At 47.3% G+C, this 70,647-nt stretch overlaps 1 protein-coding gene across 1 annotated transcript; it reads left to right on the forward strand.

Moving 5' to 3' along the window:
• The first annotated feature begins 280 nt into the window (after nt 1-280).
• On the forward strand, nt 281-33,468 carry MUC6 (mucin 6, oligomeric mucus/gel-forming). The gene is made up of 29 exons (XM_076343513.1): nt 281-311; nt 1,813-2,053; nt 3,650-3,776; nt 4,949-5,036; nt 6,195-6,304; nt 8,196-8,403; nt 10,585-10,707; nt 11,700-11,820; nt 12,701-12,839; nt 13,003-13,107; nt 13,606-13,678; nt 13,949-14,086; nt 14,974-15,135; nt 15,701-15,795; nt 16,466-16,598; nt 17,509-17,758; nt 18,900-18,952; nt 19,055-19,164; nt 19,950-20,101; nt 20,850-20,991; nt 21,469-21,579; nt 24,244-24,429; nt 24,889-25,128; nt 26,065-26,221; nt 26,970-27,113; nt 27,637-27,699; nt 30,519-30,692; nt 31,813-31,961; nt 33,235-33,468. Exons 1-29 carry the CDS (start codon nt 281-283, stop codon nt 33,466-33,468), a joined length of 4,059 nt encoding a protein of 1,352 aa, XP_076199628.1.
• The last annotated feature ends 37,179 nt before the right edge of the window (nt 33,469-70,647 follow it).

The raw sequence follows: 70,647 nt of genomic DNA on the forward strand, positions 1-70,647 counted from the left end.
TATTTACAGACATTCTTCCTAGTAATCCATAATCTTAATGTTTTACATTAAAATACTGTGCTTTACTGTTGCATACTGTTAAAAAACAACTCTGGGTACTCCAAAACTAGATGCATTTCAGTGGTTGACAATGAAATTCTTAATCTAATTTAGGGAAAATGCAGAGATATAGAACAAAAAGAATTATATAAAATGCAAATTTATTATAATGAGAAGCATTTCTTCAGGCAGAAGCAGCAGAGAGTGGCTTGAATTAGGTGAATTCTCATTCAACATAAGCATGGAAAAGCTACATGAAGTTCATCCTAAAGGTAAAAATAGTTGAGTACTTGTGATCAGCCAAAAAAAAAAATATTCAGCAACTCAACTCTGTCTTCTGTCTGTTCTTACAACAAGAGGAACAGTGGGACATGGATATACACAAATTAAAAGAAAATCCCTAGATATCACTTAATAAAAACTGAAGTCAGAAGACATATATATAATCTAGTTTTAAACTTTCTTGAGTTATTGACATTCCCATTTGTTATTTTTCTCTGAAAATATGTAAATAAAAACAAATACACTGAAGGCACTCCTATATTTATAGAAAGGGGCACCTATTGCACTCTGACCATTGTGCAACCCCAGGTAATCATTCCCTGGCACACTCTAAAAAAGCTGGGTCAGTATCACTTAAGCACAATATATTAAACTAACTGGAATTGGGCATGAAGAATCAATGATAACAATTAGCCGATTCCTATTTTCCAGTCAGATGTTCTGGACAGCACAGAAGTATGGAAGAGGAGTACTTTTTGCCAACATGTAACAGCTTATTGGGAAACACTATTTTCTACGTAACCTGAATAAAAACAGTAGCATTCTGTAGTCATTTGATCACTCTTTAAGAGTAAAAAAATGTTTTGGCTTTAAAGCAGTGAATATAAATTGCAGGTAGACTTTGCTGAACTTACCCGGTAATTTGTGCTTCTAAGATATATTCTAAGATACCTGTATATACCTTTCATATAACTCCATAAGCAAAAATAACTAAAAAATTGAAAGTAATGATCTGGGTCTGGAAATATATAACCAAGGACATGATTTTACTTATTTCAGTAGTTCTATCAACTTCAGAGGGACTGTTCAAATGCTTTAAGTAGGTATAGAAATATCTAACATCAAGCGCTGGAGTTGTATCTCTTTTAATATGATTCATTTCAACCTCTAAAATCTGTCCATTCAGATGAAAAGTGATTAATTTTTAAAAATGAAAACTAATTAAAACATTTTGTATATTTACAAAGCTGGCTGGAATTTTGTCACACAAACACAGAGCCAAAAATGTGGGGACTTAGAAGTTGGGCTTTGAAGACTGTCTTTGGATATCTAATGATCTGACTGTGCAATGAATCATGATACAGTAATGCCATAGATAGCTTCATAAATGTTGTGCCTGAGATGTTAAAGGTCTCTCCAGTAGCAAGCTGTCGCCTTTGCAAACAGATTGAGTGGACTGAAATAAGAAGGTAAACCTTTATATTACCCACGAAGGAGATGGAAGGGTGTTTCCCAAGCTAGGAAGCTAGGGAGCTCTCCTCTGCTTACAGTAAATAAGAATATTGTTCTGACTCCAATTATTGTTTCACTTCCTTACTTGAGATAAATTTTTGAGGTTACAAAAAAAAAAATGGCTAGGGTGTTGTTTACATAATAAATCTGAGTAGAAACTTACTGGCTTTTCCTGCTGTTTATACTTGAAATGGCAATCAGAATGCACAAATAGGCTGTTAGGAGACCTAAATCCATTTTTCTCTTTCACTTTTATAGTTTTGAGCAAGGATTCCTGTTCTACCTGGGGTGGAGGGCATTTTTCAACCTTTGATAAATACCAGTATGACTTCACTGGGACCTGCAACTATATCTTTGCAACTGTATGTGATGAAACCAGCCCAGACTTCAACATTCAGTTCCGCCGTGGGCTGGACAAAAAAATTGCAAGGATCATTATTGAGCTGGGACCTTCTGTTGTCATTGTTGAGAAAGGCAACATTTCTGTCAGGAGTGTTGGGTAAGATTCTGTGATGAATGGGGAAAAAGTGTTTAAAGAAGGCAACAGCAGTTGCACTAAAGACTACTTTGTATCAAAAATGAATTAACAAGTTACAGAAGTTAGCACACCTAACTGGACTCCACTCCCATTTCTTCCTATCAAGCATTCACACTCTCTAGATAAGTATTTCATTTGCAGTTATTTGAATCAAGCTTAGAGTACATTTGTGTAGGCAAAGGGATTAACTAAACTTCTCAGACCAAAATAGTTCTCACATTGAAACTACAGTCTCCTAGATACTACCAGTCTGCTTATGCTTATCTCTACTACAAGCACACATGAAATGGCTTACACCCTTTAGTAGATATTAGTTGAAATTCTTGTGTTTTGCTTAGAGTTCATTTAATTTGAGACTTAGGTAACTCTGAACCCTCTGTGCTGAAGATAGATATATTGGCTGCAAGAGAAACTTTGAACTATACAACCAACAGAGAAATATTGGAGGGGCTTACAAAGAAGTCCTTGTGTATGAGACCACTGACTGTTCACATTATTCCAAGGATTACTATGTCCAGAAAACAGCTGTTTTACTGAGGAATTACACTGATGGGAACCTTTAGGTTCTGCATCATTCATTCTTCTAGACAAGTTGCTCCCATACAAGGAAATTTCTCCAGGGAATTTTTCAGCAGTTTTATCAGATAGGCAGTGTTGAATTTTTGTCTGTGAGTACATGTGGATACGGTAAATAATTGACTGTGGATCGTCTGTATCTTATTATACTTACCTGGGTACAACAACCATCATGACAAAAAGACAACTTGCAGCTATACCTTAATTTAGCAAACTGTATTTAGAAAAAATTCCTTTATTAGTTTATGTTCCAGGAAAACTATGTAAATCTATGGGCCTAACCCAATGAACTGCTTTTTAAATTTTTGTCCTGTATTCACAGGAACCAAATGCCATGACTGACCTGGTCTAGTGTTGCACATAGCCCTGCTTCAGGTGGAAGGCTGGCCTGGGCAACTTCAGAAGGTCCCTTCCAACCAACTTTTCTATGATTGTATCACATACTTACTGAGTACTTAGCAAAATATATTTGTTCTTTAGTGTTGTTAGTTTGTAGCATTAGCTGCAAGGATGAAAACCTAATTCTGCTACAACGTTCCCATTATGGGTTTCTCTAACCTTGTCAGTTTTCAGTCATAGCAGTAATTCCTATATTAACAGGCTGTAGTCCATAGAAGCCCTTCAGGATAATCAACAATAGCTCTACCACACAAACTGTACTGTTACAAGTTCTTGAAACATATAACTATACCCTAATAAAACCATACCAAGTGGAGATGCCAAGTCCCGTGCAAACATTTTCACTGGCATAATCAGTATGCAACCGTCTCCTGGTGATTCTTCTAGGAAACTGCTGACATTGTTTTTCAATCAACAGAAATTTTTAATGTATCTTGAAATGTTACAGTTACAAAGGAAAAAAATTCTATTTCATGTTGCTGCAAGTACTCATATTGTATGTGTATTATATCTAAAAAAGATAACTAATACCTGCATAATATTGGTATGAGAAGGTCAGTTTCTCTTCTCGCCTCATTACAGTGTCATTAAGTTGCCTTACACCAGCAATGGAATTCAAATAGCACCTTATGGACGCAACATCCGTCTGGTGGCCAAGCTGATGGAGATGGAGCTCGTTGTCACGTGGAACAATGATGACTACCTCATGGTTAGTAAAATGCTCTCATAAAGCAGAAGAGAAAATTCTCACTGGCTTACTGGAGTGACAAGATCTCTTTAGACTTAATGGGTGCTTTTTGCATGTGTTTACTATTTGGATATTTATTCTTTTCCTGCTTCATCCGTTCCTCTTGAAATAAACAACTTTGCTTTTTATTACCTGCATGTTCCTTTCACTTCCAGCATTGGTAGTTAACTAAAGCCACCAATGTTGAGATTTGTGGGTGCTTTCACAGATGTTAAACTTTCCTCAGGCTATTCCAGCAGCTACAATGTTTTGCTAAAGGGATGTTGAGGTTGTTTAAAGTTGTCTAGAATTTCATAGTGTATGCCACAGTTTTTTCATTTCTACTGTGCTTCCCCTGGACATCTTTTGTTTTCAAACATATGGTGCTCCTACCAGCTCCTTTGTTTCCTTCCTTTTTCTGAATCTTTTAATGTTTTCCCTCCAAAATCCCTGATATATTTTAGAGAAGAGGATACATTTTCTCAGCATGACCTGTGATATTAATGCCACAAAAGACACTGAATTCTAAATTGGTAAGTTTGCTAAAACAGGGAGACTGTTATGTAATAAATTGCCTGGGAGATCTACCAGTGTTACTATCACACATATAACAGGAAATGCTACTGTGATGGGTACACACTATATTTTACATATAGTCAGATTATTTCCTCTGATCTAAGGTTTTCATAATAATTCATTGATTGTAGCCAATAGTAATATTACCACTTTATTCTCCAGAGAAATAGATAATTGAATAACCTTCTGAAAAGAGATTTTCTTCCTGTAACCTTCATTTTCTTAAGAGAACAAACCTGAAATTGGTGCTCTGTCAACAAAGATATGAGCAAGGAAAAAGCATAATTTCCTTTTCTATTTTTTCTGGCTCCTTAGAATATTATCCCCCCTCAATTCTCTGCAAATGTCTTAGAATCTTATTCTTTTATTAAATAAAAAAATTGCAACAATCACTATTTGCTTATTGGGAAAAAAAGTTACTGCTTCCAAAACTTTTCCTCCAGTCAAGTCACAGAAATTAATGAGAAGGATCACCTTTAATTGGATCCTTGAACTGAATTTATTTGAGAAAGGTAATGCTGTATAGATAATTTTACTTAGGGTGATCCTTTTAAATGTTTTGTTTTATTTTATTTTAGGTTTTGACTGAAAAAAAATATATGGGAAAAACCTGTGGAATGTGTGGAAATTATGATGGTTATGAATTGAATGAATTTGTGAGTGAAGGTAAGACCTAAGGACAGGTCAGATGGAAGGAGAACTAGTAAAACTAACTCAAGGTGGAAATTTAATACTGTACTAACATTGCTCTGACTGCTCACTCAGTTTCAGAATTGAGTAAAGCATTCCCATAGGTCACCAACTTACCTATTGTATGATTATGCTACACACTATTATTTGTTATGATGATAATATTGTGGGTTCCTCAGACAAGTGATAAGAACTCTCTTATATTTTAGAAACAGGTGGTAAGGATCACACTCTCTCTCACCTAACTTTCAGAAGTCTAGGTTCATAGCAAGGCACAGTGAGGGAAATTATTGTTAGACAGAAGCAAGAATGAGGCTATAATAAAAAGAATATAGTGGACAAGAACATTAACAAGTAGTGTGTCCCAGTACGGGTGGATCTTTAGAACAAAATAGTTGGTGCTGATGACTTGACATCTGCGCTATATGTGGTTTGGGGGGTTCACTTCAGAGTGACTCTAATCTGGTCTGTTGAACTAATGCCCATTAGCAGTTGGAGCTCATTACACATGCCCTTGGAGCACATCTTCTGGCTTGGTTTCATCTTAAAGGAACTCTGTATGCCAAGACCACTCCACAATGGAAATCAAATTGTACGGCGTGGGGATGTTTGGAAGATTTGTTTTAAAAGCACACTGCTAATCTGAACTACAGTGCTAGTGTGGAGACATTAAATCACACAGTAAACTAATCTCAGATCAACACAGCCAGATGCAGTTTTCTATACACATCACAGAAAAGAGTTCTAAAAAGTATACAATATTTTTTGGGTTGTGATGAGTTTAACGCCACATGTAGGGGAAAATATAAGAATGGGGGATGAGAAGAGGCATGTATTAGCAGCTGGCAAAAGATAACAAAGCTGGCAGAAAAACAGTAGCAGTTGGTATCATGTAAGGTAGTAGATGTGATAGATTAGGAAATAGCTCAGAGAAATGATCAAGGTGATGAAAGTATGCTTTACTGAATAGACTGCAGGTAAAGGGCAAAAGAGGTAGTTGTTATCATCAGGAAGATTAATTAGTAGCAGCTTTCACAGTCAAAGAATATAATCTGAGTTTTGCTACATCACAGCAACAATTAAACAAATCCATGTGGGCTTTTTCCTGACAAATTATAACCCTTGAATTTACAGGTAAATTGCTGGATACATATAAATTTGCTGCATTACAAAAAATGGATGATCCATCAGAGATCTGCCTGTCTGAGGAGATATCAATTTCCACCATTCCCCACATAAAATACGTAAGAAAGATCTTCTTGTCTTTTCTGCAGTATGATTCTTAACAGAGGTGGAAAGATAGATAGAAACCAACAAGGGAGAGGCCGTGGATTCATAAAACTGATTTCCATGAAAATGGATAAAGTCAAAATTTGCATAGCATGATATGAGAAAGAAAATGAGTTCTTTGCATTAAAATACATTTTGAAAAAGGCCCGTGGGCATTTTTGAGGCTGGATTTATATCGCTCATATAAACCTACCAGCATTTAGCTCACAGCTTTCTGAAATTTCATGCAGGTCGTCACAAGAAATTCATGGAAACCAGTGAAGCTTTAAAGAACTTTTTATTGAACAGCTAGAGGCATGACATTATAAGCTGTACAGACTTGAAGACATTCAACGATGCTTTAAACATATTGCCAGATAACAGCGTTCATAACAGGGCCAACCACTATCAACTGCTATCACTTCCAGTCCTAGATGAAAAGAAAAATCAGTGTACCTGAAACATGATGCATCCATGTAACTATGGTTGAAAGAGGAAGCTTGATAGCAGCAAAGAACAAAAAGGCTTCTATTTCTTAGATTTTGCAGATACAGGAATCAAATCCTACTTAGGATGATCCTGTTAAGTTGTTTCACCAGGGAAACTCAAATTTTGCATTCCCACACAGATTTTACAGAATCACAGAATGGTTTAGCTTGGAAGGGATCTCTTCAGATCATCTAGTCCAACCCCTCTGCTCAAGCAGGGTCAGCTAGAGCAGGTTGTCCAGGCCAATGTCCTCGCAGGTTTTGAGTATCTCCTGGGTGGATCTTCCAGGCTGAGGAGATGGAAACTCCACAATTTCTCTCAGCAACCTTTTCTTTTTTCTACCTAGGAGGTCATAAGGTCACCACATACGTAATGGCAAGTACTCATTGCTATCCTCTAAAAAGCATTTCAATTTACATAGAATGATCATGCTCTTTGGTTCCGTTTGTACTTCCTCACAAGACTATGATCTTACTTTGCAATTCTCATGTACTTATTTGTATACAGTGTATAGGTTACTAATAATTACAGAATGCTTAAAAAGTTTTCTCTTGAAATAGGAGATTTTTATTCTTTTTTCCTTAATAGTTTCATCTTATTTTTCCAGCAGCGCAAGAATCTCTTAGTTTGAACATAGAAACCATTCCTCTTGCTGAGAAGTTTAGCTTTCATACTACAGAGGAAGAGCCAGCCAGAATCTTTCTGAGACTCTCCTTTTCCCAGAACAGAAAAGCAGAGAAACATTAGTTTTGTAGCATCTCTTTAACAAGAAAAGCAGGAATAAAGAACAGGAGTTTCTGTGGGTCCTGTGAGGAAGATACTTTTCTGAAGAAGAGGGTTGTAAATATTACTTGTATTTATACTGAAAAATTACTTTGATCTGGTGGAGAACTTCTATTGGCTGGGAGGTTTAACCTTTTTACATTCTTTCTCTTTGAGACCTTATACTGCAGTAGGCAACATGATAGGCAATACAAACATATCAAATGTTTGCTCAAAGGGGAATGAACGTTGCTATCTTCACATGGGGGATGTTTGTCCTGGAACTGAATCTCCATGAGACAACATACCCCCTGCCTGTAAGATTCTCAGCCATTTTTAGGGGGATTGATGGTACCGAAAGAATGACTTAATTTTCAACTTAATGAGAAGTGGAACTAATTTAACATATCAAGCTCCTTCTATTATAAAATGGATATATATTCTCTTCTATTCGTGAATTTCTCATACATTTTCAGTCAAATGCATATTACTAAACTGTAGGGGAAAAAAAGCAAACAAACCAACAAGAAAATCATAACTAGCAGTGATATTCTATTGTGGTTTTCACACGGGGGAAACACTACTAGGAACAATTTTCTTTCTCTTTTTATTTAGGCCACTATTTGCTCTCAACTCCTTAACTTGGTGTCACCAACCTGCAGTGTGCCGAAGGATGGGTTTGTCATTCGTTGCCAGCTTGATATGCAGGACTGCAGTGAGCCAGGACAAAACAATTGCACTTGCTCTACACTGTCAGAGTATTCAAGGCAATGTGCTATGTCCCATCAAATGGTGTTCAACTGGAGAAGTGAAAACTTCTGCTGTAAGTTCAAATGTTTTATTCATAGCAGATTGTACTTAACCTTGCTATATCTTACACAGAGGGAGAACGATGATTAAGTGGAATTTAAATCAACTGATAGAAAAGTCTCTACTGTCTTGAATCAAAAAAAAAAATTTCTTAAGAGAACAACAGTGGTCTTTGGTAAAGCATTAAGAAGGAGAGCATGGAAACCTCAAAGGAGAAGGAGGAAGCATGAAATGTAGCTCCTATGTCTAGATCAGCGACCATAAGAGAGAAACATCCACCAAGTGAAAACTATTGAATTTCTCAGACTTCCAACAGGAGGCTGTGCTCTCTTAGTTATTGTCTCTTCATTATTGTACTTAGCAAATTAGCCAGTGAAGAGAGAGAACTTTTAAATGGCCTCTGAAGTCTTTGAATCTTTTTGCCAACAATTGCCATAGCCCCTTTTATTCACAGGAGTTTTTCAGTAGTCCATTTTCAGATGCTCAACCTTCTTAATTACAACTACTAATTGGAAGTAAATAGGAAGCAAATCTTCCATTACTCTCCAAGCCGTACATGATTAGACACACTGTTTCTCAAGTGTCTGTTTGTTATCAAAGTTTTGATTCACTTTTTGCAGTCTTTCTGAATCCACCTGAAACTTCAATCTATAGTCAGTGTTATGTAGCAGGATTCATTATTTTATAAGAGAACATGCTGATCATAAAAAAGTCAAAAGTAACTTAAATTGATGTTGTTATTTCTAAACCAACTCACACATAAATTACCAGAGATGAACCTCATGTCAAAAAAGAGGAGCTTTCAAAATGACCTTGCTTAATATGATAATCACACTTTTATTTATCCTTTATATGAATATATGGTCATGGGTAGCAAATTTGTAAAATAAATCGCTTTGACAGGAATATATTTCTCTTTATCCCTTGATTCTTATTCTGTTTCAAAAACCTTTGAGATTGGCTACCATTTAGATTTTAGCATAAGAATAGTGAAATCCCAGTTGAATTATATTCCTGAAGTCATTGTTTAACTTGCCATAGTCTATCATCTCACCATTGTTACTTATGAGGCCTTGTATCATTTTGCCCTCCCTGCATCTCTGGTGCCATATTCTTCTATTCTGCTCTTGATCTTCATGTGCTGGTGCCACTCTTCATTTTTTGTTTTGTATTTAACATTGCGTTTTCCTTCATTCTTTCATTGTACTTACTGAAAACATTCCCTACTAAGCTCCATTATTATCCCCGACACTTTAAAATTGCACTTCTTTCTAAAATAACTTTTCCCCTCCTCTTCTCCAAGTTTATCCATCTTACATAAATTGATAACCCATTTTATTCTTTGGTTGGTCTGCAATTGGCTTTAATCTTTCAAAATTGTAAACTCCTCGTGGCATTTTATAGATTCAGATAAATATTAGTAAGGCACTGTGTGCATTCACAGAACTGTACAATAATTCTTACTAATCACAGTAAAACAATAGCCTGGTTTTCTCCGAGTCATAGCAGTTTTCATGTTGCCAGTAGACCATTACTAGGATTGGTAGTAAAGTGATAAAAGGCAAAGCTTGGGAAAAAAAAGGGAATCAGAACCCTTGTTTCCCAAAAAACCAAAGCTGAGAATCTAAGAATTTGCAAATAAATGCCAAATATACAAAGGTAATGAACTTTTTAGTCTTTATTGTTTCTTTGTCAGCCTCATCTCTAACTACCTCTATTTCCCTACCTCACTTATTTTTACTCTTTCAGATAAGGAAAAATCTCTGCTTGAATTTATCACATAATAAAACATGTTCTGAGTTCCATATATTAAAAATGTTAGGTAGCTGCATTCTGAAAAGCAGATAATGTCTGAGAAGCAAGAACTATACAGAAAATCAAGAGTTATATTCTTTAAATCCTTCAAGTACTACAGAAAATCTGATTTGTGGTAGTTTATCGGGCTGCAATATAGCCTGTTTGCCATTCTTCAGGCTTCTGAAAGGAGTTTCTAATAAAGAGGGCATAAAAGATTAATAAAAGCTAGAGTGACTATGATAGTAATGATGAATACTCAGATGATGAATTGAGTATTGAGGCAGGATAAGAGAACATTAGTGCCAGAAATCACAAGATTTTCTCCATCCTAGGTGGTAGATGAGAGATTCTTCTGTGTTTACACTTTAAAAGTCTTAACACTCACTGTTTGTTGCAGCTGTGGGAAAATGTTCTGCTAACCAAATCTATGAGGAATGTGGTTCTCCATGTATTAAAACCTGTTCCAACCCAGAGTACAGCTGTTCCAGCCATTGTACCTATGGTTGCTTTTGTCCAGAAGGTATCATTTCTATATTCATCATATCCTAAATGGCCCATACAAATGTTTTTGGCATATATCCAGTCAAGTGGAATAGACTTCTTAATAATGAACTAGCAGTGCATTTCAGGGCATTGTGCTGCTAGAACTGCCATTTCTCAGGTAACATAATATAACTGGAGTCTTGAATAGTCATGGTCCTTAAAGATCCTTGGTCACTATTTGCAAGAACAGAGCTGTGAAAGCATTTTCCCCACAAGACCATGATACGTGATGGGATAATTATATGCTGCCTGCTTAAAGTTCTGTACTATAATATACATTGAGTAAGCTTAATTAATTTCCTATGCCAAACAGGTATCTAGCCTTTCAGGGCACCAGCAAGAGGTAGCATACCTCAGAGAAGTTCTGCAATATTATGGGCATTTTGTAAAATCCCTTTAAAATGGTTAAAGATTAACTTTGTACAAAAATTGTAATTATGACTATCATTTACATAATTTCTTGAAATTTCAGAACTGAAATCTCCTCCAAGGTTACTGTGATGTGGGTATTTACATCAATATCATCACCATTTTATAGTAGTCAAAAGTAATGTGTTGTGAGCTACATATTTAAAACTAGACTTAGCACTCTAGCAAATAGAACGTGTCCATTCTTCAAAATTCCCAACTTAATTAGACTGCCATAGCAAAAAAAAAAAAAAAAAAAAAAAGAAATCTGGAAAAATAACATTCAAGCTTACTGTTATTTCAAATTAAGTTCAAATTTCAAATGAAGACAATTGTCTGCACTTTCATATAACAAAGTAGCCAAATGCTGTTAACACTTGTAAAGAGTCCATTTTATTTTAATTAAGAGAAAATGTTCTGCATGTTATATCTCTAAGTATGGGCACTGGCTGTGCAAGAATAGCATTCTCAAACTAATTTTGGAAGGCATTCAAGCTATAATAGCTTTAGTTCTAAGTAAGGATACAGAAAAGTATTTATTTTGTTTATCTTCCTTGGCAGGAACTGTTCTTGATGACATCTCAAAGAATCGAACATGTGTTCACATTAAGCAGTGTCCGTGTACACTGAATGGGAAAACATATGGTCCTGGTGAGACGATGAAAGCAGCATGTAGGACCTGGTGAGTAGCAACAGGTACATTCATGAGAGGATGGAGAGTATCCTCACCAAGCAATTGTAAAATTTACCTTAACTTTTCAGAGGGCAGCTGCAAGTGTGTCATACCATCTCTGAGGCCACCTTCTTTGAGTGTCACGAATCATACATTTGTAATTGAAGATATACATGTCTCATTTCCTGATTAATCTGTAGAAATATAAATGCTCCTTCAGGCCACAGAAAACAGTAGCATTTTTATCTCCTCTGTGAAAGTGGAGGTAAAATTAGTACAAAACAAATATCCAGTATTTACAATTTCTTTCTGGCAATCTCAGCATTTCTGATCACCATATCACCGTTGTTTTGCAACAGAAAATAATTACTTAAGACAATATTTTTTAAATTTGGAAATTTTTTCCAGAAAGAAGTGGAATAATTTTTTTGTGTGTTACTTCTCTTGCTATCATAATTCTAATAAATAAAATAAAGGATAAATAATGTAATTGATCCTCAGAACTGTAACAATGAACGCACTTTTCATGATTAATCTATTCAGGAAAGTTTACTGACAATGCATACAAGAGTTCCGCACCTTTGAATTAAGATGAACAACTTCAACTGATATACATAGACAAAGAAAATCAAAGCACAGAAAGTATAAGGGGAAAAGTGATACAATTACATCTTCCATTACTAGGAAGTAGCTGAGTTTTTAGAGCGTAAAGGAAAGACATTTCAAAACAGTGGAAATGAAAGTTCAGAATGTTACACTGTGTTCACTAACCAATTCTGCATGTTGATCAGCTACAGCAAAACCTCCAGACAGGAGGATCAAATCCTCTGCTGGTAAATAGTGCCTTAGTTTGTGAATAACCTTACACAGAATTTCTTGTTTTCCTTAGTAAATGTACGATGGGTCAATGGAACTGCAAAGATTTGCCCTGCCCTGGAAGGTGTTCACTGGAAGGAGGCTCCTTTGTTACCACGTTTGATTCTAGATCATACAGGTTCCATGGGGTTTGCACTTACATTCTTATGAAGGTAACATCCCGCAGTCTAGAAACACACAATATCAATTAGATATATTTTAGTCTGTCTTTGGTTTCCTATTGGAACACAAACTGAGGTCTTCCTATAGTATGCATTTATTCTACAAATCATTTTTATTCTGACACAGACTTCCCTTTTCATTATTTTCTTCCAGAGTTCCAGTCTGCCACACAATGGAACCCTAATGGCTGTATATGAAAAGTCTGGTTATTCTCATTCTGAGACATCACTTAGTGCTGTAATTTACTTATCTACAAAGGCAAGTATTCCCTCCATAGGTTCTATCCAGCATTTCAGTAACCAGATTAGCAAAATAAATACTTAAAGTCATTGCTAGTAGCCTGAACTGAAAAATTATGGGGGATAGATACTAAAGATATGTTCCAGTTCATGCATACACAGTAAAGATCTCAATTGCCACATCAACTCAGGAAGTTATTTTCAAAGTGAAAACTGAAAGCAGTATGGAATAACATGTGAGAGAAAGCTTGAATCAATCTTTTCCTATTATAGAGGTCACTGACAATACAGTTGCTTACGTTAAAGAACATATGAATACCACCAGTACGCATAATTGCTTATCATAGAATCATAGAATCATTGAGGTTGGAAAAGACCTTTAAAATCATCGAGTCCAACCGTCGACCCAACACCACCATGTCCACTAAACCATGTCCCTAAGTGCCTCATCTACTCGTCTTTTAAATACCTCCAGGGATGGGGACTCCACTTCTGACTCCATGTCCTTTTCTTACAGGACAAAATTGTGATTTCTCAGAATGAACTCCTTACTGATGATGATGAACTTAAGCGGCTACCTTACAGATCAGGTAAAGAAAAGGGAATATACGTAAAATCCAAATTACCTTAAATGTCTGTTTTACACAACCCAGCATCTTTTCTCTCACAATTGCCAATAGCAGAGGTTTTAGAAGGTGGCTAAAATCTTTCCCATTATATCTGTCCCTCTGTGGAGAGTTGTGTGTGGAAGGAGAAGACTTAGGACAGAATGGTAGAACACTTACATATGCATTGAAGTCATTACTTTGCAATATCCTATGCATCAAAATCTGTATTTCTAAATATCCTTGTTCTTTTAGGAGACATCACTATTTTCAGACAGTCCTCGATGTACATTCAAATGCATACAACCTTCGGGCTGGAACTTGTAGTTCAAACATCACCTGTGTTCCAGGCCTATGTGAAAGTTGGATCACAATTCAAAGGCAGAACCCTAGGTAAGAAATCTAGTCCCCATGTGAAGGAGAAAATGTAGGGAGTGTAATTTTGAAAGCTTAGTACTCATCCTTTAAGGAATAAACTCTCTTCTCTGGATTCAAAGAAAAAACAACAAAAAATACCTGCATTGGAAAACTGATGTGCTAAATTTTTTTTTTTTCACTAATAATTTTAAAATGAATCAAAGAAATTAGATGGGTCACATATTTCACATGTAATATGATACTGCTCTTCACATGTTTTATGTGTGCCTTTTTCAATATGTGCTTTACTACACAATGGAGGGGCAACAAATTAGTCTGTGTGGTCTCTACATCTTGCAGCACACGGTTCTTTGAACGCAGTGCATGATGACTGTAAACGCAATGAACCTGAGAATCTAAAAGCTTCTCAGCTGATAAGCACCAGATGGAGATGTTTATGTTTATTGCACAGAAACATCAGCCACAAAGGCATATGCTGCATTCTAATTATCTATGGGGAATTACAGAGAGGCTTTAGCTTTTAAAAAGTCTAAATGTATTTTCTTTGTCATTACAGATTTTATATACATAAGAAAACACATGTAACTGCAGAAGTATTTCATGGCCTTTCTCTTTTACATGATTTAAAACCACTGAAAAAGCCTTTTTTCTAAAAACAAGACAAAATCTTCTGTATGAATTTGTCATTGAATAGAAGTGGACAATCTTAACTTGAGAGGGCAGAGGCTCAGTGACTGAATGTGTACATAATTAACATTCTCTGGCTACTTGACCTATAGTATTCATTGACACTCCATGTAGAACTTTTGAATCAATTTTCTCACTATTATAGAATGAAACATAGACCATTGTGTACACATTCTTTAATTTTCAGCCATCCCTTGCATTTCTGATGTTATTAGGTTTGTGTGGTAATTACAATGGAGACACTACAGATGACTTCATGACTAGCATGGATATAACTGAAGGGACAGCCTCCCTGTTTGTAGATTCCTGGAGGGCAGGAAATTGCCATCCTGCTTTAGAGAGAGATACTGACCCTTGTGCTTTGAGTCAACTGAACAGTAAGTAGATGATCCTGTTGTAACTGATCTCTCCAGCTGGCTTTGTCTGACACTTCCATAAGCCTATACCAGAGGAATGAGAGAGTTTGAGAGAAGCAGAGACTGAGACTATTAAACATCACAAATTCTGTCACCGACAAGACATTTCTGATTTCTAGAATACATATCTGGTGAAAGCTTATCAGATCCCATTCTAGAGGTCTAGGATTGAGATGATGAATAAGAGGGTTTTGGTGATATTTCCAGTGAAACTGCAAGTCCATGGATGTCTTAGACTTGCTCAGCAGTGCTGTGACTGAAATCCAGGCTTTGCCTTCTCAAGTCTCTATTGCTTTGGTCTTAAAAGAAAAAAAAAAAGGAGAAAAAAAAAAAAGCCCTACTGAGCTGTTTGAACAAAAGTATAGTCTGCAAGCTAACAAGCTAAGAAGTTGTCCTTTTGTTCAATCCATCATTGCCAAAAGCTCAGCTAGAGTAGTGTGTCCAGTTTTTTTTTTATTTCTTTTTCATTTTTTCATTTCTTTTTCCTAACTTTCTCTGTTTAACGTCCACGATTTACTTTCATTAGAAATATCTGCTGAGACTCATTGCTCCATTCTTACCAAGAAGGGTACAGTGTTCGAGAAATGCCATGCTGTGGTGAACCCTATTCCTTTCTACAAGGTAGGAAATTATGATAAATGGTGTACAGAGGGAGTCCAAATACGGAGCAGAATGTACTCATATACAGTATCCCACTCATTTGGATCAGTAATGCATAGAAGCTACGGAACAATTGTGGTTTTGAAAATTATGTCTCCACCACACTAAAAGTCTGTCTGTTCATAGGCACCAGTTCCATCCCTATGAATCAGAAGGTATTTTTGCTCATGCTGCAATTCTCCATGTCGACAACTTTAACTATGCAAAGTATTGATTTTCCCATGTGCATAATTGAGCTCATTATATTTGCCAATCTCCACAAAACATTTTGAAAATTAAAAATTAAAAGCAGCGAATAAACAAAGGCATTTTTTAGGTACTAAGTATATTTTATTCATGTCAATCAGGCAATTGATCTGATTTTTTTCATCAGTTTTAGTTATGCAATAATATGTATTTTGCATGACTTACCTCTGCAATTCAGCATAGAACCACAGAACCATAGAATCATGTAGGCTGGAAAAGACCCTTAAGATCATCGAGTCCAACTGTAAACCTAACACTGCCAAGTCCACCACTAAACCATGTCCCTAAGCACCACATCTACACGTCTTTTAAATACCTCCAGGGTTTAGCACTTCCAAATGTCTGCTCCCCAGTAACAGAGTACTCTCCATGTATTGGGTTTCAGAGATGTGTCTACCAAGCCTGTAATTACGAAGAGACCTTTCCTTATATTTGTTCTGCTCTGGGATCATATGCACGAACATGCAGTTCAATGGGTTTAATCCTTGAGAACTGGAGAAACAGTATGGACAATTGTAGTAAGTAACTGAACCAACTCTTAATAGTCTGCAATCAGATGAATGCATGCATACAGGTCTATCTGTTTCCATTTAGAATATTCCCACGTTTGATTCACCTATGACAAAACTGAATAAGAGCAAGAACATATTTTAAAACTACTTGTCAGTCATTAGAAAAAACCTACTTATTGCTCAAGTAGGCCAACCGGCAGGTATAAAAGCTATATTCCCAGGAGCTGCTGACTTCACAGATGTGTCATAACACAACAAAAACCATAAATGGTAAAGCAGTATTCTAAACAGTGTCCAAATCATCTTAAGAGTAATGAGGAAACAGGAACAGAAAGAAGAGGAAAGCAGAAATGGGATAACAGATATCCAACTTTTTAATACCCTTCTAGTCTGTTTCAGAAAAGGATTGTTATTTTAAGACTACATGAAAAAGATTACTTACATGCTTTAAGGTGAGCATGTGGATGCTTCTAGGACTTGCTAATTAAGTGATGGAATAGACAGATAAATAAAGCTATACTGTACCGTAAGATGAGAAAGAACTAGGAAAAACTCTGGTTGCAGGCATGATTTTGTTATTATGCAACTTAGACATAGGCACAGGTTTCACAGTTATTCAAAAATACACTGGTATTTCTGCAAAGCTTCTCTTTGCATTATTTTACTCCAAGATACACAAAGAAGCAATAAGATATCTAACCTTTATAAAACTTCCAAACAGCTACATGGTTGGTGTTAAGCCCTGGTCTGCAATATTTTTTGTTAGAGCTCCACATCCACAGGAAGAGAAGCAATAGGAACCATTAAGCATTGAAGCTGTTGACACAATATATGCAACATTATGAGCACAGTTATCTTTCACAAGGAAGAGGATAAGTAAATGAAGTTTAACATACACTCTTGTCTTGTTTTAAAGCCATTACTTGTACTGGCAATCAAACATTCAGCTACAACACTCAGGCATGTGACAGGACATGCTTGTCACTCTCCAACCGAGCCCTGGAATGTCATCCAACTGACATCCCTATTGAAGGCTGCCATTGTCCTAAAGGAATGTACTTGAACCACAAGAATGAGTGTGTTCGTAAATCTCATTGTCCCTGCTATTTAGAAGATAGAAAGTACATCTTGCCTGACCAGTCAACAATAACTGGTGGGATTACCTGGTAAGTGTGTCAAATTTAAAGATTAACAAACTGAAAATGGAGACAAGGGGTCTTCATGTGTCTCTGTTGAGGGTTAAAGGCAATAAGCAGCAAAGCACCACACAGCCACTTGCTCACGCCACTTCAGCCGGATGCGGAAGAGAATCAGAAGGGCAAAAGCAAGAAAATTTGTGGGTTGAGATAAAGACAGTTTAATAACTTTATTAATAATAAAGCAAAAATAAGCTTATTTAATAAGCAAAGCAGCATGCGCAATCAAAGCTAAGTAAGAAATTAATTCACTACTTCCCGTCAGCAGGCAGATGTTTAGACATTTCCAGGAAAGCATGACTTTGTCATGCACAATGGTTACTTGGCAAGACAAGCGCCGTAACTCCGAACATCCCTCCTTCCTCCTTCTTTACCTGAGCTTTTATTGCTGAGCATGATGTTGTATAGTACGGAATATCTCTTCGGTCAGTTTGGGTCAGCTGTCCTGGCTGTGTCCCCTCCCAGCTTCTTGTACACTCCCAGTTTACTTGCTGGCAGGGCAGCGTGAGGAGCAGAGACGGCCTTGACACTGTTCTGCAATAGCTAAAACAATGTCGTGTTATTAACACTGTTTTGGTCCCAAATTCAAAACACAGAACCATGGAGCTGCTACGAAGAAAATTAACTCCATTCAAAACCAGTACAGTTTCCTTTACTTTTAATAGCAAAGGTTTATTTTTTAAGACATCTTTTTTACCCTTTCCTAAAATACAAAGATTCTTAAACAAACAAAAAGCATTTTACTTACCTTAAGCTAGGAAATGTTAAGGAAAAAATCAGAAAATAATAGGTAAGATCTGATTATTCCTAGTAGGAGATTTTGTCAACAGCATCTGGACAGCTATATACAAACCTCAAGAATTACTTGATAGGCCATCATAATAGTGAATGGCCTACTATTCACTTTCAAAACTGATGTTACTGTATACTATAAAAAGTAAAGCGAAGCAAGTTGACTCACATTGCATTTTGAAGGATGGGGAGGAGCTAGTAACATCAATGAAACATTTTCAGTTGTGAGAAACATGAAGTCATTTTTCAAAACATTAAAAATTCTTTCTTAGGAGAGAATTGCATTGAAATTCCTTTCTTTTTTCTTTTTTCCCCCTAGCTACTGTGTTAATGGGAGGCTAAGTTGCACAGGCAAACCTCAAAATCCTGCAGGTATGGGTCTGATGGTTTACTTAGAATCATATTATTTTCCCCTATGTTGTAAAATTGCTACTTCACAATCTCTCTCATGTTATTTTTTTTCCTATTTCCTAGAAAGCTGCAAAGCTCCTAAGAAATATGTATCATGTTCTGACAGTTTAGAAAACAAGTATGGAGCTGCATGTGCCCCTACCTGTCAGATGCTCGCTACTGGAATTGAATGTGTGAGTTTCACAGCTCTGGGATATTTATCCTCTTGAGAGAGGAAGAATGTTCTAATTGTTACTTAGAACTTGACTACGTTCCTTCTAGTGAAGTGAAAGGAGACATTTCTTCTAACATGATAACAGTTAAACATCAGACTTCTTTCCACAGACTGTGGATGCTAAAAATTTACATATATTCAAGAAGTGATTAGAGGAAATAAATTGCATTAATTAATGAATTAAATTATATTAAATTAATAGAATAATAATCCATTAAGGATTCTTAACTACATGGCTATCATCTCTGGCTCAGGTACTCCATAAGCTGCACGTCACTGGAAATTGATAGAACGTGGTTTATGCTTCCTGTTCTATTCTTTCCCAACTGTCTGCTGCTGATGGTGACAGGATGCAGGAGACAGGCTAGGTGGACTTCTGGTCTGTCCTGATAGGGTTTTCTTCTGCCTTTATATTAAGGAAACAGACTAATTGGAAGAATTGTAATAAGCTTTCTTGATATAAAGAAACTTCTGTTGTACTCTGTCTGAAAGATTGGTAGCAATGAAAGCTAAATTTTTCTGAGTCTTCAAGTATGTTTAATATCTCACACAACAGGTGTATCTTACAACTTCAGTTGTAAGAAACTAGTTCAATTGACTAGTATATCAGTATGAGGAAAATCACAAAACTGAAATCAAGTCAAAACTAGAACTTAACACAGGTTCACTCTTGACACCATTCACATACAAGATAAAATGCATCTCATGTTTCTTTTCATTTTGTAATCTGTTGATCTTTACCAGATACCCACTAAATGTGAATCAGGCTGTGTCTGTGCTGATGGGCTATATGAAAATCTCGATGGCAGGTGTGTTCCAGCTGAGGAGTGTCCGTGTGAATATGGTGGTCTTGCTTATGGAAAAGGTGAACAGATCCAAACTGAATGCGAGAGCTGGTAAGAATCACACAGTTTTCCATTGTGGAACCTCTCTTTCACTAAACTGTACAACTACATAACAAAAGCCTTTAGTTGACAGGGGAGTAGGAAACGGCAACAGCTGAACGGAATGAATACAGTGACAAATCACAAAGGTGATACTAAGAAGCTTAACATTTGACAATATATATGCATAGCTAAAAGAGTCATGGTACTGGCTTCAGGGGTAATTTCTGCCATATGCATATCCAGGAATAAGGGCATCCAGTAGGGCCTGTGACTGTAAACTACATAAAGTCATGGATTAACAGCTCCACCTAAATAAAGATGAGGGCACAATCTTCCATCTTTTCTCTAGGTAAAAGCAACCCTCCACAAAAGATTCTTTCCATGTCTTTAGCAGCATTCTCAAAGTACTTTATTCCCTTTCCAGTAATCTACTACTAAAAAACCACCCCCACCACCCCCCAAACTACACAGAACAGCGACATCTGTTCTCATTAAAAGCAAAAATAATGAGTTTTATATTCTTTCTTTCACAAAAAAAAAAGCAAAAATGACTTAAGATTTCTTCTTTATCATGAATTAATTTTCTAGGCAGTCCATAACTTTTAGTTATGGTTCTTATATTAATTTTAACTTGGTCACAGTGTATACAAGTCAATTAAATTAACATCTTATCTATAAAAGTGCATTTATATAAAAAGAAGCAGGTTAAGGTGGCATTTCTTTGAAGGCTGAGTATGGTTTCTCTTCTCACTCCCAGCACTTGCACAAAAGGCAAATGGAAATGTGTTCAGAAATCAAAGTGTTCCTCAACGTGTAATCTATATGGAGAAGGCCACATCACCACTTTTGATGGACAGCGTTTTGTATTTGATGGCAACTGTGAATACATATTAGCTATGGTAATCTGCCTCTTATTGATTATTTTGGCAGTATCTTAGCATCAAGAAATAGCTTGAGTTAAATGGCTAATGAAAATATCCTAGGATGCATCTATAACCAATAGAACACTTTGAATCTTTATAAACACTTAATGTCTTTTTGTATTTTCTGCTTATTTCAATACTTAAGATGAAAAAAGACTTTACTTCTCGAAACATTTTTTTTCATGCAATTACAACCAATTTTAGATTTAATAACATGTTTAAATAGTCATTGATATGTATGTATTCTGTACCAGCCAACTATATCTTTTAGGGAAGTGACGTCAGTTTGACTACCAAATCAGAAGTCATCACCTCCCAAAACACGCAGAATCAGTCATGACATGTTTAAGCTTTCTTTACTTTTTTATGCTTTTATGTTTTAAGTTGGAAGACTCCAGACACAGAGTCTATTGGATTTTTGTGCTTTTTGTGGTTTGTTTGTTTTTTTTTTAGGATGGCTGCAGTGTTAATAGACCTGTTTCCTCTTTCAAAATTGTTACTGAGAATGTAATCTGTGGGAAATCAGGGGTTACATGCTCCAGATCCATCAGCATTTACCTTGGGGTAAGATCTTCATTCTGCTGTTATCCAGCTGAATAGTTATTTTAAGCCCATGTTTGCTTCCCTTTTGGAAGCTTTAGCTGTGTCTCTGAAGTGATGTCTTGCAAGTGAAATTATGTACTAAACCTAGAGCTTCAGTTTTAGTAGGAATTGCCATCGGGTTTTTTTCAATTCTCATGTCAATGTTTAAGTCCCCAAACTTCTTGCCTATGTAGAAGCCATAAAATTTTGAACTTTACTGACTCAGCAGTGAATTGCTCAGTCAAAAGATACTGATTTCTCCCCCCCCACCAAACTCAGGAAAACAATAGTATAAAATTGATGAATTCTCATCATGGATTATGAGTAAAATCTCTCCAAATTTCTCTAAGTCCAGGTAATATCTGCAATTCAAAATATATCCAGATCTTACCTGAGATATATCCGTGAAACTACAGCAATGAGTGGTTATCCTCATTTCCACTGCTGTGTGACAGCTTCCAGAATTGGATGAGTTTTACTGTTCTTAGTTCTATGTGACAGTAATGCCCAGTAGTATCAGATCATCTTGGAGTCCTTCATTATCTGACAGAAATAAGAATACGGACAGATGTGATTTTATCCCAAGGAACAGTCACTACAAGCAGTACACATTTGCCACATTACTGACTAAATACTGGCAGTTTCAGCTGGTCAGTGCCGTGGTGAAAAAGTTTGTTTGCTTAGGATCCAGTTTCATAAATGCATGCTCCAGCCAAAACTTTCTGTTGATTATCTAGACATTGAAACACTGCAGTATGACAGGAGTGAAGTTGTCAGAGTACACTTAAGAGTGGGAGATAGTAAAAGAGCTCAAGACAGAGACCTATTTTCTCTGTAACTTTTTGATTATTCTTAGGAGCACATGAAAACTTACTTCCTCCACTCTGCTGGCTGCATGAAGATGATGATATTATTTCACCAAATACAGTCAGAGTGCTAGCACACCTAACAATGAGGGTAGAACAATGACCGATATTTTTGTTTCCTGTGAAGATTTGCATATACATACAAAATAATTCCAAGGTGGTAAAAAACCCCTGTAAAATAGAATCATAGACTAGAATAGAATCATGGAATGGTTTGGGTTAAAAGGGACCTTTAAAGGTCATCTAGTCCAACCCCCCTGCAATGAGCAGGGACATCTTCAACTAGATCAGGTTGCTCAAAGCCCCGTCCAACCTGACCTTGAATGTTTCCAGGGATGGGGCATCTACCACCTCTCTGGGCAACCTGTTCCAGTGTTTCACCACCCTCAGCGTAAAAAATTTCTTCCTTATATCTAGTCTAAATCTATTCTCTTTCAGCTTAAAACCATTACCCCTTCTCCTATCGCTACAGGCCCTGCTAAAAAGTCTGTCCCCATCTTTCCTATAAAGCCCCCTTCAAGTATCGAAAGGCTGCAATAAGGTCTCCCCGGACCCTTCTCTTCTCCAGGCTAAACAACCCCAACTCCCTCAGCCTGTCCTCATAGGAGAGGTGTTCCATCCCTCTGACCATTTTTGTGGCCCCTCTCTGGACCCACTCCAACAGGTTTATGTCTGTCTTGTACTGAGGACCCCAGAGCTGGATGTAGTACTCCAGGTGGGGTCTCACCAGAGTGGAGTAGAAGGGCAGAATCACCTCCCTCGACCCGCTGGCCACGCTTCTTTTGATACAGCCCAGGATATGTTTGGCTTTCTGGGCCATGAGCACACATTACCGACTCATGTCCAGTTTTTCATCCCACAGTACCCCCATGTCCTTCTCCTCAGAGCTGCTCTCAATCCCTTCATCCCCCAGCCTGTATCGATACCGGGGGTTGCCCCAACCCAGGGGCAGGACCTTGCACTTGGCCTTGTTGAACCTCATGAGGTGCACATGGACCCACTTCTTGAGCTTGTCCAGGTCCCTCTGGATGGCATCCCATCCCTCAGGCATGTCAACTGCACCACTCAGCTTGGTGTCATCTGCAAACTTGCTGAGGGTGAGCTCAATCCCACTGTCTATGTCACTGATGAGGATATTAAACAGTACTGGTCCCAATACGGACCCCAGAGGGACACCACTCATCACTGATCTCCATCCAGACATTGAGCCATTGACCACCACTCTCTGGATGAGACCATCCAGCCAATTCCTTATCCACTGAACAGTCCATCCATCAAATCCATCTCTCTCCAATTTCGAGAGAAGGATATTGTGGGGGACCATGTCAAAGGCCTTACAGAAGTCCAGATAGGTGACATCCGTAGCTCTTCCCTTGTCCACTGATGTAGTCACCCCGTCACAGAAAGGCCACTAGGTTAGTCAGGCAAGACTTGCCCTTGGTGAAGCCATGCTGGCTGTCTCGAATCACCTCCCTGTCCTCCATATGCCTTAACACAGCTTCTAGGAGGATCTGTTCCATGATTTTCCCAGGCACAGAGGTGAGGCTGACAGGTCAGTAGTTCCCAGGGTCCTCCTTTCTACCCTTTTTAAAAATGGGTGCAATGTTTCCCTTTTTCCTGTCTCCTGGGACTTCACCTGTCAGCCATGACTTTTCAAAAATAAGTGGGAATGTCAAGACAGTCTGTAGTAGCACAGCATCTGATCTTCAGCAATGTGACACAGAGTAAGGAAAATACTGAAACTTGATAAGTTACAACATCCAGATCAATTTTCTTCTAGAATTTGACATTCATACTGCGAGATGAAACCTTCACTATTTCTGGGGAAAATCCTGGAGTACGATATAATGTGAAAAAGAACGCCCTTCACCTGATGTTTGATATCATTATCCCAGGAAAATACAACATGACCCTTATCTGGAATAAGCACATGAACTTCTTCATCAAGATCTCCAGAGAAACACAGGTATTGCAGAATAACTTCCTCAGTAAACTGTCCTTCAATTCAGATTGAACTGCACATTTGATGATGGTTGCCTTGACTCTCTCTGATGGCAAAGGTTTTTCAGAGATGCTACTAGCAATTCATTTTCATCATTATCTCCAAAACAGTAGAGATTTTCACTAGAGGCTGATTTTTAAGTGATTACTCTACTGCATTCAGGAAAATTTTGAGCTAAAGTGCTTGTACTTTATACAACTGCATGGTTGAATTTGACCTCTAAATGATGACAGTTTACAGTTTAGAGGAGAAACACATTCATCCACTGATGAACAGAACCTCATGCACAAGATGCTAAGAATTTATGGGAAAGTATTCACAGATCACATTCACTACTAAAGCACAGGAAACTGTCAGTAATTGAAAGGGAAGGTGAGTAATTGTAACTTGCTGAACTGACATTGCTGCTTTCATTTAATCTAGGAAACTATATGTGGTTTGTGTGGGAACTATAATGGCAATATGAAGGATGATTTTGAAACTCGAAGCAAGTATGTGGCATCAAATGAATTGGAATTTGTGAATTCTTGGAAAGAGAATCCTCTCTGTGGGGATGTATACTTTGTAGTGGACCCCTGTAGCAAGAACCCTTATCGTAAAGCATGGGCAGAAAAGACATGTTCCATCATCAACAGCCAAGTCTTTTCTGCCTGTCACAATAAGGTAAGAATTGACTTGGCCTTCTTTTTATTTATAGGCATAATCTGTATTCTTCCAAAATGCTCACACTCCAACAGTTGATTTTCTCTTCCCCAAAATTTTTTAATAAAATATATGAAAATGTTTTATGGCTTTCATTTATGTTAATCCTCATCCTTTCTTATTTGCACTTCACCAGCCCTTTTGTAAGCACAAAAGCTAAGTATGGCATTAACTGATTAGTTAAAAATATCGGAGTGAAAAAAGAATGAAGACTTAAGTATCAGAAATTAGTCAGTCTGTTGGTGATACCTGATACTGATCAATGCACTGTTTACTCTTTTGAAACCATTTAGCCTTTGTTAGAAAACCAAACTTAAGAAAACCCTGAAAACACTTGTTCTCATCAGTAAATCAACAGCATTACTTAGAAGGTGCAGGTCAGCCCAAGAGCAAGATATCATCAACTATCCTATTTGTTTTAAGTTGCCCACTTTGTGGAAATGAAAATATCACAAGGTTCATCAGAACCAGGCCTTCTGAAGGAAAATCTCTGTGTTCAGGAGGCAAAAACAAGTGAGAAATGTGGATAATGCTGCAGTGCTCATGCATATCCATGGAGGGTGTAGAGCTTACGAACTTAGACACTTGTGCCTGAATGGATGTCGGGGTTTGGGGTTTTTTTTAAGCCAAACACAATATGTTCAGGACTAGTATGAATTTAGAAATATGTATCTGGCAAAACATCATCAGTTTCTGTTGTCGATATGGAGACAGCTACATTCTTGTTAAAAAGATTTGTATGATGTGGGATTGTAATTGCTTTGACAAGTGTTCAGAGGAAATACTAGTTACTCTCACTTAATGGAACATGTATTGTTTAGCCCAGGGAAAAACACCTTCTTAACAAATAGGCATAAAAGAATCCTAGAAAATTCATTACTTCATTTTCCAATGCAGGTGAATCGTATGCCCTATTACGAGGCCTGTGTTCGAGACTCTTGTGGTTGTGACATTGGAGGGGACTGTGAATGCATGTGTGATGCCATCGCAGTATATGCCATGGCGTGCTTAGATAAAGGTATCTGCATTGACTGGAGGACCCCTGAGTTCTGTCGTAAGTTTCTTTAAGCTCTCTTTAAACAGGTTTAAGAGATTATTATTGTTACTGTGAGTATATTAATATGGCAACATAGGTAATTGCTTACTAAGCACCTCCTAAGTTGCATTTTCTTTATGGGCAAATAGTTTACTTCAGTCACCTGGGTTTTGAAATCTGTAGTTTTCATTTGTGCTAAATTAACCAAAATATTATATCTTTTTACCATGGAGTAATGAGAGAGAAAATAATGTGGTCACAGAAGGCAGACTGTTTCTTCTGCTGCCACTGTATAGTGAACTGTCAGTTTGTCAGCAGAGGGAGTATGAAATTGTAAAAAAATATTTTTTTAGCTGTGATGAAATCACCTTCTGTGTGGATGTAAAGGAAATAGACAGCTGTGTTGGCTAGAACACTGTAAAACAGGAAAAAGATATCGAGGTGTTACAGAACACCATATATGGAGGAAAAAAGACAATGAGCGTGTTATAAATCAATGCTAGAGTTGTCATCTTCAATGGTTTCTTTTCAACATTTCACTATATTATGCATTAAAAATTGTGGAAATGCCTGCATAGTGCATTTGCAAAAAGGAAACTGACTTCATTGGACCGTAAATTTCAATTTACATCAGAAGCTAATAAATTCAGTGACAAAATTTTTGATTCAAACTGTTTATTAATTTGGCCCTCCCTTTAGACCTTTGAAAATAACATGCCATTAATTTGAAAAATTCTGATTTCTCTCTTGCTCTTACCTTTTTTAGCTGTCTATTGTGAGTATTACAATTCTCATAAAAAAACAGGAAGTGGTGGTACTTATTCCTATGGCTACAACAATGACAGCTGCACCTGGCGTTACAGGCCTTGTAATTGTCCAAATCAAAACTACAAATATGTCAACATTGAAGGTAATAAGCTATACTAGTGTAAACCAGGAAACAGTAACATAGTAATTATTTTCAATGCTGTTTTTTAAATCAGTCATACCACAGTTAAATAATGGTATTCTAATTGATGCTATCTTTGAAGCAGTTTTGCTGAGCTTTACCTTAGTACTACTGCTTTAAATACATAATCAATTCAGTAACTGTACTACATCTAGCTTTATATTGAGCTCAGCCTATCTTGAGGAGAAATTCTCTGACTTGCACCAAATCAAAAGAATACGCTGTACTTAGATAAAAAAACATGTGGAGAGAGCAGCTAATATTTTTATTAGAGAAATGGATATAGTTGGAGAAACCAAAAAAATTACTACATAGGCAGACCCTTCTTCTGAGGTTGACATTGGAAATGCTTACCTGAACAGATGATGTTGCCATCGATACAATTTTTTAATAACAGAAATGTGAGAGATTACATTATAAATACTATAAATTAAATACTGTTCTCTAAGAAATGTAAAAGAAACTTCTCTTCCCCTTTCTTCAGGCTGTTACAACTGCTCTCATGATGAATACTTTGACCATGAGAAGGAAAGATGCATGCCATGTGGTAAGCAGCATCCTATATACTCTTTCTCTACAGTAACTGGAAAACATAACTAAAACACTTGTATATTCTCAAAGAAGGTATTTTTCCTAGTACCTCTTAATCAATAATGAGCGTTCATCCAAACATAACTTTCCTTCAAAATAACCCTATTACCATACTGCTACTATGTAAAACTTCAGTTGGTAAATAAAGGAATGAAAAGAACTAATTAAAAGAAGGATTAGGGTAGGGAATGCCGTAATACAGAAGCTGATTTTAGTTAGCAACCTGAAAAGTTATGTTCATTGTAAACGTGAGTACTTTTCAAAATGTGGATCTTCCTGAAAGTGTATTGGTGTTCTGATCTGCATGAGGGCCTGCCCCAGCAGAGCTGTAGGTCTCAGATATATTCAATGCCTTTCATAAAAAAAAGAGAACATATGAAATAGGATCAGACCTAGCTAATGGACTCTACTTAGCAAAACTCTTTTTAGAGATTTTTTTAAAAATTATTTTAACTTAAGGTTTATTACCATGTGGTTTACTTCTAGGAAAACCTATCTTACTAAATAATGTTTTGATAGACTCTAGCTGCATGGTTTTGATTTTCATGCAGATGTAAGAAAACTCAAGGACAATTTTTCTCATATTACAGAATTCTAACCTGTGTAACCAGGATCTCAGCTAGTGATCTCATTTACATACAAAAAACATGTTTCCATTATCTCTGAAAAGTGAGGTGCCCTTAAGCAGAAAAATCATAAGAAAGGTAGCAAAAACTTACTCGTGTTCATTATTTTTATGAGATGTATTGATTTCTTTGTCATTGTTTAAGTCCTTTGATGTGAAATTTACCACTGAAATAGTTAATATTAAGCATTTTCAGGAATACCTCACTAACACAATCCTTTGAATCCAATCTGAAATTTGCCTTATTTGGAGTATTTTAATATGCTTTCATTCACAAACTTAACCTGTTCTACCTTTACACAACAGGAGATAAAAGCGCTAGTACCACACCTGAAACATCTTCACCTTCAACAGGTTAGTTTACATACTTGACCAAACTAGTACTTCACACTGATATATGTCCTGATATGTGTTTATGCGGTAAGCAATATCCTTTTTTGCATGATATAGTGGCATCACCAGTTTCACATGCATAAGATGCAATGATGAAAAATAACTTGGTATCATAATTATCACAAAAATTTTCCCAGAAATATTTGTTAGACATATTAAGAAAAAAAATTATTGAGAGAACAGTGTTTCCTGAGTATACTTAGGCACTTCCAGATATCAGTAATGAAATATCTCTGTTGGTGAATAAGAACTTCTGTCTTGTCTCTGATGGACAGTGGGATTGAGCTCACCCTCAGCAAGTTTGCAGATGACACCAAGCTGAGTGGTGCAGTTGACATGCCTGAGGGATGGGATGCCATCCAGAGGGACCTGGACAAGCTCAAGAAGTGGGTCCATGTGCACCTCATGAGGTTCAACAAGGCCAAGTGCAAGGTCCTGCCCCTGGGTTGGGGCAACCCCCGGTATCGATACAGGCTGGGGGATGAAGGGATTGAGAGCAGCTCTGAGGAGAAGGACATGGGGGTACTGTGGGATGAAAAACTGGACATGAGTCGGTAATGTGTGCTCATGGCCCAGAAAGCCAAACATATCCTGGGCTGTATCAAAAGAAGCGTGGCCAGCGGGTCGAGGGAGGTGATTCTGCCCTTCTACTCCACTCTGGTGAGACCCCACCTGGAGTACTACATCCAGCTCTGGGGTCCTCAGTACAAGACAGACATAAACCTGTTGGAGTGGGTCCAGAGAGGGGCCACAAAAATGGTCAGAGGGATGGAACACCTCTCCTATGAGGACAGGCTGAGGGAGTTGGGGTTGTTTAGCCTGGAGAAGAGAAGGGTCCGGGGAGACCTTATTGCAGCCTTTCGATACTTGAAGGGGGCTTTATAGGAAAGATGGGGACAGACTTTTTAGCAGGGCCTGTAGCGATAGGAGAAGGGGTAATGGTTTTAAGCTGAAAGAGAATAGATTTAGACTAGATATAAGGAAGAAATTTTTTACGCTGAGGGTGGTGAAACACTGGAACAGGTTGCCCAGAGAGGTGGTAGATGCCCCATCCCTGGAAACATTCAAGGTCAGGTTGGACGGGGCTTTGAGCAACCTGATCTAGTTGAAGATGTCCCTGCTCATTGCAGGGGGGTTGGACTAGATGACCTTTAAAGGTCCCTTTTAACCCAAACCATTCCATGATTCTATGATGTACAAAATCCCACAAAAATTTCACCACAGTTCTTAGTGGTGACTGGCCATATAACACTTTAACAATTTAAGAAGGTCTTCATGGAAATGTATGACTGAGTATACCAAACCCCTATAGCCTGATCCAGGAAAGGAATATATATATATACACACTGATCTTAAATTTGTAAGAAATTCCATTAATTTCCCTGAAGATAGATGGTATTGGGAAAACATTACACTGTCAGCTATGTGAATAAGAAAATACAATTCCATCTCTGCTGCTATGCACAAGTATTTATGCCAAATTCACTTTAAAGTGATGAAGAAAAATATATAAAACTCTGCAAGAATTCCTGTTTAATGTATTCACTGCGCATAATAGCAAAGGAATAGATGGATAACTTCTTTCAAATGTTTCATCTAAAAGGTAATGGTTTTTAATAGCAGTTACTACTAATAGTTATTAAGACTGTTTTTACTTCAAAAAATAATTTTTAATTTATATAGGTATATTATAAATAGATTATGAAGAACTATTTCTTATACTTTAATTTTGTTTTTTTTTCTCTTAGTAACAACAGTGCAGCCTAAAGTAACAAGAAGCTCTACCACAAGTACCCTACCAAGAGTACCTAGTACTACTTCTTCTGCAACTACTATATCAACTGAGACTACAAATCCAACAATAACCTCAAAAATCACAGTTCCAAGAACTTCATCAGCATCACCTCTTGTCACAATAATGTCAACAACCGGTAGGTTTTTAGTGTTACTGTCTAAAATAAATTATAGTAAACCCACTCTATATATAGTTGAGATACCACTCTACTTGGACAGCATTGCAAGCGGTTTCAACATCCAAGCATAAGACTCCAAATCATGAAGTAGACAAAGCAGGCTTCCAGAAAGGAGTTTGTCAACCACAAACGTTCAGAAGTGTAGATTGAAAGTGTATGGAAAGAGAAAGGATATAGATACTAGGTTAAAAATACAAACAAAAATCACTTGTGTGACTCATCTGAGAAGCACATTAGAAGTTCTATAAGCAGTGAGCCAGCTCAGCTCCATTTGGATTTATTAGCTCAGCTTCAGCTTCTTTTCCACAACTGGTTCAGTTATGCAGTCATATTCAAGGAGCAGCCAACCTATTAACTCTTAATAATGTAAGCAGGCTCCAAAGCAGAATCACACAGGTATCAGTGCAGCAACTTTGTCTAGGATTCTAGAGTCCTGCTCTCAGGAGCATGACTCCCCCAACATAAATTACTTTTTGATTCTATGGCTTGTGGAGACTCATAACATGTAGCTTCCCACCAACATGCACTTCAACTAATAAGCCATCCTGGACCCAGGCTATCAGGGAAAGCAGAGTTAAAAAGAGGTCCCACAGGAGTCAAAACACAACTTCAAAGGCTGCCATAGTGACAAATGATTTGTGCACCGGGACAAGGAAAGTCCTATAACATGATGTTATTTAGCTTTGTAATACAAATTATGGAAAGCTGAAACTGTGGCTGATTTGGAACATAAGAATAGCCAATGAAATTGTCATTTGGGCAAAGTCCATACAGACTTTAGCCAATAAGTGACAACAAAGCTAACTTCTTAGAAAAATTATATAAAAAATAATCTATAGGAAAAATATAGATAATGAGAACAAAGATAGATATGAGACAATAGAAAACAAATACGAGTAGAGAAAGATTTGGCAAGCTTATAAGAACATTAATACAAACAATTACACAGAAAATATTCAAAAGATCAAGGATGAAAACTGTCTCTCTGGAATATGGGTAACTTCTTCATAGTTTATCTATTTTTAATTATTCAATGAATTGATTACTCACATTATATTATTTACCTTTACTCCAAAAGCACATACAACATCAATTTTTACCACACCAAACATGACTACAGCCATCACTACCCCTTCCATAACTACCTCAACAAAAAGAACCATGACCATTAAACCAAAGCCTACACCTGTTGCCTCATCAACCGCTGCTTCAACAGAGATGGAAAAAGTAAGGTTCACCACACCACCCTTCAAGACCACTATCAAAAAGAAAATGACAACCACCTCAATACCTACTCAAACCACATCTCAGATCACAACTTTGAGCAAGCCTAAACTAACAACAGTAGGTAAATATAACTTTTTGATATCTGCCAGGCGAAGCCATCACTCACAAGACACATGTCAATGTTTTCCTTATAAAAAAACCAAGCATTCTGACTAGTTGTCTTAACATTGCAAATAGATAGGAAAGGATATGGATAACTGAAGAAGTGTGTTAAAAATGGAAATTTATGTGTCTTGCCAATGGAGCAAGCATCTGACATCCAAATATCATCTTATACCTAACATTTCTCTTCAAGGCCATACTTTACACTTCCTCCAAATTTAGGCAAAATCTCTCTATGCTTCAAAGTGAGTTCTTGAAAACTCACAGAGGGCAGAATATGTGTTCCCCCTAGCCATTGTAACAAATTCTCCCAAAAATAAGTATTAAAAAAAGGAAATTACACTTTCAGATGTCAGGTACTCCATATGCCAACAAGGACCATCTCCTCTGAGGCTGTATGACAATGTGAATTGCTAGGTTAGCAACCAACACCAGAGGCCGGGACAGTGTGCAGGGGGAAGCCTACTGTAGTGGGAGGGCAGCTTTACAGTCTTTCCCAATCCATGCGCCTCCCACGAAGTACTGTTGGGGTGCACACATCTGGGTCTTCTTGTGCCAGCAATTACAGCTTCCTCTGAGGAAGTATCACAACCCACTTTAACTAGGAACCTTACCAGCTCCCAACCATTACTAATATCCATTCTTCCTTACTTTACAGAGAGTGAGAGAACCCAAGTAACCACTCTGCACCACCAAGTCCCAGTAGGTGAGTAAGAAGAAGCTGAGAGATGCCCTTGGCCTAAGACTCTGCTTCACTTACCCCAGCTCTCCCAGAGGATGCTCTTGCCCAGTCTGGAACATCTTGGAAGGGAGACATGCACATCTAGAGATGTTCTTCTTCCCTCAGGAGCTCCAGGAAGAGGCAGAGTGTGCTGAATTGTCAGAGGGCACCCTTCAGGCCCAGTTCTTGCCCCATTTTTTTTTTTGGGTGGAGCCATTGGCCCATTTCTCTTTCTTGCCCAGTAAGACTCAGTGGGGTCCGGTCCTGCCTCTCTTACCCCCACACCCACACCCTGGGGCTTCTCCCGGGGAATTGGCACCTTTGCCTTCCTCTCTTGCCCTGCCACCCTCAATCAACCTGTGCTTTTCTCTCTGTAGTTGTCACCCACAGAAGACCAGAGAAGCCACACATTCTGCAACATCTCATCACACAGAAGACCACCCCTGCCACGTCTGCCAGCAGCACCTCTGTCCCAAGAGAGACCAGCCCTGCCAGCAGCCCAGAAGTCCCACTGACAAGGATGTCTCCAAGCCCCAGCTCTTTACCTGCCACTTCAGCCTCATCTGCTTCTTCCCCATCCTCAACTGTGTCCTCGACATGGTTGAGACCATCACATCCTGGTAAGGCTACCTCCTCCCCTTCCTGCTGCTCTGCCTGCTCCTTCCAGCTCCCACCATTCTCTCCTAAGCAGCATGTCCTGCACAGGCTTCAGTTTTGGTATTCATTCTCAATTCCCACTGCCCTTGCCATAGGACTCCTGGCACCCAGGCAGGTCCTGGGACTGGCTCGCACATGACCCTGACTGCATCCTTCTCACTTGCCACTTCAGGGGTTTGGCTCTGGGGAACAGGCCTTTATCAGGATACAGACATCCATAAGTTCCTGCCCTACAACTGGTAGAGACAAGCTAACACACACTCCCTTCCCTTACAGTGGTGCCCTGAGAATGCACAGTGGGGGGAACAGAAGGCAGTGAAACTGGAAACTCGTGTCCAGTTCACACCTCAGGACAGTTTTGGGTGAGAGACAGAACACAAGGCATGCTCTCCATCCAATGGATGCCCAGGCCCTGGCACACCCATGACAAGTGTGGGTCAACAAATGCCACCTCCTTGGCCAATGCTGACCTTGGGTACAAAAGGGTCACCAGTGTATGGTGGGCAAAAAGGTGTACACTCAACTCCAGGCTAAAGTTTTCCCACTTAGAACCACAGGGCCCCACATGCCTGGGTTGTCTTGGTGTTAAACAGAACAGGCTCCCTGGAGGAGATGCCACAACATGCTTTGCCTAGAAACCTTCCCAATACTCAACCATTACTTCCTCCTGTCCCTTTATAGCAAGGGAGCCAGCCAGAGCTAAGACTCCAACTAGTAAAGTAGTAACAGGTGAGTGCTCTGGTCAGGAGAGTGCTAAGAGTCATCCATATCCTATGCCTGTCCATTCAGTAGCCTCGGCTGTCCCATGGATCCTTTCCAGCACAGTCTGCAGCAGGCAGATGGTAGACTACATGTCAACCAGTAGAATTCCACACGAAAGTACAGATACGTCATTCCCTCTCAAGAGTTCCAGGAGGAAGGAGACAGAGACAAATTGCTAGAGGACATCCTTCAAAACCATCACCAGCCTGCAATTCCCAGAAGAAGAAGAACGGGATGGGACATACTGGGTGTCATCGCCCCATCCATTCATCTTTAAAACAACTAGAAATACTGGGAACCAGTCCTGCCTTTCTTGCCCATATCCTTGCAGAAAGCTTCTACCCCTGCACTGCCCACGTCACCCACCTTCCCATCTTACCTGGTCACCATGAATTGACCCGTGCTTCCCTCCTGGCAGCCTTCACCCACGAGAAGACAACCGTGCCACGCGTTGTGCCGCCTCTGACCACGCAGAAGACCACCGCCGCCACCTCCGCCAGCAGCACCTCCAAGACCTCTGTCTCCAGAGAGGCCAGCCCCACTAGCAGCACAGGAGTCCCTCTGACAAGGACGTCTCCAAGTCCCAGCTCTCCGCCTGCCCCCAGCAGCCCGCTCAGCACCCGGCTGCCATCTGCCACCACTTCCACAGTCTCCTCCACATCGGCCACCACCACCAGCCCAAAGCCTACGCCTACGACCCTAAGGTCCAAGCCCTCTTCCCTGAGGACCAGTGCTCCAACAGAATTGCCCGCACCGGAGTCCTCCCCACCCTTCACAGCCAAAACCAGCCTGCTGCCTTCGCCGGCTTCTTCTCCCTCCTCAACTGTGTCCCTAACATGGCTGAGCTCCTCGCACCCCGGTAAGGCTCCCTCCTGACCTTCCCGCTGCTCTGCCTGCTCTTCCCAGCTCTCACGCTTCCTTGCTTGCTTGCTTCCTTGCTTCCTTCCTTCCTTCCTTCCTTCCCTTCTAGCAGCACAGGCCCCTCGGGCATTTGTTTTGGTACTTGCCCTCCGTTCCCACTTCCTTTGGCGTCGGCACTTTGGTATGGCCTGCCTTTGGTATGGCCCTGGGCACAGGTCTCTCCCACGGAGCCTGGCCTGCCTCTGTGGAAGAGGGCAGACAGTACGCTGTCCCTGTTCCTTGGAGGGATACGTGCATATCTGGAGAGGCTCCTCTTCCAGGGAGAGGCAGAGGCTGCTTGCGCATTGGAAGGCACCGTTCAGGCACTGTCCTTGTCCCCATTTTTGGGGGACAAACCAGACGGGAGCCTGAGGGCAGGAGCCAGAGGCCCACTCCTCCCTCTTGCCTAGCAAGACTCAGTGCAGCACAGCGCTGCCTTTCCTGCACACGCCCCTGGCTCAGGGCTTCTGCCCACCCCCTTTACCTTCCCCTCTTGCTCCCATCCTCAATTGACCCGTGCTTCCCTCCTGGCAGCCTTCACCCACGAGAAGACAACCGTGCCACGCGTTGTGCCGCCTCTGACCACGCAGAAGACCACCGCCGCCACCTCCGCCAGCAGCACCTCCAAGACCTCTGTCTCCAGAGAGGCCAGCCCCGCTAGCAGCACAGGAGTCCCTCTGACAAGGACGTCTCCAAGTCCCAGCTCTCCGCCTGCCCCCAGCAGCCCGCTCAGCACCCGGCTGCCATCTGCCACCACTTCCACAGTCTCCTCCACATCGGCCACCACCACCAGCCCAAAGCCTACGCCTACGACCCTAAGGTCCAAGCCCTCTTCCCTGAGGACCAGTGCTCCAACAGAATTGCCCGCACCGGAGTCCTCCCCACCCTTCACAGCCAAAACCAGCCTGCTGCCTTCGCCGGCTTCTTCTCCCTCCTCAACTGTGTCCCTAACATGGCTGAGCTCCTCGCACCCCGGTAAGGCTCCCTCCTGACCTTCCCGCTGCTCTGCCTGCTCTTCCCAGCTCTCACGCTTCCTTGCTTGCTTGCTTCCTTGCTTCCTTCCTTCCTTCCTTCCTTCCCTTCTAGCAGCACAGGCCCCTCGGGCATTTGTTTTGGTACTTGCCCTCCGTTCCCACTTCCTTTGGCGTCGGCACTTTGGTATGGCCTGCCTTTGGTATGGCCCTGGGCACAGGTCTCTCCCACGGAGCCTGGCCTGCCTCTGTGGAAGAGGGCAGACAGTACGCTGTCCCTGTTCCTTGGAGGGATACGTGCATATCTGGAGAGGCTCCTCTTCCAGGGAGAGGCAGAGGCTGCTTGCGCATTGGAAGGCACCGTTCAGGCACTGTCCTTGTCCCCATTTTTGGGGGACAAACCAGACGGGAGCCTGAGGGCAGGAGCCAGAGGCCCACTCCTCCCTCTTGCCTAGCAAGACTCAGTGCAGCACAGCGCTGCCTTTCCTGCACACGCCCCTGGCTCAGGGCTTCTGCCCACCCCCTTTACCTTCCCCTCTTGCTCCCATCCTCAATTGACCCGTGCTTCCCTCCTGGCAGCCTTCACCCACGAGAAGACAACCGTGCCACGCGTTGTGCCGCCTCTGACCACGCAGAAGACCACCGCCGCCACCTCCGCCAGCAGCACCTCCAAGACCTCTGTCTCCAGAGAGGCCAGCCCCGCTAGCAGCACAGGAGTCCCTCTGACAAGGACGTCTCCAAGTCCCAGCTCTCCGCCTGCCCCCAGCAGCCCGCTCAGCACCCGGCTGCCATCTGCCACCACTTCCACAGTCTCCTCCACATCGGCCACCACCACCAGCCCAAAGCCTACGCCTACGACCCTAAGGTCCAAGCCCTCTTCCCTGAGGACCAGTGCTCCAACAGAATTGCCCGCACCGGAGTCCTCCCCACCCTTCACAGCCAAAACCAGCCTGCTGCTTTCGCCGGCTTCTTCTCCCTCCTCAACTGTGTCCCTAACATGGCTGAGCTCCTCGCACCCCGGTAAGGCTCCCTCCTGACCTTCCCGCTGCTCTGCCTGCTCTTCCCAGCTCTCACGCTTCCTTGCTTGCTTGCTTCCTTGCTTCCTTCCTTCCTTCCTTCCTTCCCTTCTAGCAGCACAGGCCCCTCGGGCATTTGTTTTGGTACTTGCCCTCCGTTCCCACTTCCTTTGGCGTCGGCACTTTGGTATGGCCTGCCTTTGGTATGGCCCTGGGCACAGGTCTCTCCCACGGAGCCTGGCCTGCCTCTGTGGAAGAGGGCAGACAGTACGCTGTCCCTGTTCCTTGGAGGGATACGTGCATATCTGGAGAGGCTCCTCTTCCAGGGAGAGGCAGAGGCTGCTTGCGCATTGGAAGGCACCGTTCAGGCACTGTCCTTGTCCCCATTTTTGGGGGACAAACCAGACGGGAGCCTGAGGGCAGGAGCCAGAGGCCCACTCCTCCCTCTTGCCTAGCAAGACTCAGTGCAGCACAGCGCTGCCTTTCCTGCACACGCCCCTGGCTCAGGGCTTCTGCCCACCCCCTTTACCTTCCCCTCTTGCTCCCATCCTCAATTGACCCGTGCTTCCCTCCTGGCAGCCTTCACCCACGAGAAGACAACCGTGCCACGCGTTGTGCCGCCTCTGACCACGCAGAAGACCACCGCCGCCACCTCCGCCAGCAGCACCTCCAAGACCTCTGTCTCCAGAGAGGCCAGCCCCGCTAGCAGCACAGGAGTCCCTCTGACAAGGACGTCTCCAAGTCCCAGCTCTCCGCCTGCCCCCAGCAGCCCGCTCAGCACCCGGCTGCCATCTGCCACCACTTCCACAGTCTCCTCCACATCGGCCACCACCACCAGCCCAAAGCCTACGCCTACGACCCTAAGGTCCAAGCCCTCTTCCCTGAGGACCAGTGCTCCAACAGAATTGCCCGCACCGGAGTCCTCCCCACCCTTCACAGCCAAAACCAGCCTGCTGCCTTCGCCGGCTTCTTCTCCCTCCTCAACTGTGTCCCTAACATGGCTGAGCTCCTCGCACCCCGGTAAGGCTCCCTCCTGACCTTCCCGCTGCTCTGCCTGCTCTTCCCAGCTCTCACGCTTCCTTGCTTGCTTGCTTCCTTGCTTCCTTCCTTCCTTCCCTTCTAGCAGCACAGGCCCCTCGGGCATTTGTTTTGGTACTTGCCCTCCGTTCCCACTTCCTTTGGCGTCGGCACTTTGGTATGGCCTGCCTTTGGTATGGCCCTGGGCACAGGTCTCTCCCACGGAGCCTGGCCTGCCTCTGTGGAAGAGGGCAGACAGTACGCTGTCCCTGTTCCTTGGAGGGATACGTGCATATCTGGAGAGGCTCCTCTTCCAGGGAGAGGCAGAGGCTGCTTGCGCATTGGAAGGCACCGTTCAGGCACTGTCCTTGTCCCCATTTTTGGGGGACAAACCAGACGGGAGCCTGAGGGCAGGAGCCAGAGGCCCACTCCTCCCTCTTGCCTAGCAAGACTCAGTGCAGCACAGCGCTGCCTTTCCTGCACACGCCCCTGGCTCAGGGCTTCTGCCCACCCCCTTTACCTTCCCCTCTTGCTCCCATCCTCAATTGACCCGTGCTTCCCTCCTGGCAGCCTTCACCCACGAGAAGACAACCGTGCCACGCGTTGTGCCGCCTCTGACCACGCAGAAGACCACCGCCGCCACCTCCGCCAGCAGCACCTCCAAGACCTCTGTCTCCAGAGAGGCCAGCCCCGCTAGCAGCACAGGAGTCCCTCTGACAAGGACGTCTCCAAGTCCCAGCTCTCCGCCTGCCCCCAGCAGCCCGCTCAGCACCCGGCTGCCATCTGCCACCACTTCCACAGTCTCCTCCACATCGGCCACCACCACCAGCCCAAAGCCTACGCCTACGACCCTAAGGTCCAAGCCCTCTTCCCTGAGGACCAGTGCTCCAACAGAATTGCCCGCACCGGAGTCCTCCCCACCCTTCACAGCCAAAACCAGCCTGCTGCCTTCGCCGGCTTCTTCTCCCTCCTCAACTGTGTCCCTAACATGGCTGAGCTCCTCGCACCCCGGTAAGGCTCCCTCCTGACCTTCCCGCTGCTCTGCCTGCTCTTCCCAGCTCTCACGCTTCCTTGCTTGCTTGCTTCCTTGCTTCCTTCCTTCCTTCCTTCCTTCCCTTCTAGCAGCACAGGCCCCTCGGGCATTTGTTTTGGTACTTGCCCTCCGTTCCCACTTCCTTTGGCGTCGGCACTTTGGTATGGCCTGCCTTTGGTATGGCCCTGGGCACAGGTCTCTCCCACGGAGCCTGGCCTGCCTCTGTGGAAGAGGGCAGACAGTACGCTGTCCCTGTTCCTTGGAGGGATACGTGCATATCTGGAGAGGCTCCTCTTCCAGGGAGAGGCAGAGGCTGCTTGCGCATTGGAAGGCACCGTTCAGGCACTGTCCTTGTCCCCATTTTTGGGGGACAAACCAGACGGGAGCCTGAGGGCAGGAGCCAGAGGCCCACTCCTCCCTCTTGCCTAGCAAGACTCAGTGCAGCACAGCGCTGCCTTTCCTGCACACGCCCCTGGCTCAGGGCTTCTGCCCACCCCCTTTACCTTCCCCTCTTGCTCCCATCCTCAATTGACCCGTGCTTCCCTCCTGGCAGCCTTCACCCACGAGAAGACAACCGTGCCACGCGTTGTGCCGCCTCTGACCACGCAGAAGACCACCGCCGCCACCTCCGCCAGCAGCACCTCCAAGACCTCTGTCTCCAGAGAGGCCAGCCCCGCTAGCAGCACAGGAGTCCCTCTGACAAGGACGTCTCCAAGTCCCAGCTCTCCGCCTGCCCCCAGCAGCCCGCTCAGCACCCGGCTGCCATCTGCCACCACTTCCACAGTCTCCTCCACATCGGCCACCACCACCAGCCCAAAGCCTACGCCTACGACCCTAAGGTCCAAGCCCTCTTCCCTGAGGACCAGTGCTCCAACAGAATTGCCCGCACCGGAGTCCTCCCCACCCTTCACAGCCAAAACCAGCCTGCTGCCTTCGCCGGCTTCTTCTCCCTCCTCAACTGTGTCCCTAACATGGCTGAGCTCCTCGCACCCCGGTAAGGCTCCCTCCTGACCTTCCCGCTGCTCTGCCTGCTCTTCCCAGCTCTCACGCTTCCTTGCTTGCTTGCTTCCTTGCTTCCTTCCTTCCTTCCTTCCTTCCCTTCTAGCAGCACAGGCCCCTCGGGCATTTGTTTTGGTACTTGCCCTCCGTTCCCACTTCCTTTGGCGTCGGCACTTTGGTATGGCCTGCCTTTGGTATGGCCCTGGGCACAGGTCTCTCCCACGGAGCCTGGCCTGCCTCTGTGGAAGAGGGCAGACAGTACGCTGTCCCTGTTCCTTGGAGGGATACGTGCATATCTGGAGAGGCTCCTCTTCCAGGGAGAGGCAGAGGCTGCTTGCGCATTGGAAGGCACCGTTCAGGCACTGTCCTTGTCCCCATTTTTGGGGGACAAACCAGACGGGAGCCTGAGGGCAGGAGCCAGAGGCCCACTCCTCCCTCTTGCCTAGCAAGACTCAGTGCAGCACAGCGCTGCCTTTCCTGCACACGCCCCTGGCTCAGGGCTTCTGCCCACCCCCTTTACCTTCCCCTCTTGCTCCCATCCTCAATTGACCCGTGCTTCCCTCCTGGCAGCCTTCACCCACGAGAAGACAACCGTGCCACGCGTTGTGCCGCCTCTGACCACGCAGAAGACCACCGCCGCCACCTCCGCCAGCAGCACCTCCAAGACCTCTGTCTCCAGAGAGGCCAGCCCCGCTAGCAGCACAGGAGTCCCTCTGACAAGGACGTCTCCAAGTCCCAGCTCTCCGCCTGCCCCCAGCAGCCCGCTCAGCACCCGGCTGCCATCTGCCACCACTTCCACAGTCTCCTCCACATCGGCCACCACCACCAGCCCAAAGCCTACGCCTACGACCCTAAGGTCCAAGCCCTCTTCCCTGAGGACCAGTGCTCCAACAGAATTGCCCGCACCGGAGTCCTCCCCACCCTTCACAGCCAAAACCAGCCTGCTGCCTTCGCCGGCTTCTTCTCCCTCCTCAACTGTGTCCCTAACATGGCTGAGCTCCTCGCACCCCGGTAAGGCTCCCTCCTGACCTTCCCGCTGCTCTGCCTGCTCTTCCCAGCTCTCACGCTTCCTTGCTTGCTTGCTTCCTTGCTTCCTTCCTTCCTTCCTTCCTTCCCTTCTAGCAGCACAGGCCCCTCGGGCATTTGTTTTGGTACTTGCCCTCCGTTCCCACTTCCTTTGGCGTCGGCACTTTGGTATGGCCTGCCTTTGGTATGGCCCTGGGCACAGGTCTCTCCCACGGAGCCTGGCCTGCCTCTGTGGAAGAGGGCAGACAGTACGCTGTCCCTGTTCCTTGGAGGGATACGTGCATATCTGGAGAGGCTCCTCTTCCAGGGAGAGGCAGAGGCTGCTTGCGCATTGGAAGGCACCGTTCAGGCACTGTCCTTGTCCCCATTTTTGGGGGACAAACCAGACGGGAGCCTGAGGGCAGGAGCCAGAGGCCCACTCCTCCCTCTTGCCTAGCAAGACTCAGTGCAGCACAGCGCTGCCTTTCCTGCACACGCCCCTGGCTCAGGGCTTCTGCCCACCCCCTTTACCTTCCCCTCTTGCTCCCATCCTCAATTGACCCGTGCTTCCCTCCTGGCAGCCTTCACCCACGAGAAGACAACCGTGCCACGCGTTGTGCCGCCTCTGACCACGCAGAAGACCACCGCCGCCACCTCCGCCAGCAGCACCTCCAAGACCTCTGTCTCCAGAGAGGCCAGCCCCGCTAGCAGCACAGGAGTCCCTCTGACAAGGACGTCTCCAAGTCCCAGCTCTCCGCCTGCCCCCAGCAGCCCGCTCAGCACCCGGCTGCCATCTGCCACCACTTCCACAGTCTCCTCCACATCGGCCACCACCACCAGCCCAAAGCCTACGCCTACGACCCTAAGGTCCAAGCCCTCTTCCCTGAGGACCAGTGCTCCAACAGAATTGCCCGCACCGGAGTCCTCCCCACCCTTCACAGCCAAAACCAGCCTGCTGCCTTCGCCGGCTTCTTCTCCCTCCTCAACTGTGTCCCTAACATGGCTGAGCTCCTCGCACCCCGGTAAGGCTCCCTCCTGACCTTCCCGCTGCTCTGCCTGCTCTTCCCAGCTCTCACGCTTCCTTGCTTGCTTGCTTCCTTGCTTCCTTCCTTCCTTCCTTCCTTCCCTTCTAGCAGCACAGGCCCCTCGGGCATTTGTTTTGGTACTTGCCCTCCGTTCCCACTTCCTTTGGCGTCGGCACTTTGGTATGGCCTGCCTTTGGTATGGCCCTGGGCACAGGTCTCTCCCACGGAGCCTGGCCTGCCTCTGTGGAAGAGGGCAGACAGTACGCTGTCCCTGTTCCTTGGAGGGATACGTGCATATCTGGAGAGGCTCCTCTTCCAGGGAGAGGCAGAGGCTGCTTGCGCATTGGAAGGCACCGTTCAGGCACTGTCCTTGTCCCCATTTTTGGGGGACAAACCAGACGGGAGCCTGAGGGCAGGAGCCAGAGGCCCACTCCTCCCTCTTGCCTAGCAAGACTCAGTGCAGCACAGCGCTGCCTTTCCTGCACACGCCCCTGGCTCAGGGCTTCTGCCCACCCCCTTTACCTTCCCCTCTTGCTCCCATCCTCAATTGACCCGTGCTTCCCTCCTGGCAGCCTTCACCCACGAGAAGACAACCGTGCCACGCGTTGTGCCGCCTCTGACCACGCAGAAGACCACCGCCGCCACCTCCGCCAGCAGCACCTCCAAGACCTCTGTCTCCAGAGAGGCCAGCCCCGCTAGCAGCACAGGAGTCCCTCTGACAAGGACGTCTCCAAGTCCCAGCTCTCCGCCTGCCCCCAGCAGCCCGCTCAGCACCCGGCTGCCATCTGCCACCACTTCCACAGTCTCCTCCACATCGGCCACCACCACCAGCCCAAAGCCTACGCCTACGACCCTAAGGTCCAAGCCCTCTTCCCTGAGGACCAGTGCTCCAACAGAATTGCCCGCACCGGAGTCCTCCCCACCCTTCACAGCCAAAACCAGCCTGCTGCCTTCGCCGGCTTCTTCTCCCTCCTCAACTGTGTCCCTAACATGGCTGAGCTCCTCGCACCCCGGTAAGGCTCCCTCCTGACCTTCCCGCTGCTCTGCCTGCTCTTCCCAGCTCTCACGCTTCCTTGCTTGCTTGCTTCCTTGCTTCCTTCCTTCCTTCCTTCCCTTCTAGCAGCACAGGCCCCTCGGGCATTTGTTTTGGTACTTGCCCTCCGTTCCCACTTCCTTTGGCGTCGGCACTTTGGTATGGCCTGCCTTTGGTATGGCCCTGGGCACAGGTCTCTCCCACGGAGCCTGGCCTGCCTCTGTGGAAGAGGGCAGACAGTACGCTGTCCCTGTTCCTTGGAGGGATACGTGCATATCTGGAGAGGCTCCTCTTCCAGGGAGAGGCAGAGGCTGCTTGCGCATTGGAAGGCACCGTTCAGGCACTGTCCTTGTCCCCATTTTTGGGGGACAAACCAGACGGGAGCCTGAGGGCAGGAGCCAGAGGCCCACTCCTCCCTCTTGCCTAGCAAGACTCAGTGCAGCACAGCGCTGCCTTTCCTGCACACGCCCCTGGCTCAGGGCTTCTGCCCACCCCCTTTACCTTCCCCTCTTGCTCCCATCCTCAATTGACCCGTGCTTCCCTCCTGGCAGCCTTCACCCACGAGAAGACAACCGTGCCACGCGTTGTGCCGCCTCTGACCACGCAGAAGACCACCGCCGCCACCTCCGCCAGCAGCACCTCCAAGACCTCTGTCTCCAGAGAGGCCAGCCCCGCTAGCAGCACAGGAGTCCCTCTGACAAGGACGTCTCCAAGTCCCAGCTCTCCGCCTGCCCCCAGCAGCCCGCTCAGCACCCGGCTGCCATCTGCCACCACTTCCACAGTCTCCTCCACATCGGCCACCACCACCAGCCCAAAGCCTACGCCTACGACCCTAAGGTCCAAGCCCTCTTCCCTGAGGACCAGTGCTCCAACAGAATTGCCCGCACCGGAGTCCTCCCCACCCTTCACAGCCAAAACCAGCCTGCTGCCTTCGCCGGCTTCTTCTCCCTCCTCAACTGTGTCCCTAACATGGCTGAGCTCCTCGCACCCCGGTAAGGCTCCCTCCTGACCTTCCCGCTGCTCTGCCTGCTCTTCCCAGCTCTCACGCTTCCTTGCTTGCTTGCTTCCTTGCTTCCTTCCTTCCTTCCTTCCTTCCCTTCTAGCAGCACAGGCCCCTCGGGCATTTGTTTTGGTACTTGCCCTCCGTTCCCACTTCCTTTGGCGTCGGCACTTTGGTATGGCCTGCCTTTGGTATGGCCCTGGGCACAGGTCTCTCCCACGGAGCCTGGCCTGCCTCTGTGGAAGAGGGCAGACAGTACGCTGTCCCTGTTCCTTGGAGGGATACGTGCATATCTGGAGAGGCTCCTCTTCCAGGGAGAGGCAGAGGCTGCTTGCGCATTGGAAGGCACCGTTCAGGCACTGTCCTTGTCCCCATTTTTGGGGGACAAACCAGACGGGAGCCTGAGGGCAGGAGCCAGAGGCCCACTCCTCCCTCTTGCCTAGCAAGACTCAGTGCAGCACAGCGCTGCCTTTCCTGCACACGCCCCTGGCTCAGGGCTTCTGCCCACCCCCTTTACCTTCCCCTCTTGCTCCCATCCTCAATTGACCCGTGCTTCCCTCCTGGCAGCCTTCACCCACGAGAAGACAACCGTGCCACGCGTTGTGCCGCCTCTGACCACGCAGAAGACCACCGCCGCCACCTCCGCCAGCAGCACCTCCAAGACCTCTGTCTCCAGAGAGGCCAGCCCCGCTAGCAGCACAGGAGTCCCTCTGACAAGGACGTCTCCAAGTCCCAGCTCTCCGCCTGCCCCCAGCAGCCCGCTCAGCACCCGGCTGCCATCTGCCACCACTTCCACAGTCTCCTCCACATCGGCCACCACCACCAGCCCAAAGCCTACGCCTACGACCCTAAGGTCCAAGCCCTCTTCCCTGAGGACCAGTGCTCCAACAGAATTGCCCGCACCGGAGTCCTCCCCACCCTTCACAGCCAAAACCAGCCTGCTGCCTTCGCCGGCTTCTTCTCCCTCCTCAACTGTGTCCCTAACATGGCTGAGCTCCTCGCACCCCGGTAAGGCTCCCTCCTGACCTTCCCGCTGCTCTGCCTGCTCTTCCCAGCTCTCACGCTTCCTTGCTTGCTTGCTTCCTTGCTTCCTTCCTTCCTTCCTTCCCTTCTAGCAGCACAGGCCCCTCGGGCATTTGTTTTGGTACTTGCCCTCCGTCCCCACTTCCTTTGGCGTCGGCACTTTGGTATGGCCTGCCTTTGGTATGGCCCTGGGCACAGGTCTCTCCCACGGAGCCTGGCCTGCCTCTGTGGAAGAGGGCAGACAGTACGCTGTCCCTGTTCCTTGGAGGGATACGTGCATATCTGGAGAGGCTCCTCTTCCAGGGAGAGGCAGAGGCTGCTTGCGCATTGGAAGGCACCGTTCAGGCACTGTCCTTGTCCCCATTTTTGGGGGACAAACCAGACGGGAGCCTGAGGGCAGGAGCCAGAGGCCCACTCCTCCCTCTTGCCTAGCAAGACTCAGTGCAGCACAGCGCTGCCTTTCCTGCACACGCCCCTGGCTCAGGGCTTCTGCCCACCCCCTTTACCTTCCCCTCTTGCTCCCATCCTCAATTGACCCGTGCTTCCCTCCTGGCAGCCTTCACCCACGAGAAGACAACCGTGCCACGCGTTGTGCCGCCTCTGACCACGCAGAAGACCACCGCCGCCACCTCCGCCAGCAGCACCTCCAAGACCTCTGTCTCCAGAGAGGCCAGCCCCGCTAGCAGCACAGGAGTCCCTCTGACAAGGACGTCTCCAAGTCCCAGCTCTCCGCCTGCCCCCAGCAGCCCGCTCAGCACCCGGCTGCCATCTGCCACCACTTCCACAGTCTCCTCCACATCGGCCACCACCACCAGCCCAAAGCCTACGCCTACGACCCTAAGGTCCAAGCCCTCTTCCCTGAGGACCAGTGCTCCAACAGAATTGCCCGCACCGGAGTCCTCCCCACCCTTCACAGCCAAAACCAGCCTGCTGCCTTCGCCGGCTTCTTCTCCCTCCTCAACTGTGTCCCTAACATGGCTGAGCTCCTCGCACCCCGGTAAGGCTCCCTCCTGACCTTCCCGCTGCTCTGCCTGCTCTTCCCAGCTCTCACGCTTCCTTGCTTGCTTGCTTCCTTGCTTCCTTCCTTCCTTCCCTTCTAGCAGCACAGGCCCCTCGGGCATTTGTTTTGGTACTTGCCCTCCGTCCCCACTTCCTTTGGCGTCGGCACTTTGGTATGGCCTGCCTTTGGTATGGCCCTGGGCACAGGTCTCTCCCACGGAGCCTGGCCTGCCTCTGTGGAAGAGGGCAGACAGTACGCTGTCCCTGTTCCTTGGAGGGATACGTGCATATCTGGAGAGGCTCCTCTTCCAGGGAGAGGCAGAGGCTGCTTGCGCATTGGAAGGCACCGTTCAGGCACTGTCCTTGTCCCCATTTTTGGGGGACAAACCAGACGGGAGCCTGAGGGCAGGAGCCAGAGGCCCACTCCTCCCTCTTGCCTAGCAAGACTCAGTGCAGCACAGCGCTGCCTTTCCTGCACACGCCCCTGGCTCAGGGCTTCTGCCCACCCCCTTTACCTTCCCCTCTTGCTCCCATCCTCAATTGACCCGTGCTTCCCTCCTGGCAGCCTTCACCCACGAGAAGACAACCGTGCCACGCGTTGTGCCGCCTCTGACCACGCAGAAGACCACCGCCGCCACCTCCGCCAGCAGCACCTCCAAGACCTCTGTCTCCAGAGAGGCCAGCCCCGCTAGCAGCACAGGAGTCCCTCTGACAAGGACGTCTCCAAGTCCCAGCTCTCCGCCTGCCCCCAGCAGCCCGCTCAGCACCCGGCTGCCATCTGCCACCACTTCCACAGTCTCCTCCACATCGGCCACCACCACCAGCCCAAAGCCTACGCCTACGACCCTAAGGTCCAAGCCCTCTTCCCTGAGGACCAGTGCTCCAACAGAATTGCCCGCACCGGAGTCCTCCCCACCCTTCACAGCCAAAACCAGCCTGCTGCCTTCGCCGGCTTCTTCTCCCTCCTCAACTGTGTCCCTAACATGGCTGAGCTCCTCGCACCCCGGTAAGGCTCCCTCCTGACCTTCCCGCTGCTCTGCCTGCTCTTCCCAGCTCTCACGCTTCCTTGCTTGCTTGCTTCCTTGCTTCCTTCCTTCCTTCCTTCCTTCCCTTCTAGCAGCACAGGCCCCTCGGGCATTTGTTTTGGTACTTGCCCTCCGTTCCCACTTCCTTTGGCGTCGGCACTTTGGTATGGCCTGCCTTTGGTATGGCCCTGGGCACAGGTCTCTCCCACGGAGCCTGGCCTGCCTCTGTGGAAGAGGGCAGACAGTACGCTGTCCCTGTTCCTTGGAGGGATACGTGCATATCTGGAGAGGCTCCTCTTCCAGGGAGAGGCAGAGGCTGCTTGCGCATTGGAAGGCACCGTTCAGGCACTGTCCTTGTCCCCATTTTTGGGGGACAAACCAGACGGGAGCCTGAGGGCAGGAGCCAGAGGCCCACTCCTCCCTCTTGCCTAGCAAGACTCAGTGCAGCACAGCGCTGCCTTTCCTGCACACGCCCCTGGCTCAGGGCTTCTGCCCACCCCCTTTACCTTCCCCTCTTGCTCCCATCCTCAATTGACCCGTGCTTCCCTCCTGGCAGCCTTCACCCACGAGAAGACAACCGTGCCACGCGTTGTGCCGCCTCTGACCACGCAGAAGACCACCGCCGCCACCTCCGCCAGCAGCACCTCCAAGACCTCTGTCTCCAGAGAGGCCAGCCCCGCTAGCAGCACAGGAGTCCCTCTGACAAGGACGTCTCCAAGTCCCAGCTCTCCGCCTGCCCCCAGCAGCCCGCTCAGCACCCGGCTGCCATCTGCCACCACTTCCACAGTCTCCTCCACATCGGCCACCACCACCAGCCCAAAGCCTACGCCTACGACCCTAAGGTCCAAGCCCTCTTCCCTGAGGACCAGTGCTCCAACAGAATTGCCCGCACCGGAGTCCTCCCCACCCTTCACAGCCAAAACCAGCCTGCTGCCTTCGCCGGCTTCTTCTCCCTCCTCAACTGTGTCCCTAACATGGCTGAGCTCCTCGCACCCCGGTAAGGCTCCCTCCTGACCTTCCCGCTGCTCTGCCTGCTCTTCCCAGCTCTCACGCTTCCTTGCTTGCTTGCTTCCTTGCTTCCTTCCTTCCTTCCTTCCTTCCCTTCTAGCAGCACAGGCCCCTCGGGCATTTGTTTTGGTACTTGCCCTCCATCCCCACTTCCTTTGGCGTCGGCACTTTGGTATGGCCTGCCTTTGGTATGGCCCTGGGCACAGGTCTCTCCCACGGAGCCTGGCCTGCCTCTGTGGAAGAGGGCAGACAGTACGCTGTCCCTGTTCCTTGGAGGGATACGTGCATATCTGGAGAGGCTCCTCTTCCAGGGAGAGGCAGAGGCTGCTTGCGCATTGGAAGGCACCATTCAGGCACTGTCCTTGTCCCCATTTTTGGGGGACAAACCAGACGGGAGCCTGAGGGCAGGAGCCAGAGGCCCACTCCTCCCTCTTGCCTAGCAAGACTCAGTGCAGCACAGCGCTGCCTTTCCTGCACACGCCCCTGGCTCAGGGCTTCTGCCCACCCCCTTTACCTTCCCCTCTTGCTCCCATCCTCAATTGACCCGTGCTTCCCTCCTGGCAGCCTTCACCCACGAGAAGACAACCGTGCCACGCGTTGTGCCGCCTCTGACCACGCAGAAGACCACCGCCGCCACCTCCGCCAGCAGCACCTCCAAGACCTCTGTCTCCAGAGAGGCCAGCCCCGCTAGCAGCACAGGAGTCCCTCTGACAAGGACGTCTCCAAGTCCCAGCTCTCCGCCTGCCCCCAGCAGCCCGCTCAGCACCCGGCTGCCATCTGCCACCACTTCCACAGTCTCCTCCACATCGGCCACCACCACCAGCCCAAAGCCTACGCCTACGACCCTAAGGTCCAAGCCCTCTTCCCTGAGGACCAGTGCTCCAACAGAATTGCCCGCACCGGAGTCCTCCCCACCCTTCACAGCCAAAACCAGCCTGCTGCCTTCGCCGGCTTCTTCTCCCTCCTCAACTGTGTCCCTAACATGGCTGAGCTCCTCGCACCCCGGTAAGGCTCCCTCCTGACCTTCCCGCTGCTCTGCCTGCTCTTCCCAGCTCTCACGCTTCCTTGCTTGCTTGCTTCCTTGCTTCCTTCCTTCCTTCCCTTCTAGCAGCACAGGCCCCTCGGGCATTTGTTTTGGTACTTGCCCTCCGTCCCCACTTCCTTTGGCGTCGGCACTTTGGTATGGCCTGCCTTTGGTATGGCCCTGGGCACAGGTCTCTCCCACGGAGCCTGGCCTGCCTCTGTGGAAGAGGGCAGACAGTACGCTGTCCCTGTTCCTTGGAGGGATACGTGCATATCTGGAGAGGCTCCTCTTCCAGGGAGAGGCAGAGGCTGCTTGCGCATTGGAAGGCACCGTTCAGGCACTGTCCTTGTCCCCATTTTTGGGGGACAAACCAGACGGGAGCCTGAGGGCAGGAGCCAGAGGCCCACTCCTCCCTCTTGCCTAGCAAGACTCAGTGCAGCACAGCGCTGCCTTTCCTGCACACGCCCCTGGCTCAGGGCTTCTGCCCACCCCCTTTACCTTCCCCTCTTGCTCCCATCCTCAATTGACCCGTGCTTCCCTCCTGGCAGCCTTCACCCACGAGAAGACAACCGTGCCACGCGTTGTGCCGCCTCTGACCACGCAGAAGACCACCGCCGCCACCTCCGCCAGCAGCACCTCCAAGACCTCTGTCTCCAGAGAGGCCAGCCCCGCTAGCAGCACAGGAGTCCCTCTGACAAGGACGTCTCCAAGTCCCAGCTCTCCGCCTGCCCCCAGCAGCCCGCTCAGCACCCGGCTGCCATCTGCCACCACTTCCACAGTCTCCTCCACATCGGCCACCACCACCAGCCCAAAGCCTACGCCTACGACCCTAAGGTCCAAGCCCTCTTCCCTGAGGACCAGTGCTCCAACAGAATTGCCCGCACCGGAGTCCTCCCCACCCTTCACAGCCAAAACCAGCCTGCTGCCTTCGCCGGCTTCTTCTCCCTCCTCAACTGTGTCCCTAACATGGCTGAGCTCCTCGCACCCCGGTAAGGCTCCCTCCTGACCTTCCCGCTGCTCTGCCTGCTCTTCCCAGCTCTCACGCTTCCTTGCTTGCTTGCTTCCTTGCTTCCTTCCTTCCTTCCTTCCCTTCTAGCAGCACAGGCCCCTCGGGCATTTGTTTTGGTACTTGCCCTCCATCCCCACTTCCTTTGGCGTCGGCACTTTGGTATGGCCTGCCTTTGGTATGGCCCTGGGCACAGGTCTCTCCCACGGAGCCTGGCCTGCCTCTGTGGAAGAGGGCAGACAGTACGCTGTCCCTGTTCCTTGGAGGGATACGTGCATATCTGGAGAGGCTCCTCTTCCAGGGAGAGGCAGAGGCTGCTTGCGCATTGGAAGGCACCGTTCAGGCACTGTCCTTGTCCCCATTTTTGGGGGACAAACCAGACGGGAGCCTGAGGGCAGGAGCCAGAGGCCCACTCCTCCCTCTTGCCTAGCAAGACTCAGTGCAGCACAGCGCTGCCTTTCCTGCACACGCCCCTGGCTCAGGGCTTCTGCCCACCCCCTTTACCTTCCCCTCTTGCTCCCATCCTCAATTGACCCGTGCTTCCCTCCTGGCAGCCTTCACCCACGAGAAGACAACCGTGCCACGCGTTGTGCCGCCTCTGACCACGCAGAAGACCACCGCCGCCACCTCCGCCAGCAGCACCTCCAAGACCTCTGTCTCCAGAGAGGCCAGCCCCGCTAGCAGCACAGGAGTCCCTCTGACAAGGACGTCTCCAAGTCCCAGCTCTCCGCCTGCCCCCAGCAGCCCGCTCAGCACCCGGCTGCCATCTGCCACCACTTCCACAGTCTCCTCCACATCGGCCACCACCACCAGCCCAAAGCCTACGCCTACGACCCTAAGGTCCAAGCCCTCTTCCCTGAGGACCAGTGCTCCAACAGAATTGCCCGCACCGGAGTCCTCCCCACCCTTCACAGCCAAAACCAGCCTGCTGCCTTCGCCGGCTTCTTCTCCCTCCTCAACTGTGTCCCTAACATGGCTGAGCTCCTCGCACCCCGGTAAGGCTCCCTCCTGACCTTCCCGCTGCTCTGCCTGCTCTTCCCAGCTCTCACGCTTCCTTGCTTGCTTGCTTCCTTGCTTCCTTCCTTCCTTCCTTCCCTTCTAGCAGCACAGGCCCCTCGGGCATTTGTTTTGGTACTTGCCCTCCGTTCCCACTTCCTTTGGCGTCGGCACTTTGGTATGGCCTGCCTTTGGTATGGCCCTGGGCACAGGTCTCTCCCACGGAGCCTGGCCTGCCTCTGTGGAAGAGGGCAGACAGTACGCTGTCCCTGTTCCTTGGAGGGATACGTGCATATCTGGAGAGGCTCCTCTTCCAGGGAGAGGCAGAGGCTGCTTGCGCATTGGAAGGCACCGTTCAGGCACTGTCCTTGTCCCCATTTTTGGGGGACAAACCAGACGGGAGCCTGAGGGCAGGAGCCAGAGGCCCACTCCTCCCTCTTGCCTAGCAAGACTCAGTGCAGCACAGCGCTGCCTTTCCTGCACACGCCCCTGGCTCAGGGCTTCTGCCCACCCCCTTTACCTTCCCCTCTTGCTCCCATCCTCAATTGACCCGTGCTTCCCTCCTGGCAGCCTTCACCCACGAGAAGACAACCGTGCCACGCGTTGTGCCGCCTCTGACCACGCAGAAGACCACCGCCGCCACCTCCGCCAGCAGCACCTCCAAGACCTCTGTCTCCAGAGAGGCCAGCCCCGCTAGCAGCACAGGAGTCCCTCTGACAAGGACGTCTCCAAGTCCCAGCTCTCCGCCTGCCCCCAGCAGCCCGCTCAGCACCCGGCTGCCATCTGCCACCACTTCCACAGTCTCCTCCACATCGGCCACCACCACCAGCCCAAAGCCTACGCCTACGACCCTAAGGTCCAAGCCCTCTTCCCTGAGGACCAGTGCTCCAACAGAATTGCCCGCACCGGAGTCCTCCCCACCCTTCACAGCCAAAACCAGCCTGCTGCCTTCGCCGGCTTCTTCTCCCTCCTCAACTGTGTCCCTAACATGGCTGAGCTCCTCGCACCCCGGTAAGGCTCCCTCCTGACCTTCCCGCTGCTCTGCCTGCTCTTCCCAGCTCTCACGCTTCCTTGCTTGCTTGCTTCCTTGCTTCCTTCCTTCCTTCCTTCCCTTCTAGCAGCACAGGCCCCTCGGGCATTTGTTTTGGTACTTGCCCTCCATCCCCACTTCCTTTGGCGTCGGCACTTTGGTATGGCCTGCCTTTGGTATGGCCCTGGGCACAGGTCTCTCCCACGGAGCCTGGCCTGCCTCTGTGGAAGAGGGCAGACAGTACGCTGTCCCTGTTCCTTGGAGGGATACGTGCATATCTGGAGAGGCTCCTCTTCCAGGGAGAGGCAGAGGCTGCTTGCGCATTGGAAGGCACCGTTCAGGCACTGTCCTTGTCCCCATTTTTGGGGGACAAACCAGACGGGAGCCTGAGGGCAGGAGCCAGAGGCCCACTCCTCCCTCTTGCCTAGCAAGACTCAGTGCAGCACAGCGCTGCCTTTCCTGCACACGCCCCTGGCTCAGGGCTTCTGCCCACCCCCTTTACCTTCCCCTCTTGCTCCCATCCTCAATTGACCCGTGCTTCCCTCCTGGCAGCCTTCACCCACGAGAAGACAACCGTGCCACGCGTTGTGCCGCCTCTGACCACGCAGAAGACCACCGCCGCCACCTCCGCCAGCAGCACCTCCAAGACCTCTGTCTCCAGAGAGGCCAGCCCCGCTAGCAGCACAGGAGTCCCTCTGACAAGGACGTCTCCAAGTCCCAGCTCTCCGCCTGCCCCCAGCAGCCCGCTCAGCACCCGGCTGCCATCTGCCACCACTTCCACAGTCTCCTCCACATCGGCCACCACCACCAGCCCAAAGCCTACGCCTACGACCCTAAGGTCCAAGCCCTCTTCCCTGAGGACCAGTGCTCCAACAGAATTGCCCACACCGGAGTCCTCCCCACCCTTCACAGCCAAAACCAGCCTGCTGCCTTCGCCGGCTTCTTCTCCCTCCTCAACTGTGTCCCTAACATGGCTGAGCTCCTCGCACCCCGGTAAGGCTCCCTCCTGACCTTCCCGCTGCTCTGCCTGCTCTTCCCAGCTCTCACGCTTCCTTGCTTGCTTGCTTCCTTGCTTCCTTCCTTCCTTCCTTCCCTTCTAGCAGCACAGGCCCCTCGGGCATTTGTTTTGGTACTTGCCCTCCATCCCCACTTCCTTTGGCGTCGGCACTTTGGTATGGCCTGCCTTTGGTATGGCCCTGGGCACAGGTCTCTCCCACGGAGCCTGGCCTGCCTCTGTGGAAGAGGGCAGACAGTACGCTGTCCCTGTTCCTTGGAGGGATACGTGCATATCTGGAGAGGCTCCTCTTCCAGGGAGAGGCAGAGGCTGCTTGCGCATTGGAAGGCACCGTTCAGGCACTGTCCTTGTCCCCATTTTTGGGGGACAAACCAGACGGGAGCCTGAGGGCAGGAGCCAGAGGCCCACTCCTCCCTCTTGCCTAGCAAGACTCAGTGCAGCACAGCGCTGCCTTTCCTGCACACGCCCCTGGCTCAGGGCTTCTGCCCACCCCCTTTACCTTCCCCTCTTGCTCCCATCCTCAATTGACCCGTGCTTCCCTCCTGGCAGCCTTCACCCACGAGAAGACAACCGTGCCACGCGTTGTGCCGCCTCTGACCACGCAGAAGACCACCGCCGCCACCTCCGCCAGCAGCACCTCCAAGACCTCTGTCTCCAGAGAGGCCAGCCCCGCTAGCAGCACAGGAGTCCCTCTGACAAGGACGTCTCCAAGTCCCAGCTCTCCGCCTGCCCCCAGCAGCCCGCTCAGCACCCGGCTGCCATCTGCCACCACTTCCACAGTCTCCTCCACATCGGCCACCACCACCAGCCCAAAGCCTACGCCTACGACCCTAAGGTCCAAGCCCTCTTCCCTGAGGACCAGTGCTCCAACAGAATTGCCCGCACCGGAGTCCTCCCCACCCTTCACAGCCAAAACCAGCCTGCTGCCTTCGCCGGCTTCTTCTCCCTCCTCAACTGTGTCCCTAACATGGCTGAGCTCCTCGCACCCCGGTAAGGCTCCCTCCCGACCTTCCCGCTGCTCTGCCTGCTCTTCCCAGCTCTCACGCTTCCTTGCTTGCTTGCTTCCTTGCTTCCTTCCTTCCTTCCTTCCCTTCTAGCAGCACAGGCCCCTCGGGCATTTGTTTTGGTACTTGCCCTCCGTCCCCACTTCCTTTGGCGTCGGCACTTTGGTATGGCCTGCCTTTGGTATGGCCCTGGGCACAGGTCTCTCCCACGGAGCCTGGCCTGCCTCTGTGGAAGAGGGCAGACAGTACGCTGTCCCTGTTCCTTGGAGGGATACGTGCATATCTGGAGAGGCTCCTCTTCCAGGGAGAGGCAGAGGCTGCTTGCGCATTGGAAGGCACCGTTCAGGCACTGTCCTTGTCCCCATTTTTGGGGGACAAACCAGACGGGAGCCTGAGGGCAGGAGCCAGAGGCCCACTCCTCCCTCTTGCCTAGCAAGACTCAGTGCAGCACAGCGCTGCCTTTCCTGCACACGCCCCTGGCTCAGGGCTTCTGCCCACCCCCTTTACCTTCCCCTCTTGCTCCCATCCTCAATTGACCCGTGCTTCCCTCCTGGCAGCCTTCACCCACGAGAAGACAACCGTGCCACGCGTTGTGCCGCCTCTGACCACGCAGAAGACCACCGCCGCCACCTCCGCCAGCAGCACCTCCAAGACCTCTGTCTCCAGAGAGGCCAGCCCCGCTAGCAGCACAGGAGTCCCTCTGACAAGGACGTCTCCAAGTCCCAGCTCTCCGCCTGCCCCCAGCAGCCCGCTCAGCACCCGGCTGCCATCTGCCACCACTTCCACAGTCTCCTCCACATCGGCCACCACCACCAGCCCAAAGCCTACGCCTACGACCCTAAGGTCCAAGCCCTCTTCCCTGAGGACCAGTGCTCCAACAGAATTGCCCGCACCGGAGTCCTCCCCACCCTTCACAGCCAAAACCAGCCTGCTGCCTTCGCCGGCTTCTTCTCCCTCCTCAACTGTGTCCCTAACATGGCTGAGCTCCTCGCACCCCGGTAAGGCTCCCTCCTGACCTTCCCGCTGCTCTGCCTGCTCTTCCCAGCTCTCACGCTTCCTTGCTTGCTTGCTTCCTTGCTTCCTTCCTTCCCTTCTAGCAGCACAGGCCCCTCGGGCATTTGTTTTGGTACTTGCCCTCCGTCCCCACTTCCTTTGGCGTCGGCACTTTGGTATGGCCTGCCTTTGGTATGGCCCTGGGCACAGGTCTCTCCCACGGAGCCTGGCCTGCCTCTGTGGAAGAGGGCAGACAGTACGCTGTCCCTGTTCCTTGGAGGGATACGTGCATATCTGGAGAGGCTCCTCTTCCAGGGAGAGGCAGAGGCTGCTTGCGCATTGGAAGGCACCGTTCAGGCACTGTCCTTGTCCCCATTTTTGGGGGACAAACCAGACGGGAGCCTGAGGGCAGGAGCCAGAGGCCCACTCCTCCCTCTTGCCTAGCAAGACTCAGTGCAGCACAGCGCTGCCTTTCCTGCACACGCCCCTGGCTCAGGGCTTCTGCCCACCCCCTTTACCTTCCCCTCTTGCTCCCATCCTCAATTGACCCGTGCTTCCCTCCTGGCAGCCTTCACCCACGAGAAGACAACCGTGCCACGCGTTGTGCCGCCTCTGACCACGCAGAAGACCACCGCCGCCACCTCCGCCAGCAGCACCTCCAAGACCTCTGTCTCCAGAGAGGCCAGCCCCGCTAGCAGCACAGGAGTCCCTCTGACAAGGACGTCTCCAAGTCCCAGCTCTCCGCCTGCCCCCAGCAGCCCGCTCAGCACCCGGCTGCCATCTGCCACCACTTCCACAGTCTCCTCCACATCGGCCACCACCACCAGCCCAAAGCCTACGCCTACGACCCTAAGGTCCAAGCCCTCTTCCCTGAGGACCAGTGCTCCAACAGAATTGCCCGCACCGGAGTCCTCCCCACCCTTCACAGCCAAAACCAGCCTGCTGCCTTCGCCGGCTTCTTCTCCCTCCTCAACTGTGTCCCTAACATGGCTGAGCTCCTCGCACCCCGGTAAGGCTCCCTCCCGACCTTCCCGCTGCTCTGCCTGCTCTTCCCAGCTCTCACGCTTCCTTGCTTGCTTGCTTCCTTGCTTCCTTCCTTCCTTCCTTCCCTTCTAGCAGCACAGGCCCCTCGGGCATTTGTTTTGGTACTTGCCCTCCGTCCCCACTTCCTTTGGCGTCGGCACTTTGGTATGGCCTGCCTTTGGTATGGCCCTGGGCACAGGTCTCTCCCACGGAGCCTGGCCTGCCTCTGTGGAAGAGGGCAGACAGTACGCTGTCCCTGTTCCTTGGAGGGATACGTGCATATCTGGAGAGGCTCCTCTTCCAGGGAGAGGCAGAGGCTGCTTGCGCATTGGAAGGCACCGTTCAGGCACTGTCCTTGTCCCCATTTTTGGGGGACAAACCAGACGGGAGCCTGAGGGCAGGAGCCAGAGGCCCACTCCTCCCTCTTGCCTAGCAAGACTCAGTGCAGCACAGCGCTGCCTTTCCTGCACACGCCCCTGGCTCAGGGCTTCTGCCCACCCCCTTTACCTTCCCCTCTTGCTCCCATCCTCAATTGACCCGTGCTTCCCTCCTGGCAGCCTTCACCCACGAGAAGACAACCGTGCCACGCGTTGTGCCGCCTCTGACCACGCAGAAGACCACCGCCGCCACCTCCGCCAGCAGCACCTCCAAGACCTCTGTCTCCAGAGAGGCCAGCCCCGCTAGCAGCACAGGAGTCCCTCTGACAAGGACGTCTCCAAGTCCCAGCTCTCCGCCTGCCCCCAGCAGCCCGCTCAGCACCCGGCTGCCATCTGCCACCACTTCCACAGTCTCCTCCACATCGGCCACCACCACCAGCCCAAAGCCTACGCCTACGACCCTAAGGTCCAAGCCCTCTTCCCTGAGGACCAGTGCTCCAACAGAATTGCCCGCACCGGAGTCCTCCCCACCCTTCACAGCCAAAACCAGCCTGCTGCCTTCGCCGGCTTCTTCTCCCTCCTCAACTGTGTCCCTAACATGGCTGAGCTCCTCGCACCCCGGTAAGGCTCCCTCCTGACCTTCCCGCTGCTCTGCCTGCTCTTCCCAGCTCTCACGCTTCCTTGCTTGCTTGCTTCCTTCCTTCCTTCCTTCCCTTCTAGCAGCACAGGCCCCTCGGGCATTTGTTTTGGTACTTGCCCTCCGTCCCCACTTCCTTTGGCGTCGGCACTTTGGTATGGCCTGCCTTTGGTATGGCCCTGGGCACAGGTCTCTCCCACGGAGCCTGGCCTGCCTCTGTGGAAGAGGGCAGACAGTACGCTGTCCCTGTTCCTTGGAGGGATACGTGCATATCTGGAGAGGCTCCTCTTCCAGGGAGAGGCAGAGGCTGCTTGCGCATTGGAAGGCACCGTTCAGGCACTGTCCTTGTCCCCATTTTTGGGGGACAAACCAGACGGGAGCCTGAGGGCAGGAGCCAGAGGCCCACTCCTCCCTCTTGCCTAGCAAGACTCAGTGCAGCACAGCGCTGCCTTTCCTGCACACGCCCCTGGCTCAGGGCTTCTGCCCACCCCCTTTACCTTCCCCTCTTGCTCCCATCCTCAATTGACCCGTGCTTCCCTCCTGGCAGCCTTCACCCACGAGAAGACAACCGTGCCACGCGTTGTGCCGCCTCTGACCACGCAGAAGACCACCGCCGCCACCTCCGCCAGCAGCACCTCCAAGACCTCTGTCTCCAGAGAGGCCAGCCCCGCTAGCAGCACAGGAGTCCCTCTGACAAGGACGTCTCCAAGTCCCAGCTCTCCGCCTGCCCCCAGCAGCCCGCTCAGCACCCGGCTGCCATCTGCCACCACTTCCACAGTCTCCTCCACATCGGCCACCACCACCAGCCCAAAGCCTACGCCTACGACCCTAAGGTCCAAGCCCTCTTCCCTGAGGACCAGTGCTCCAACAGAATTGCCCGCACCGGAGTCCTCCCCACCCTTCACAGCCAAAACCAGCCTGCTGCCTTCGCCGGCTTCTTCTCCCTCCTCAACTGTGTCCCTAACATGGCTGAGCTCCTCGCACCCCGGTAAGGCTCCCTCCTGACCTTCCCGCTGCTCTGCCTGCTCTTCCCAGCTCTCACGCTTCCTTGCTTGCTTGCTTCCTTGCTTCCTTCCTTCCTTCCTTCCCTTCTAGCAGCACAGGCCCCTCGGGCATTTGTTTTGGTACTTGCCCTCCATCCCCACTTCCTTTGGCGTCGGCACTTTGGTATGGCCTGCCTTTGGTATGGCCCTGGGCACAGGTCTCTCCCACGGAGCCTGGCCTGCCTCTGTGGAAGAGGGCAGACAGTACGCTGTCCCTGTTCCTTGGAGGGATACGTGCATATCTGGAGAGGCTCCTCTTCCAGGGAGAGGCAGAGGCTGCTTGCGCATTGGAAGGCACCGTTCAGGCACTGTCCTTGTCCCCATTTTTGGGGGACAAACCAGACGGGAGCCTGAGGGCAGGAGCCAGAGGCCCACTCCTCCCTCTTGCCTAGCAAGACTCAGTGCAGCACAGCGCTGCCTTTCCTGCACACGCCCCTGGCTCAGGGCTTCTGCCCACCCCCTTTACCTTCCCCTCTTGCTCCCATCCTCAATTGACCCGTGCTTCCCTCCTGGCAGCCTTCACCCACGAGAAGACAACCGTGCCACGCGTTGTGCCGCCTCTGACCACGCAGAAGACCACCGCCGCCACCTCCGCCAGCAGCACCTCCAAGACCTCTGTCTCCAGAGAGGCCAGCCCCGCTAGCAGCACAGGAGTCCCTCTGACAAGGACGTCTCCAAGTCCCAGCTCTCCGCCTGCCCCCAGCAGCCCGCTCAGCACCCGGCTGCCATCTGCCACCACTTCCACAGTCTCCTCCACATCGGCCACCACCACCAGCCCAAAGCCTACGCCTACGACCCTAAGGTCCAAGCCCTCTTCCCTGAGGACCAGTGCTCCAACAGAATTGCCCGCACCGGAGTCCTCCCCACCCTTCACAGCCAAAACCAGCCTGCTGCCTTCGCCGGCTTCTTCTCCCTCCTCAACTGTGTCCCTAACATGGCTGAGCTCCTCGCACCCCGGTAAGGCTCCCTCCTGACCTTCCCGCTGCTCTGCCTGCTCTTCCCAGCTCTCACGCTTCCTTGCTTGCTTGCTTCCTTGCTTCCTTCCTTCCTTCCTTCCCTTCTAGCAGCACAGGCCCCTCGGGCATTTGTTTTGGTACTTGCCCTCCGTCCCCACTTCCTTTGGCGTCGGCACTTTGGTATGGCCTGCCTTTGGTATGGCCCTGGGCACAGGTCTCTCCCACGGAGCCTGGCCTGCCTCTGTGGAAGAGGGCAGACAGTACGCTGTCCCTGTTCCTTGGAGGGATACGTGCATATCTGGAGAGGCTCCTCTTCCAGGGAGAGGCAGAGGCTGCTTGCGCATTGGAAGGCACCGTTCAGGCACTGTCCTTGTCCCCATTTTTGGGGGACAAACCAGACGGGAGCCTGAGGGCAGGAGCCAGAGGCCCACTCCTCCCTCTTGCCTAGCAAGACTCAGTGCAGCACAGCGCTGCCTTTCCTGCACACGCCCCTGGCTCAGGGCTTCTGCCCACCCCCTTTACCTTCCCCTCTTGCTCCCATCCTCAATTGACCCGTGCTTCCCTCCTGGCAGCCTTCACCCACGAGAAGACAACCGTGCCACGCGTTGTGCCGCCTCTGACCACGCAGAAGACCACCGCCGCCACCTCCGCCAGCAGCACCTCCAAGACCTCTGTCTCCAGAGAGGCCAGCCCCGCTAGCAGCACAGGAGTCCCTCTGACAAGGACGTCTCCAAGTCCCAGCTCTCCGCCTGCCCCCAGCAGCCCGCTCAGCACCCGGCTGCCATCTGCCACCACTTCCACAGTCTCCTCCACATCGGCCACCACCACCAGCCCAAAGCCTACGCCTACGACCCTAAGGTCCAAGCCCTCTTCCCTGAGGACCAGTGCTCCAACAGAATTGCCCGCACCGGAGTCCTCCCCACCCTTCACAGCCAAAACCAGCCTGCTGCCTTCGCCGGCTTCTTCTCCCTCCTCAACTGTGTCCCTAACATGGCTGAGCTCCTCGCACCCCGGTAAGGCTCCCTCCTGACCTTCCCGCTGCTCTGCCTGCTCTTCCCAGCTCTCACGCTTCCTTGCTTGCTTGCTTCCTTCCTTCCTTCCTTCCTTCCTTCCCTTCTAGCAGCACAGGCCCCTCGGGCATTTGTTTTGGTACTTGCCCTCCGTCCCCACTTCCTTTGGCGTCGGCACTTTGGTATGGCCTGCCTTTGGTATGGCCCTGGGCACAGGTCTCTCCCACGGAGCCTGGCCTGCCTCTGTGGAAGAGGGCAGACAGTACGCTGTCCCTGTTCCTTGGAGGGATACGTGCATATCTGGAGAGGCTCCTCTTCCAGGGAGAGGCAGAGGCTGCTTGCGCATTGGAAGGCACCGTTCAGGCACTGTCCTTGTCCCCATTTTTGGGGGACAAACCAGACGGGAGCCTGAGGGCAGGAGCCAGAGGCCCACTCCTCCCTCTTGCCTAGCAAGACTCAGTGCAGCACAGCGCTGCCTTTCCTGCACACGCCCCTGGCTCAGGGCTTCTGCCCACCCCCTTTACCTTCCCCTCTTGCTCCCATCCTCAATTGACCCGTGCTTCCCTCCTGGCAGCCTTCACCCACGAGAAGACAACCGTGCCACGCGTTGTGCCGCCTCTGACCACGCAGAAGACCACCGCCGCCACCTCCGCCAGCAGCACCTCCAAGACCTCTGTCTCCAGAGAGGCCAGCCCCGCTAGCAGCACAGGAGTCCCTCTGACAAGGACGTCTCCAAGTCCCAGCTCTCCGCCTGCCCCCAGCAGCCCGCTCAGCACCCGGCTGCCATCTGCCACCACTTCCACAGTCTCCTCCACATCGGCCACCACCACCAGCCCAAAGCCTACGCCTACGACCCTAAGGTCCAAGCCCTCTTCCCTGAGGACCAGTGCTCCAACAGAATTGCCCGCACCGGAGTCCTCCCCACCCTTCACAGCCAAAACCAGCCTGCTGCCTTCGCCGGCTTCTTCTCCCTCCTCAACTGTGTCCCTAACATGGCTGAGCTCCTCGCACCCCGGTAAGGCTCCCTCCTGACCTTCCCGCTGCTTCTACCTTCCCTTTCCTGGTTTTCGTTTACCTTCTTTCTATCATTCCCTCCCAGCACCATACGCCACTTGCGTATTTGTTTTGATTATTGGTCCTCCCTTCCTGCTGCATTTGGCCAATCTGTGATCACGTCTAGTCTTGGGCCTGTGTACTGGCTCTGATTGGGTTGCAGATAATTTTTGTCCGTAGGAGGTTGTCTTGTGCTGTGTTTTATATAGCTGTCCCAGACAGCATTTATAGCACACAAATGTTTTAGGTATTACTGAGGAGCACTACCACAGCACAGGCATTCTCTGTTTCTCCCTCTGCCTGCCACAGTGGAGGCAAGAGGTTGGTTGGAGACACATGCCCAAATAGCTGACCCAAAGTGAGTGACCAAGGAGATACCACTCCATACCACAGAATGTCATGCTGAGCAGTGAAATGGGGTGAGGTGGAGATTCTCCAAAGTAGCCATTGCTTGAAGACTGGCTGGGCAGTCGCCACAGGTGGGAGGTGGTAAATGATTATCGTTGCATCTCATGGGTGGTTTTTGGTTTGTTTTTCCTTTAGTTTCTTCACTTCTGAAAACTCTCTGTATCTGGATGCGTTTTTGTGATTTTGCACTTCCCATTCTCTCTCTGTTCCTGCTGAGGGGGACTGAGTGAGTGGCTCGGTGGGCACTTAGCCAGGGTCAACGCACTGCTGACTGGCACCCATGTTGGCCCCACTGGGTATAAGCAGGACAGGGAGGCTTAGGGAAGGAGCCAGAAGCCCAGTACTCCTAACGCCCTATAGCCCAGGGCTTCTTCCCAGCTCCTTTACCTTCCTTTCTTGGCCTGCCACCCTCAGTCAACCCGTGCTTTCCTCCTGGCAGCCTTCACCCACGAGAAGACAACCGTGCCACACGTTGTGCCGCCTCTGACCACGCAGAAGACCACTGCTGCCACCTCTGCCAGCAGCACCTCCAAGACCTCTGTCTCCAGAGAGGCCAGCCCCGCTAGCAGCACAGGAGTCCCTCTGACAAGGACGTCTCCAAGTCCCAGCTCTCTGCCTGCCCCCAGCAGCCCGCTCAGCACCCATCTGCCATCTGCCACCACTTCTACATTCTCTTCTGCTTTGGCCCCAACCACCAGCCCAATGCCTACGCCTATGCCCCTCACTACTTCCACATTTAGGTCTGCTGAGAGTACTACATATTTTTCCTCCCAAAACACCACATTTACTCCACATGGCAAAACATCTTCATTAGTAGTTCCTACCAGTATCTCTGCCAAGTCTACTCCAGTTTTGATCCCAACTGTTTTATCTACAAGTACTTTTCCTCCCAGTGTTACTACTACTGCTTCTACAGAGTCAGTTGAAAGGACTTCTTTGCGAACAACAGTATTAACCACCACCCACACTACATCATCTCTTTCTTTCACCTCAAGACTTTCAACATCCTTGTCTTCTGTTGTACCATTAACAGTGCCACAAGGTAAAGTATATCCATATCATTCCCGATATTGTGTTTTTAGCACATCTTTTCTTTCATGAGTTTATGAATTCCTACATTATATATTCTTTGGTTAAGATACCATTTGTATTCATTGGTTCCATCTTTTCTCTTTGTCCTTTCTGCAGTTTTTTTTTTATAGAGTAGTTGTTTGTTATTTCATAACAGGTTCCCTGCTATATACTGATGTAAACATTTAAAAGTGTGAGTTAAGGAGGCTGACAGAATGCGTATAAAGGAGAGTCACAGAATCGTTTGTTTTTTAATCTTAAAATCCCAGTTGAGCAGTGTAAGAAATATAGCCTGTCCAAATAAAAAGGTATCTCTTGACTTACCCTGCAGTCCTCCTGTTAGCTCTCATATACTCTCTTTCTGAACACTTGAGCATTTTTTGGTATCTCTTCTGTAGGATACTGTTTTCAAGGTACAGTGATGTTTTTTGGCTCTTGTGCATAATTAAAACCTAGTATGTTTTGACTGAAGGAATACCACATTCTTCAATTTCTGCACAATTTCATATAAAGGGAGGCACACAAAGCAACATCGTCTCTACTGGTTTTAAATGGAACTGTCCTACTTTAGGATCTACAGTGTAGGAGTCAGTAACACTGGTGTGGATGCACAAGCAATATCTATACATTTTTAACTGTGTTCTGTATAGGTAGCAGAGGCCTAGTTTCTAGTCCTATTTAGAAACGGTGAGGCAGACAGTTTTTATTCAATGCTTCCTAGGATATGGATTAACCCTTCTAAGAATAAACCAGAATGACACATGCACTGTTCAATCTGTGAATGGAAGGTGGATTTCCTGTGTGGGTTTTTTTGTATGTTTATTTGTTTTAACCACTGTTTCAAGACCCAGAGAAGAGTTAACATCTCAATTTCAGCTACTTTGCATTCTCTTTCAGGAGAGTTCAACATACAAAAGGAAAAACTATCTGGAAAGCATACTTTAACCATATCATACTGCCTTCTTTCCTATTGCCTTCTCCATTGTCATATACCACTTTCACTGTTTGTTCTCCTTTTCTACGTGTTTAATTCCTAAAGAAAGTGCAACCTCACCTCCAACAAGTTACAGCCTTCACTTGCCTTATCTTTTTCAAGAATAAGGCAGATATGCAGCATCCTAATAGGCCTGCCCTTTTCTACCCTGCTTAATAATGAGATTGTAAGTATTTGCATCTTTTTACCTTTGAAGCATGTGTTCAAGATTTTTCCACAGACCTATACGCTATTTCCTTAGTTGTTGTGAATCTTCACACAAAGTCCTCCATTCCATCATTACAATCAGATCAACGGAATCAGAAACTTTTCTCTAACAGCAACAAAAAAATGAACAAAGCAGACCACCACATTCAAGTCATCCAAGACATCACCTACTGAGTCTTACTGCAGAAGACTGATTTACACAAAGGGTCCCAAATAGTCAACTAAGGAAACCTTAATTGTGGTTAACTACTACTCTCAAACGGTGATGTGAGAATCAATATATAACAGTGGGTATAGTCACCTGTAGCAGAATCTTTCATCTCTGTTTTCATTGTTAACCTTGCCAGCAGAGTGCAGCTTGTACAGGTCAGTCAGCTCAGCCATAAGGCATGGCAGAATTACCTACTTGCAGAGTAAGCCATTGAATGCAGTTTGTCCTTCCTCCCACTGTTACACAAGTAATGCAGTACCAAAGAGGCTGGTTTCAGGTTTTTTTAGCAGAAAGGAGTCTCAAATTGACTGACTGCATGAACATCGGGAAATGACAGTTTGACCCAAGGAGGTGGGATTCTTTCTATTGCCCCATTCCCTTTGACCCTGCTTTCCCTGCATCCTTGTAACTTTCACCTCACAGAATGGGAATCCAGGTAGGAACTCTCATAAGCAGAAGGATTTTCCCCAGTATAATTATGTTTTTTGTGCCTGCTTTAGATTTTGTTCGCATTCATTTTCTAAGAGAAGTGCTTCAGAACAGTATCTTCCCAACCATACTATTACCAGGTTTGTTCCTTGCAGTTAACAGGCAGTACCTCCCACTATTTCATGAGTTCAGAAAGTTGCAAACAAGCTCTTCTACTTTCTCTGCACATTTTTAGCCCTGAACTGAGCAATTCTGGTACTTTTCAGTCTTGAAGAATATTAACAATACCTTTCAGTCCAGAAAAAAAAAGTTAAATACTGGCCTAGCTCCTAGCTCTTCATTTATGAGATACAGGTATAGTACCTTAGTCTAGCGTCCAGTTATTAGTTGCCTTATTTTTCCAGTGACAAATTCCTACTACAGTATTAACTGAGCCTTCCCCGCAACAATGTTCAGGTTTCATCCATAACCTTTCTTTAAGCAGGGAACCTGAATGTGCTCAAAAGAGCATTGTACAGGAGCAGTGTGAGGGGTGCATAAATTGCCTTCATAGTATTCAACATCTTTGCTCTCCTTAATATAAACTTCAAACACAATCTTTAAACTCGTTGGAAAAACCTGTGTTTCCAGTCAGCTTTTTGCTTCCTAAAGTGCTTAGTGTCTTGCTTCAAGTCAGGAGAAAATGCAAGATCAATACATATAATCATTACCTGCTATGTAGCATTACATGTTCTATCTAGTAAGGAAAGACAGACTTTGGGCAGGCATTTAAGTTGTAAACTTCTGGCTGCCTATAAATAAATAAATCCTTAAAATGAGTAAATTAAGCATTTTTCAACTAAGTAAACCCTATTACAAAGTCTGTGAACCAGAAATAATTCCACCAGAATTAGCCAGCTGGTTGTTTTATTTGCATCTTTGTGTTCTCATCAGTGGATTAGAGTTTTCCTGCTGGACTGAATTTGCACTATATTCTTAACAGGAATTTTTTGCTCATTTGTATTTTCTTAGTTACCCTGAAGGACAACTATCTCATGCATCTTCAGTGCCTAGTTTAAAACCTCCTCTTGCTGTGTTACTCACTTGTGACTTGTTAATTGTCTCATGCAATAGGAATGGTTTTGCATAAAACCAAGTATGGAGGCTTTTGGCATCCAGCAAAGGTCACTTGAGAAGGCTAAGATAAATTTCTGCTATAATTTTTTCTTTTTACATTTGACAGAGCGTTGTAGAGAACTTGAATATGAAGAAAAAATAACTTACAAAGGCTGTTCTACAAATGTCACTTTAAGCCGATGTGAAGGATCATGTCCATCTTCAACAAAGTAAGGATAGTTGAGAGATTATATAGTACTAAAGTTGTTTCTTTTTCTTATTTGGCCATCTGTAAGTAGTGATATTTGTTAACTACCACTCCTTTATAATTCAGGGAGAAAAATGTGGTTGGCATCCACCCAGCAATATAATGTTGCAGTATAAGACAGCTAACTAGAAACAACGCTAATAAGGTCATTTAGAACATAGGTATTTACAATTTAAACAAGGAATGTTGCCTCCCTTTTTTTTTTTTAAAATAACAACCAAGACATCAATGCTGCAGTTTTTGGGGGCTTTTTTGTTGTTGTCTTGTTTGGTTTTTTTTAAGATGGAAAAGGTCAGTTAGACTACAAATACCTGTTTTCAAATAGCCAAGACAGCAAAATAAGAAATTTATCTCACCTAAATACATAATGTCACTTCAGTTGTCTCAATGTTCTCATAGTATAACTAAAAAATATCCCTGAATTACAAGTGTGCTGTCTCAGTCTGTGCAGTTCTGCTTGCTCATTAGGAGACTATTCAGACAGGGAATCAAGGCTTCAATAAAACTAAACTCACTGCAGCAGAACTTACAGAGTTCACAGTTATTTGGGGAAAAAATTAAAATTGTATATTCCCAGCAATCCAAGAAAATACAATGTTCAAGAATAGGAAAGGAATGAAGGGTTTTGCTTTTGCAATAACTAATTTAAATTAATCCTGAAGCTAAAAGCTATCCCCTTCAAAGTGAATTCAGGTGCCCCCCAGCATTTTGAAAACTGAGTGATTGATTTTGTATCTTAAGAGTTTTCAAAAGGGCTGTGAAGCCTGGAAAAAGGTTTTTAGTTATTAAGGTTCATCACAATCACTAAGAAAGTTGTGGTTAAAAAACAGTTTTGCTTTAATTGAAACCAAGCAGACTTTTCTCCCCTTTACAGAGATTTTCACAAAAATATTTCTTCCTGTAACTCTCGTTCCCATAGCTGAATTCTAGCCTACATTTATACAACTTCTCACTGACAAAAAAAAAAAAAAAAAAAAAAAAAAAAGGTAAGAGCAAGTCCAGCAGCACAGTTAGCTGAACATGGTCAGAAAAGCAAATGTAACAGAACAACAGTACTATCAGAAGAGAATCTAAATCTCACCTGCTTATTCAAGCTATCACTTCACCAACCTGTGCTTTATTCTTGTTAATTCAGCAAGATATGTGCAGGTCTACTACTAGCTTGTTAACTGACCTCACAACCCAGAACTGACCTTATACAGTCATCAACTTAGATTCTGGTGCTAATACTTCAGAGGAAGAAAGGGATTTTCCTTCCTCCATGAACTGTGCAAAAGGAACATGCACAATTTAGCATCTTTGTTAACAGATCAGACCAGAGACCTTTTGCAAACTGTAAGTAGTCCAGTGCACAGCTTTAAAAAAATTCAATAGTTATTTTATGATTTTCAGAAGTGCAAAAGGAGAATGGGGAAATCAAATCCTATTAGTTTTCCAGTGAGGTCCGAGACCTAATAGCTATAAGCTCTTTGAAAATTCAGTCTTAAAAAGGAAGGCAGAAGCTCAGTACACCTGAACTTCAGTAGTCATCATGAGAACTTAAAACAGAATCAATTGCTGCACTGTTTGTAGTTCTGCAGTTGACAGAACTGTTAAACTTTAAGGGTTGTGCTCTTTCCTCTTAATGTTCCACCATAAGAAAAAAAAATAATGTTCAAATACTTGAAAAGCTGTAAGCCTAAAATGCTGTATACAAATCCTAAATGATCCTCCCTCTCTTCCAAACAGGTTGAATGTTGAGAAGATGATGGTCAACACAGTATGCAGCTGCTGTAGGCCACTTCAACTTCTTAAAAAGGAATTTCAACTACCATGCCAAGACCCAGACAACCCTGGAAAAAGGCTTATTACAGAAGTGATTGTATTTAGTGGCTGTGTTTGTAACTTTGACAGTTGCATACACTAGCCAGACGTCCAGATGGCCTCAGATACCTTTTTTTTTTTTTTTTTTTTTTTTTAGTTAAACACTGATCACAATTTAATACTTCCACAGTGACTGCTCATTGCTGGGAGTTCTCTTGCATTGATTATACAGGATAGCCTTGCAGTGAGGCTTCCTGAGCAGCTACCTGGAGTGTCAATGAAGTTCACTGATAAATTATTCCTGATCAGGAGGGGGGTGTGGGGGGAAAGAACAGGCAGGGCGGGGTTTGGGAGGGAAGATCATGTCAGAGATTGTCTGGCCTTGCTCAGGGTGATATTTAACCAGAGGCTAAAAACTGGCCTATGCACTGTGCAATAACCAAAATTTGACTTTCAAATAAAGTAGAAGGAATTGAATTTGCTAACTTACTTCTCGTTATTTGACCAATTATTTTAACTGAAAATAGTCTGTTAGGTTCACTACAGTTGAACTAATAGCCTATTACTTCACTGGGAGAAGAGACAACTGAGGTGACCTGCTCCCTTTCCTTTGAAAGTGGACACAGCACTCGTGCTTGTCATCCATAGACAGCTGCGGTCAGAAAGCAAGGTGCTACATGAACCAACAGCTAATTGTGAGGTTTCTACTCACACTCTTAATGTGGTGGGACATTTCTAGAAACATCATTAACACAGACATGTAGTGGCTTTTGGACAAAGCAGAAATTTGCAGGGCATTTCTCTCCAAGAAATCAAAAGACTGTATGTGTTTAACAGGACACAGGTAGTTCACTCTCAAGCGGTTTCTACTTGCTGCTAGTAGAGAGTATTCTTTACTACTTTGCAATTCATTTAAGAAAAAGTTGTATGAATGTACAAAAGCTCGTAGTGCCCAGGTATTTTTTTTCTTTTAGCAAGTTTTAGAGAAGTACTAAGAATCTGAAGCATACATTTAAAGCTTGAGTGAGGTTATTTAGCAGTTCAGATACTCTTTTCTTTACAGTGACATCAACTTTTTTTTACAAGTCCTGCCTGTGTGTAATACAGGTGTGTGCTTCATAGGCTCAACAATACCCCACTGTTACACCAGTTTACTGCAGCATGTACTGTTAATACACTTACTGTTGTTAAACACTATAGGAAGAAAGATTTTACATCAAGTTCTTTTCTTTACAGCAGAGTATTTGTAACATGTGACCAAACACACCAAGAAAAAAGCCATAAACTCACTGGGGGAGCAGAGATATGCAGGCCAGGTAAGACTCAATTGAACACAGCCCCCCAGTAGTTTGCAGAAAAGAATTTACCATTACACATCAATTTTTGTTCCATAACAATCATTCCATGCAAATATTCTTTACACTTCCATGCCCCCAGACAAAAAAGGACAGTTTGATTACTGTTCTAATCATTTATTTAATCTTAATACGTTCTTCTGATGAATATAGTCTAATATATAGTCTTCTATATGAAAATTCTCCACTTAATTTGACAGAACTTTTGTTTTATACAAATAAGACAATCACCATAAATGTTACATACTGGAGTGTAGGTCAAGAATGAACATATGCTACCTGTTTCGCTATTCAGTTATTTTCACATGTCAATGCCTGAAAATACTGTACTTGAAAACAATAACACTGTTTACTGCAGAAATTACTTTGTCTGCTTGACAAGATACATCACTTTGGTAAGTTAACCATCATTCACAAAAAAAAAAAATCAAGTATTTGTCCTTAACTTGTTCACTTTTCTGCTCATGGCTTCATTGAGCTGACATTTAATACAAAGTGTGAACAGTCATAAGCTTAACACAGTCACCACTGAAAAGACACTTTTCCCTTACCCCCCTCCTTCCCACATTTTTAATGCATATTTTAGCACAGCTTGAACCAAAGCAAAGTGAACTAAAGTAGTGCAGTGTCTCAAGGTGTCCTTTAATAAGGGCACAGAACTTTTTCAGGGGGACAGATATACAACAGGATTTGGAAAAAATGAAATAGAAGCTCCTCCCCTATCTTTGCTAAGACTCCCTGTAGCTCAGCACATCAGATTTTTAACGTAGCAGCCAACAGCATGGTTAAGATAACAGGACTAATAAAGAGACATATGGCATCCAAAGGACAAAACATACGATAGTCCATTAGTATTTTGCCAACTGCCCAACCTGACTGCAGGAACTGCTCATGATTTTCAAAGAAAGTGTTTGTGATCAAAGAGTCTTGGTTAGCTACCTGAAAGGCCATAAAAAGGCCAATTGTTTAAGAGAACTTTTGCAGAAAGACCAGGTCTATAGCCAAGTTTTCAGTTATAACTTCCATAGTTACCACCCATTTCTGGAAAAACAAAACATCTCCCAAAATCCACACACCACAGTCAAACCTTTGTTCCTCATTTTTCACTTGCACTCAAGTACAGTCAGGGGCCTTCAACCAAACCAAATTATAATCACCCAGTTCCATCATTTAACTCAAAGCACTGAAGAAAAAAGCAAGGCACACTCAATCATGTAGAATCCTGTCCCCTGCTGTGCACTGGGCAGCATGACAGGAGCCTCATTTAAATGTATTTTCAATGTCATCGCTATCACTCAAAACCTTTATTTCATGGGCATACT

Source organism: Aptenodytes patagonicus, chromosome 7 (genome assembly GCF_965638725.1).
Source record: "Aptenodytes patagonicus chromosome 7, bAptPat1.pri.cur, whole genome shotgun sequence".
NCBI classification, from domain to species: Eukaryota; Metazoa; Chordata; class Aves; order Sphenisciformes; family Spheniscidae; genus Aptenodytes; species Aptenodytes patagonicus.

Bases quoted from the DNA above. Each gene is read 5' to 3' on its own strand.
- MUC6 (XM_076343513.1), top strand. From the start codon at position 281: ATGGAAAAGCTACATGAAGTTCATCCTAAAG. The intron at 20,102-20,849 runs GTAAGAATCACA...TCTCACTCCCAG, and splicing joins CAAACTGAATGCGAGAGCTG to CACTTGCACAAAAGGCAAAT. The intron at 27,700-30,518 runs GTAAGCAGCATC...TAGTAACAACAG, and splicing joins GGAAAGATGCATGCCATGTG to TGCAGCCTAAAGTAACAAGA.